Consider the following 72,089-nt stretch of genomic DNA (forward strand, 5'->3'; position numbering starts at 1 on the left):
CTCATAATTGGTTTGGACACTTCCAGTGGAGCCGGGTACATCATTGCTTCAAACAAATGTGACCATAGGGCATAGCTGGATCTTGGGTAGGGAAATAATGGCCTCTGCTTTGAAGACCCCACACCAGGCAAGCTGAGTATACCTCATTTGTTATTTCTCAAATTGTCCTGGACACTGGCAAATACTATCCAGACCCCCTTTCAGGAATAAAAGACTGATTACCCAGTTGCTAAAAGATGGGTTGCTTAAAAATAGGTCTCAAGCTATCAGCTTCCTCCAGGGATTGCCTCAATGGAAGAGAATCACCTTACCAAGAACACACCCCTTTCCAGTGCATGGATATTGGTCCCTCTCTTTTCTTTCACACTCTTCCCATCTTTTATTCCTTCTCCCCTCACTCCTTGTTCTTCAGAGCTGTTTTACCCATGTTCAGCACTGGAGGTCTCCCTCTGCCCAATCCTACTTTTCCTTTGCTTATAAAAACTCTTGATCCCTATAGCACCCCTTTATCCAACCTCCTGCAGCCTGACATCCATCTCAGAGTCTCCTTTGGAGAATCCACTGGCTTCAGAAATAGAATAGTAACTTAAATGTTCTCAAAACATGTTCCTCTATCTATTTTAGTTTTCAAGTTTATTTGGGATGTCCAAGTAAATTTTTTAAGAAATTAAAAGTTATTAAAGTTAAGATGGAACTTTTAGAAACTGGAAATTCCAGTGAAGTTCTGTGTCACTCAGCATTGGCAAGTGTGATAAATATTTGCCATCTGCACCAACTGTTCATTTCCCCAACTGAGTAAACAGTTGATTTTGTTTATAAAGATTTATTTGGGGAAGTAAATTTGTTTTTCAGAATACAAAATTAATTCCCACTCATTGTAACATTACAAAAAGAAATAAAAGTTTAAATAAGAAAATCACTAATAATCTGAATACCTGCTCATTATTAACCTTCGAGTAATGTCTGTCCAGACTTTTAGAAAGAGCTAACAGCTGTCTCTTTGGCTTTTCAGTTAGTCTTGGGAGACCCTGAGGATTTCACCAATATTCAATCCTATTGATAATGTTACTGGAAGGAATTTTTATGAATTTTACTAGAGCAGAGGCACATGCAAAAAGAATCTGGCTAAAGAGCAAATATAGGAACAACTACCACACCTCGTTGTGGAGACATAGTAATGAATAACTATCATTAATGAGATGCAGCTGCCCCCAGAGGATTGGGGCTAGTCACAAGCAGCTGGGAGAGCAGTATGACCAATGAAGAGACATGTAGGAGCCCTGAGTTGAGATGGTCTGCACATTTTCATTTTCGTTTCTTTTGATTGTGCATGCTCTATAATCAGCATGGTGGAGACATGACATATTTCCCTCTAAGCATTGCTTGAGCTGTGTCCCATAAGTTTTGATCTTCTATTTTCACTTTCTTCTAGCTTAAAGTATTTTACAATTTCCCTTGTGATTTCTTCTTTGTTATTTAGAAGTCTGCCATTGAACTTTAAAATATTCGGAGATTTTCCCAAATCTTTTTGTTATTGATTTCTAATTTAATGTCATTATTATTTTTGAAAGACTATTATTTTAATCCCTTTAATTTTTAAAAACTTTCTTTATGGACTGCCTTGCAGTCTATGCTGATGATTATTCTATGTGCACCTGAAAATAATGAGTATTTTGCTGCTGCTATGTGGAGTACTCTTTGAATGTCAAGTAGGTCCTGGAATTTAATAGTGTTATTCAAGACTACTACATTTCTTACTGATTTTCTCTTTATGACTACTAACTCCTGAGAATAAGACCTCCTAAATCGCCAATTATGACCACTGTATTTTCTATTTTTCTTTAAATTCTGTCAGTTTTTGTTTCATTTTTGGTGCTATAAATGTTATAGGCATATATATTAGTAATTGTGTCTTTCTGATGTATTCAGCTTTTTATAATTAGGAAATATTAACAAATTTATTCTCAAGTGATATCTTTGTCTTGAAGTCTATTTCATCTCATATTAACAGTCATTCCAATCTTTTGTCACTGCATGCATGCATATCATTTTTGATGTTTTTACCCTTACCTATTTGGGCCTATTGAAGACAAATAGTGAGGTCTTGGTTGTTTATCCATTTTACCTCTGCCTTTTGATTAGGATATTCAGTCCATTCACATTTAACATAATTATTGATATGGTTGAATCTGTATCTGCCCTTTTGCTATTTGTTTTCTGTATATATCATTTCTCTTTTTTTCCTTTTATTTCTCCATTTCTGTCTTGTTTTTAACAAGTACTTACTGAATGCTGTTTTCATTCCTCTGTTAGTATTTTGGCTAATTTTAAAGATTTTTTTTAAAAGATAGATTAAAACATCTCTCTAACTTTCATGATTTGGCTAATGCTAATAGTAACTTAACTCCAGGGAAATATAGCAAATTTGTACCAGTAAAACTTCGTTTCATCTTTCCATTTCTCTGTTTTTATTTTATGCAATCATAAGGCATGGCAGAAGAATGTGGCAGAAGAGCACTTTACCATTGGCAGAAGCCAGAAAACAGAGAGAAAGAGAAAGAGGAGGGTAAGAGAGGAGATACGGAGGGGCCACGGGAAAGACAAACCATTCCGGGGCACACCTTCAGTGATCTATCCTTTCCAGCCAGCCACATCCCAACTCCCTATAGTTAGTTCATTCAAACTAGGATGGACCAATTAGGTTACACTTGTTGTCATCTAATCATTTTACCTCCAAGTATTCCTGCATTAACACAGAACCTTAGAACCTTTTAGGGGATGCCTTGTATCTAAACCATAACATACATAGATAGAGTCTTTTCCCTTACATAGTTTTTTGTGATCTCCATTTCTTCCAGTAGATCTGAAATACAATCTGATAGTGTTTTCATCAGTCTGAAGCTCTTCCCGTGTTTTTCCTTGTAACTAAAGTCTGCTAGCAATGAATTCTCTCAATTTTTGTTAATCTGGGAATGTTTTTATTTTGCCTTTTTTTTTTTTAGGTATATTTTCCCCATGGTATCAAAACCTTGTTTTACTGGGTTTTCTCTTTCAGCATTTTGACTTTGCCTTTCCTCTGGCTTATGACATGCATTGTTTTGGGAGAGAAGTCACCCATTGACCATATGGTTGCTTCCTTGTATACAATGAGCTGTTTTATTCTTGTCACTCTCATGATGTTCCCTTTTGTTTGGCTCTTAGATGTTTGAGTAGGATGTGCCTGCGCTCTTCTTCCTTTGTGTGTTATGTTCATTGAGTTCATTAGGTCTGGAACTAAACCAAAATGCAAGCTTTCAGTGATTATATTTTGAAATTATTTTCTGCCCCTTTCTTTCCCCTCTTCCATGACTCTCTAATAAACATGTGCTAGAATTTTAGAAATTGTGTCATAGTTCTTTGAGGTCCCATTTTTATTTTCTTTTGAATCATTTTTGTCCCTATTCATTGAATTAGGCAATTTCTATAGATTTATCTTTTAAATCACCAAATCTTCTACTATCTCAACTCTGCTGTTGAGTTTACTTTGTGAATCTTTATTTTTGTTCTTATTCCTTTCAACTCTCTTGGAATTTCCATTCAACTCTTTTCTATAGTTCCTTTTTTTCTGTTGAGACTTTCATTAGTTAACTCATTGATTTCACATTGTTCAATTCTTTGGATATATTTTCTTTTAATTTTTTCAACATATTCATATAGCTGCTTTGAATTGTCTGCTAAATTCAATATTTGGGTTCCTCAGAGTTGGTTTCTGTTGGTTGCTAACTGTCCCCTCCCCACTATGATGGGTCATAGTCTTCTGTTTCTTTGCATGTCCACATAATGTGTATGTGAAAGCAAAAATTTGAGGGGAATATATTTTTATACCTATGAATTCTATTTTATTTTTCTAAGGCTCCATTCTTGTTATTGTTTGTTTGTTTGCTTAGTAACTTGCTTGGACTTAGCTACATAATCTCTGTTCCCCACAGTGTGAATCCAAGGATTTAAAGAACTCTTTTAAAAAACTCAGTCCTGCTTCTTTAGTGCCACCCCTATGTCTGTATAATTTAGTGAGTGGCATCTCGATTACCTCTGACTTCCCCAGCCACATCCTACTGAGCTGTATGTGGACTGAAGAACACATTCTCAGCTTGTTCTCAAGTCTACCTTAGCTTCCAATGCACCCTGTTGGATTCCTACCACAAGAGGCATAGTTTAGCACACAGGTAAGGGTGTGTGTGTGGAGAACTTACGTCAGCTCTACTCTGTCTCTTATTTTTACATTCGTATCTAGTGGTCTATTCCTCCCAAACCAGACTGGCACTTTGAACTTGCAAAATTGTAGTCTTTACCCATTATTGTGAATTAAAACTAATTTTAACCAGCAACATGTAGATTTTCATAAGTTACCCCCATCAGACTTCAAATCAAATATACAAAGCAATGAAGGGTGAAGGAGAAAGAGCAGAAGGAGGGCTAGAGTAGGGCAGATCAGAAGGCCATGAACTGTGTATTCTTACTCCAAGCTGCAGCAATTTTCAAAGAATAAACATTTATCAGTAGTTTTGCTTTGCTCAATTTCCAGAGAGTTGTTTTAGACAAAACCTCTTCTCTTAAGCCAATCTCCAAATACCAAAGGCTGAATGTTTTCTCTGATAAGTGGATGCTAATCCATTATGGGGGTGGGGGACATGGGACTAGTGGAGGAACTCTGGATTGGGCAAGGGGGAGGGAGCTGAGGGGAGAGGGGAGGGAGGTAGGTAAGATGATGGAATGAGATGGACATCATTACCCTAAGTACATGTATGATTGCACAAATGGTGTGAACCTACTTCATGTATAACCAGAGAAGTGAAAAATTGTGCTCCATTTGTGTATAATGATTTGAAAAGCATTTCGCTGTCATGTGTAACTGATTAGAACAAATAAACAAAACAAAATAAAACCTCTTCTCCCCTAGTTTTATAATTATTTTCTACAAAGGGGAATTCTATGATCTTTTCATGCTACACTACCAGAGTACCTCCTTCCTTTTGACTTTTAAAATAGTACATTTGTATAATTTTGAGAAAAAGCACAATCAGCCAGGTGCCACGGCTCATACCTATTGGATAGCTCATACCAGCTATTGGATAGGTGGAGGCTAGAGGATTGCAAGTTTGAGGTCAGCCAGAGCAACTTAGTGAAAACTTGTCTCAAATAAAAAAGGGCTGTGGATAGATATCTGTATCCTAGGATTTGATGGTATTTCTTCAATGTGATAGGAACTATTCTCTCTGCAATCAAGAATCAATAAATGGTATGAACTCAAACTAAAAAGTTTCTTCTCAGCAAAAGAAACAATCTGTGAGGTGAATAGAGAGCCTACATCTTGGGAGAAAATCTTTACCCCTCACACATCAGATAGAGCACTAATCTCCAGGGTATATAAAGAACTCAAAAAGTTAAGCACCGAAAAAACAAATAACCCAATCAATAAATGGGCCAAGGACCTGAACAGACACTTCTCAGAAGATGATATACAATCAACAAATATATGAAAGAATGTTCATCATCACTAGCAATTAGAGAAATTCAAATCAAAACTACTCTAAGATTTCATCTCACTCCAGTTAGAATGGCAGCTATTATGCATACAAATAACAATAAGTGTTGGTGAAGATGTGGGGGAAAAGGTACACTCATACACTGTTGGTGGGACTACAAATTGGTGCAGCCAATATGAAAAGCAGTATGGAGATTCTTGGAAAATTGGGAATGGAACTGCCATTTGACCCAGATATCCCTCTCCTCGGACTATACCCAAAGGACTTAAAAATAGCATACTACAGAGACACAGCCACATCAATGTTTATAGTAGCACAATCCACAATTGCTAAACTGTGGAACCAACCTAGATGCCCTTCAATGGGTTAATGGATTTTAAAAAATGTGGCATATATACACAATAATTAGTCAGCTGCCGCAGTCTGGCTGGGCACAAAACCACCACACACCTTGTAGATTCAAACAGCAACTCTTTATTCCCGAACTCACACCGGCACTCTACACGCAGGTTCTGGGCAAAATCCACACTCTCCACCAGGCTCTGAATCCCAAATACTCTCTGAATCCCACGAGAACTCAGGGGGAACTCAAGGATCAGATGTGCCTGAGGCAGCAGGATACGCCCTATTCCCAGCAGGATACACCTTAAACCTGGAACCGCCCTAAACCCAAGGAGTGCCCTAAACCCTGATCCGCCCTAAACCCTGATCTGCCCTAAACCCGGATCCGCCCTGGTCCTTGAGCAAGGTCACCTTACATACAATGTCACTGCAAATGACCTGGGTCATGCCATGCGTCATTTCTACTTGGCAATGGCTCTCAGCAGTCAGCAATAAAAGAGAATAAAATCATGGCATTTGCAGGTAAATGGATGGAGTTAGAAGATAATGCTAAGTGAAATTAACCAATCCCAAAAAATCAAATACTGAATGTTTTCCTTGATATAAGGAGACTGATTCATAAAGAGATAAGGAGCAGAAGCATGGGAGGAATAGATGAGCTCTAGATAGGGCAGAGGGGTTGGAGGGAAAGGGAAGGGGCATGGGGTTATAAATGATGGTGGAATGTGATGATCATTATTATCCAAAGTATATTTATGAAGACATGAACTGGTGTGAGTATACTTTGTATACAACCAGAGATATGAAAAATTGTGCTCTATATGTGTAATAAGAATTGTAATGCATTTTGCTGTCATATATACATAAAAAAATCTTTACCTAACTATATACCTATACCTAACCTCTATCTAAAGCCAAATTAGTATCATGTTCAATGTTGAAATGCTAGAAACATTCACAATTAAGGGTGATATGAATTGAATGGAAGGTGTTTGTGTTTTTTTTTTTTTTGTAAGTACTCTTAATTATTTTGAGGAAGTTCCCATGTTTTTCTACTTTCCTCAGTTTTGTTTATTTATTTTAATATGTATTTTCACTTATTTCTTTTTTTTTGTTTATTTATTTTTTAAGTCAGGATACATGTTGATATTTTGCCAAATCCCTTTTCTGCCTCTATGAGATGATTACGTTTTTGTTTGTTTTCTTGTTGATTTTTAGTGTGTTAATCTGATAATTGGCATCACCTATTTTGGATTCTAAGCCATTTTTGTATTCCTGGAATAAACCCCATTGGTCATGATACATCATTCCTTTAATATATTGCTGGATTACTTGTTAAAGTTTTGCTAGGAATTTTTTCTATTTTTATGAGAAACAATTTGCCTGTAGTTTTCTTCTCTTGTAATGCCAGGATCTGATTTTGTTATGAGAGAATTACTAACAACATCAATACCAAGTGCTTAATTAGCATTTCACATTTAACAGACTGTCCTAAGTAATTTGCATTTATCTTCAAATTTTTATTTTGATATGAGTTTTGACATTATAAACAATTGCAAGAATAGTACAAAAATATTCTTATATACTTTTAATTCAGTTGCCTCAAATATTACCCATCAACCACACTCACCTATTATTTCCTCATTATCTCTCTGTCTCTGAGGTTTTTCATTTTAAAGATTCATATCTTTTTTTTTAAGCTCTGGGAAATTTTCATTTGTAGTTTACTATGTCTTTCTGCCCATCATTTTTATTACAATCTGCAGTTAAATTTTACCCTTGATTTTGTTCTTCTATGCAGACCAGTTAAACAGTATTTAGGTCCTGCCTCAGACCCACAAGTATCAGGTATTTACAGGTGTGAGTAACCACGCCTGGCGTCAGCCCCTTCTTACAGTTACGTATCTCCCTGGGTTCCAGTCACTGTTACTTCTCTGAAACTGTCAAGCCCGGTGGTCATCAGCTCCCTCTGTGGTTAACCTGAAGTGCTTCACTCTCCCTTGTGCTCTGTCACGCTGCTCACACCTTTGTAAACAGTCCCTACATTTAATTCCTTCTACCACCTATTTGACCCTTTGTGTTGTTTCCAGCCAGGACCCGGAGTGGTGCATCAGTTCTCCATGGTGTTCCTAGTTCTAGTGGTTCTCCAGCTAGATTCTCTCTGATTTTGATCAAAATTTAATCAGCTACATGAATGAACAACTAGAAGTAGATTCACTCTGTAAATTATTCTGAGACTTCTAATTGTTACCTGCCCTAGGGCATTTGAAGTATAAGGGCTCATTTCTTTTTAATCTTAAGAAAATAATTTCTAATGATGCAACTTCATTTTTAGCTGGTAAATTTGATATTGTTGTAGTATCTCTCCAATACACCAGGCCCTGCATGTAGGAGGAGGCCAGGAAGTAAGAGCTCGTTCAACAGGAAGACAAACTTATTTAATCTAGTGTTAAAATACATACTTCACAACAGTAATCCTGCAAAAATCTTTACAAATAAAGGGATGTTACTTTGAAGCAATATTTTTTTTTGAAATGCTGCACTGTCTGTATTTCTTTCCAGAAATTGAGTATTTAGCCAACTAAAGCTATGAGAAGTCTTACAGTAAATAAACTGGTTTACTTTGTTTGAACCAATTATATTTCAGATAAGAGCAAAACTACCTAGGATACTTTAGCTTTATTGATAGTCCTTCCTCTAGGGCATTTCATAGAAATCTGCATAATGGGCCAAATTTTTGTTTTCCAGAAAACATGGATGCTTATGCCTCTCATGTGTAGGAAAATAGACTATATTTGCTATTAGAAATGTTCTGTACTGCTTCTGAATTTTTGTTATCTGTTCTTTTATTTTAATGTTTGATTTTCCAATAATTCTATTTCTGTAAGGCACAATAAATGTAGAAAAAATACCCAAGAATATTTTACCAAGTCCATGCATTTTCTATTGATTTTCAGTTGTTTTTTGTTTTCCATCTGAATAATTATATTTTTCTGGAGGTTCTTAGTCTAGACTTACTGGAAATGTGAATTATAAATACAGTCTAATCATATGCAATTGTATTCACTAATTTTGAATATTTTCACATTTTAAAACAGAATAATTGGAAGAACAGAGATTGCTCCCTTTCTTCTTCTCAAAAAGTTGTTTGCTTACTTTGCAGTAGCTTCAGTATGATTAAAGAATGATTCATCAGAATGAAGAAAAATTACAGAGAGAAAAGTTCTATTTCCATAAAATGAAGGTATTCTAAACAGCCTTTAAAATAAGGGAACATCTTTTATTCAATTATAACAGTAGTATGTGTTATTGTAAACACTTTAAGCAACAAAAAAGTACACCTATAAATACATTGTAATATATACTCCTAACAGTTTGGAACACTTCGAACCACATACAGAGAAAAGCATAAATATACTACATTGATAAAGAATAATTATAAAAATGATAGATAGTCATAAAAAATGAGGTTTGAAAAACTGGGTGTCTTTCAACACTCTGTGACCCATTTTTTTGAGTGTGGAACTTTGAATGGCAGCTGCCTTGTTGATAGGTTTTTAATCTCCTTTTGGCAACAAAAACTTCAATTTTGTTGACTTTAAAATTCTAATTTCTTGACAGGTACCCATTAAAACCTCCTCCTGCCAAATTTCCTTTATTTTCAACTGATTCACATTTGTCAGAGCGTTAGTCTAGCTATCTTTTAAACTTCATTTTAATAACCCATTTCATTAAAAAGTACTACAGTGGCCTCTAGTTTATTTATTATTTGAACATGGCTCATGAAACTATTATTCAAATCTCTGAATGCACTCACTAATATATTCCACAACAAACATATATCCATAAGCCTTTTTATATTCTCCATGTGCTCAGACATCTATATTTTAATTTAAAACTATCTTTTCTCCCCTTTGGCAAATTTTAAACATCTGTGGAGCTATCTAATACTGAGGCACAGATTTTCTGTGTGACCTTAGACAGTCTTATTATATATCCTAATTACATGTCTATGGAAAGGGGGCACATTGTAATGAAGATCACTTTTCAAAAATATAATAATAATTGACATCAAGAAGCGGTTTGGATTTCTTAAATTTTACTATTTTGGAGACCTTGATTAACTTTTTAAAGCTAATAGGTTAATTCCCTTATTGAGCTGAAGCAGGACACGCCCTTCCTTGGTCTCTGCCTTTTTATTTTAATGTCTTTGCAGATCCTTACAGACTTGTATATGTAAAATCACAAGCATTAGGCAGAGAAGCCCTGGGACAGTGGGCTTGGTCTGGGTCTGCATTGGCTGGGCTGTTCTGAGAGATCCACCTCCTGGGCCAGCCATAGAATTCTACCATTTTGTCTGTGTCACTCTTGGCTGAGTTTGACCTTCTCTACATTCAAGGCCAACTGAACACTGTTACTATTTCTGGAATCGCACTTTATGAACCAGCCAAAATGTAAGCATCTTTCTCCATTCTCTGCGAAATGTAAGCATCTTTCTCCATTCTTCCTGTTGTGTTCTAACAACAGGATGCTTACACCTGAATGTCTGGTCCTAACACCCTTTCTCTCTCCAGTGTCCTCTGCATGTTCCAGGTGATAAGTGATACCTTCTTCACCCATGTTACAAATTCTTGCTTTGGTAACCTGTACAATCTCCTCTTGGGCTTCTACCCTCTTTTCTAGTTGCCATCTTTTAGGATCAGAGCTCAACTCCTCAAGGCCCCCATACAAATGGACCCTCTGCTTTTGAACTTATGTCCTAGTTATCCAAACCTGCCTGGATATTTGGAATTCAGCTCTTCAGCAATCTCCATCTCCGTGTTCCACCTAATTCTAGGATGGCAACTTCTGATTCTTGTTTTCCTCTGGTCCCTGCATGACTACTTTTCCCTTGAAGTCTTGGTCTGTGAGCATTCAGGCCTGCTTCATTGAACCTGTTACACTGCTAATAGATGGCCGCTGAACAAAGTTCTCTGGCCAAATAAGTCTAGAAATGGCTCCAATAAAAAGATTATTTAGTTTTCCTTTTTGCAGGATATAGCTTTTAAACACTAATATGCATCAATACAGGTGAAAATGATATATAGTCTCTCTCTCTCTCTCTCTCTCTCTCTCTCTCTCTCTCTCTCTCTATATATATATATATATATATATATATATATATATATATATATATATATTTTGTACCAAGGATCAAACCTCAAACCCAGGGGCACTGTACCACTGAGCCACAACCCTTTTTGTTTTTTATTTTGAGACAAGGTCTCATTAGGTTGCTTACAGCCTTGCTAGATTACTAAGGCTGGCTTGAAACATGTGATCCTCCTGCCTCAACCTCCTGAGCTGCTGGGATTATAAGCATGTACCACCGTGCCCAGCCAATATATTTGTTTTATAAGCATTTGTTTTCTATGAGTTTCTAAAAGGACTATTATTTTTGAAAATGCTTTTTAAAGAAGATTAGATTAGGGAATTTCAGAATCTCCTTCAGTTTTATAGATCGATTCTGTGATTCATAGGGAATATTCTGGAGAAAAGTGTAAAATCTGTTAGTGTTTAGCCAACTCCTCCAAACTGAAAAAGCACCACGTATTCATTACCAGAATGTTGTTTTCTATAAAGGAGCAAAGAGAAAGCAGAAGACTTTGCTATTGTTTTTTTTCTTTTTTTGGTATTAGTGTAAGATGTATACAATGTAATATTTTTCAGCCACTAAAAGAAATGAAATCCTGTTATTTATAGCAACATAGATGAAACTAGAGGGTATCATACTGAGTGAAATAAGCCAGGTACAGAAAGACTAATACCATATAATCTCACTCATTTATAGAGGCTAAAAAGTTTATTCTTTAGAAGAAGAGGTTAGGGTAGTGCTTACTACAGACCAGGAATTGGAAGAGGAAAGGGAAAAAAGAATAAAGAGAGGTTAGGTACCAAAATAGGTCTAGATAGGAAGAATTAATTTTAGAATTATGTAGTCTATAACAAAATAGGGTAACTATGTTCTATAACCATTTATGATATATTTTAAAGTAACTAAAAAAGAAGAGTCTAAACTTTCTCTACACATAGAAATTATATATGTTGGAGGAGATGGGAATGTTAATTACCCTAATTTGATCGCATATTGCATACATATATTGAATTATGAATTATATTGTATCCGATAAACATGTACAAATATTGCTCCAATTAAAATTGTATTAAAAGAGGGAATTGTTAGAGATATAAAAATAAGAGATTGAAATAAAGGGCATTGGAAAGAAATCTGTCTACTGGGCATCATTACCAATGGCATACAAAAAATAATAAAATAAACAGGGGTGCTAGAATATGCATATTCTAGGGCTCTACTTTAAATATTCTGCTTCACTAGGGCCCAGAGTTTTTAGCTAGTGCATTTTAAACTAGTGCCACATGGCATACTCATATGCATACTAACATTTAAGAAATTGTAACATTGAGACTCAGGAATGGCAGTGGCATACGAAAAATAATAAAATAAACAGGGGTGCTAGAATATGCATATTCTAGGGCTCTACTTTAAATATTCTGCTTCACTAGGGCCCAGAGTTTTTAACCAGTGCATTTTAAACTTATGCCACATGGCATACTCATGCATACTAACATTTAAGAAATTGTAACATTGAGACTCAGGGATGGCAGTTGAGCTTGTTTAACAGGTGGCTCCAACTTAGAGAGATTTATGCTGGCTGATGTGAGACTAGCAGAAAATAAGTTGGGCTCTTAGTCTTCCAGTGGGTTACTGTACAGTAGACATATGGTGCATAATAAATACTCAAAGGTTTTAATTCTCTCCTCCATCATTGTCTCAAAGAAAACCCAACAAATAGCTGAGCACACCTGGGGCTGCTTACAATTCATCATTAGTTTTGCATTCTTTATTTTCATGTGAATTCCCTTGTGAGGAAATACCTGGATTTCAGAGATAAGAAAGAGTCCTCCTAGATTAACTAAAACTTTGATTTATTTATTAATTTTAAAATTAGACTCAGGTATTGACAAAAATTCAAATACCAGAGTATAGAGGCCTGAGGGATTTTTTCTTCCCACGTTATTTAACAATTAAGTCTAGTGGTTTCAGATCTAAACTCTAGAAGCCTCCATCACCACATTTCCTGTTTGTAACTGAACAAAGTACACACAAAAGACTTTAAGAAACAGAAGAGAAGAAAAATAACCTGAGACACTGATAAAGATAAGTTTTAGTGTCATGCTGCTTCTAACATAACCGATCAACATTACTTAGAAAAAAAAAGTTTGTGGGAGCATTTTTAATACATCCATTTGCTTTATGGCTACATCAGGAGTTCTCTGAAAAAAAGAAGCATGGCAGGTAAGTGGCATTTTCAATTCTTTTGTTCCTTTTCATGTCAAAATTTCACTTAATTGCCAAGTCCTCACTAAAAGATTCTTAATATTTGGAAAGTAAACTAGTTAGCACAATTATTTTTAAAATGTGCACTAAACTTTATTATAGTTAGAAAATATTTTGAAATACATTACTGAGCATAAATTGAGTATAAATTGACCATTGTCTCTTGAATGAAAACACAGTGGGCACTGTTTTATAATAAAAGTTTGTTGTAGCTGTTCAATAAGTATTCATTGATAATCATGCCATCTGAAGTATTTGTTATTTTTTAAGAAACTATTTTATTTTGAGCATGCATATTACTTTTTGGTTTAGATATAAAGCAGGAGAGGAGTAACTACATTCTAATTTTTTAGAAATCAGGCACTACAGTGTCTTCTTAGTAATCAATTCAATTGTCAACATTCAGAGAGACAATTTTAAAACAGTCAGTGAAAATTCAGTCGTGCAATGCATCTTAAAGTTTGAATCAACGTAGATTTGATCCTTCGTTCCTTCTACAGTCTTTATGTACATTTCATTTCTTTAACAAACATTTTTTTTGCTTAAGAGAAAAAAAAATTGCTTACCACGTAAAGTTGGAAAATTGTGAAATATATTTGTAAAAAAGAAATTAAAAAATCTTAGATATTTTTCATCATCTTAAAAACTACCAATATTATGTTGTATAGTTCCTTGTAATTTTTATTTTTATACATTCTATGTAATTTGCATTTTATAACTGAAATAATAATGTGCATAAAATCATGTATCCAGCTTTTTTCACTAACAAACCTAACTACTTCCTTTTTATTATAAGCCTAATCATTTAAAATGAATTCACAAGATACATGTATTTTGTTAATTACAATTTTCTTGTCATTTAATTATGTTTAGACATTTATGTTGTATCCAGTTCTTAAATATTTTAAAAGACAGAAAAATGACCAACTCAATAGTTTCTCCTATATTAAGGAACATTTTTTTTTAAGGAAAGATAAGTAGAATTGGAATTACTGAATAAGAGATTATGAGCATCTTAAGTCTCATTATTGCCAAATTGCTTCTCCAAGGATGATGCAAATCCCCTCTTATCCTAGCAGTGTTCCTCCTTAACAGGCTGGTCTCATTTAAAAATTTTCGTAAGTACGACATGGTAGACCATTATATTACTTTGATTATATGCATTACTTTGATTATAATGAGGTTGAACATTGGATATATTGCATGGATTTAGTTTCTATATTTCTAGTTGTAGATGGACACAATACTTTTATTTTATTTATTTATTTTTATGTGGTGCTGAGGATTGAATCCAGTGCCTCAAACATGCTAGGCAAGTGCTCTACACTAAGCCACAACTGCAGCCCCTGCATAGATTTTTCACAGCTTATAATTTTATCATCTGTGCATTGTCTGATTGTATCTTTTGCTTCACTGTTGTGCATAAGGAGCAGTCACAGAGTGAAGGTATCATATGTTTTAATTTCTGTGAATTTGCTTCCCAGTGTTTTGTTTGATAGATCTTAAAATCAATGGATTGGATAATCACCCAGGGAACATAAGCTAGCATGTGATTTTCACAGTTCTCCTCCTTCTCCTTCTTAGCTTAACAAAGAACAAAAGTGATTGCTCCAATTTGCTAGTGCACTGTAAGAAATTGACAGAGCAGTAGTACTGTCACTGCCATGAGCTGATGATGGGGAGCGTGGGAGGGTGAGAAGGCCAAAGGCTGAACACAACCTTTCACTATTTCCAGAACTAACGACTCTAAATGAAGAAGGAATATGATGAAGTTTCCTCCATAGCATTTTGTAGTTCAGAGTGTCCCTTCAGGTGCGATAGGGAGCTCCTTCATGTCATTTGAGACCTTTCACAATTTCACAGAAGAGACACAAATTTAGTATTTGCCCTGAAAGCCTCAGAGACCTTAAAAGCCAAAACAAAATAATATGAAGGAAAAGAACCAGACTTTTTCAAATTCAGATAAACAAGATAAAAAATACATTCGAACACAGACACAAAAACACAATTATTCTTAATTAAGTAAAAAAAAAAGTCTGAAATGAAAGATGCAAACTTTTTTCCTTTTCTTTGTAGTTATTACATCATCAATAAAGGTGCTGCTATCACAATTCATACTATACTTCTACATTCACACAAAAAGATCAGCATTAGCTGAATCAAATGGTAAAAACAGTTTGGTTATTGATAATTTAATTTAAACAATGATTTACAATTTAGTTTACACATTATTGTTTTTAAAATAGGATTCTCATTGTGTTTACTAATTTTCTTTCCATAAGCCTCAATCACCTCTTTGAGAAGAACAAATCCTTTCTTTTAAAGACTAAGTAAGATTAATGTATGAATCATCATCTATATATGTATATATGTATATATACACACACATGTATATATTTAGATGTAGATAGACACAATACCTTTATTTTATTTATTTATTTTTATGTGGTGCTGAGGATCGAACCCAGTGCCTCACATGTGTTAGGCAAGGGCTCCTCCACTGAGCTACAGACTCCGAATCTTCTTCTTTTTGGTTGTTCAAAACATTACAATGCTCTTGACAAATCATATTTCATACATTTGATTCAAGTGGGTTATGAACTCCCATTTTTACCACGTGTACAGATTGCAGAATCACATTGGTTACACATCCACATTTATACATACTGCCATTAATGCAGATGTTCTTAAACTAAAGATGGATCAAAAAAGAAAGTTCCACCAGGTAATTTAAGTCATATTTGGCTGTGATGTTAAGAAAAGTCAATCCAGGAAAGATTGACATTTGAAGGCCATGACTCTGAGAAATGTGTGCAGAAATTGCTGGTGGGTAATAGATCTCATTAATGTGTAATTCTCTAAACATTTAAAATTTCATGTAATTATCTTGGCATTCCTAAATTAAAAGTAAAATAAAATTAACAGAACTTACTCGAAACATTAAAAGAAACATAGTAGGTAAGTATTTTGTGGGATTAAAGGTTTCATGCAATCATGCTGTCTTCAGAGTCTCTCCAAGGTATTTCTCTAATAAGAAAACAATAAGTACATATATAAAATGAAGTAGCTAACTACAGATAAAGAGAAGTTCATTGACAGAAGGGCTTTTGGCAGCTCTTTAAGCCCAACAGGATTTCTGAAGTTTACTAATCTCAATTAAAATTTAATTGTGAAAGCAGCAAGGGCACTAGCACTGGAGAAATCTTAACACACTCTCTTAAAATCTGTCCACTACCTCACTCCCATGTGTACACTTTCTTAATTAAATTCCATAAGTACTGATAGAGAAGAATCATGATGTGTTAGAAAGGGGTGGCCTGATGTCACACAGATGAAGACATGAATTCCTGTTTTATAGTCCGTTTTGTGAGCTTCAGTGATTGGCACACAACCAGTCATACGGCTAGTGAATTGACCACTCTCATTCTCTTTCTTGTACTGTTGGAAGACATTTCAAAGCCAGTATTTGCTATTTTTCCCTCCCCAGTACAGCCTACTCCACAACCCACACCATGTACATCTCAAAAATCCTCCGTTCATTAACAGACATTCATTAAACTTGGTGGGTTTCCAATCTTGCATTAAAAACAGTGTGTTATTTGCTTAAAAGACTCAAACTAGAAGCTAGCCAATCCTTAAAAAACAAATGCCAAATGACTTCTTTGATATAAGGGGAGTAACTAAGGACAGAGTAGGGACGAAGAGCATGAGAAGAAGATTAACATTAAATAGGGATGAGAGGTGGGAGGGAAAGGGAGAGAGAAGGGAAATTGCATGGAAATGGAAGGTGATCCTCAGGGTTATACAAAATTACATACAAGAGGAAGTGAGGGGTAAGGGAAGAATAGTACAAGTGGAAGAAATGTTTTACAGTAGAGGGGGTAGAGAGAGAAGAGGGGAGGGGAGGGGAGGGGAGGGGGGATAGTAGAGGATAGGATAGAGAGCAGAATACATCAGACACTAGAAAGGCAATATGTAAATCAATGGAAGTGTAACTGATGTGATTCAGCAATCTGTATGCGGGGTAAAAATGGGAGTTCATAACCCTCTTGAATCAAACTGTGAAATATGATATATCAAGAAATATGTAATGTTTTGAACGACCAACAATAAAAAAAGAAAAAAAAAGATATATAAAGATACTTACTTTCCATATTAAAATTTTAAATCAAATAAATTGACATCAAAAATCCAAAAAAAAAAAAAAGACTCAAACTATTATCCCCTGGCATTTGAAAGCTAGGTAGAAACTTAAATCATGATTTTCCTAGATGTCATTTGCTTACTAATATTTTTCCAGGCCTTTGGCTTGTTAACAGTGTAAATTGTTGAATTCAAATTGTGTGGATGTTCTTTTGAAATTGATAAAAGCTATATAATTGAAAGTAGCTACAGTTAATGAATAATGACCCTAAAGATTGCACTTGTGGGGCAAGAAGTTTTAAGTACTTTGTGCATACAGTGTTTTCAGAGGCACTGTCCCATCCCAAGTAGATTCCTACAGGCTATTGGGAGATATTAATTCTACATATGGAGAGTTCTTGAATAAGAGGACTAGGGAGTGTGTGTGTGTGTGTGTGTGTGTGTGTGTGTGTATTTCTACAGACTTGTTGAAAATGTCCACCATTTAGCTACTCTGTATCTGCTCTTGTGTTTTTATGTGTATTGTTTTGTTCTTCAAAGTTGGAGTGTTTATTGTTGGTAATCAAAAATGTGTGGAAGGTATCAAAAATGTCATGAAATACAAAGCTTATAAATGAAAATCCTCCCATTGAAAACTCAGTTCACATTACTAGTGAAAAAAAAATCTTGGGAAACAGAACTAGGGACTCCTAAAATAAAGAGAGAACTGGAGACCCTGCTATGCTACCTTCTGCACATGGCTAGTCACACTCTGCCTATTATGATTTAGCGTGGGTTTTAAAAGGCCTCCAATTACTTATTTGGAACAGATTTGCTGTTTCAATAAATGAAAAAAAACCACAATCCTTAAGTACTGCACACTGTGGTCCTAGTTCTTGATTTAATATTGTTGACATATTCCATGAAATTTATTAGAAAATTTCCTAAAATTTTTAGTGTAAAATGTAGGTTTATGATATTGATTTAGTTGTTTCTTTGTAACGAGAGCAAAATTATCTCCTTGAAGCAATTAATGGACTATTATGACTTTTCCAAGCTTCCCTTTAGTGGAAGACAGAAACTAAAACTTCTATTTGAAATATAATTTTGTCCAAGTGATAGAATGATTTATAGCTAGATTTAGTGTAATTTAAAAAATAAGATTAGGGCTTTCTGCTTACATCCTTGAAGTATGACTTTTTATATTGGACTATATTTTATTTACCCAAACCGTAACTATTTATTGAGAATATGCAAAATACTAGATAAATTAGGAAATGGATAAAAACCCCTAACTAGAAAAGAGATTGATTTTATTACTTTTCCCACGTATCATAAGTGCTAAAGATTTGTTATTATTTTCTATGTATTTATTTTCTCCTCCCCTAGAAAGAGGGGTGTTAGAAATGGATAATAATAGTGTAAAAGATAACCAAATGAGTCAGGGTAAAGGGACACAATTGGGCCATGAAAGTGAGAGTCATGTAATACTAGAGATTTACTTAAGGAAAACTGTAAAGTCAGAGATGGTGATCAATTAAAATATTCACATGGGCTCTACATAAAAATGTACCAGATCCTAAGGAGACACATGGGTCCTTAAACTTGAGACACCAAGTGATATATTAAGCAATGCCTTCTAGTCCTTAGTACACTATAATTAATGAATTTTATGGCAAGTTTCATAGGTTGCTTCTTTTTCTTAAAACATATATTATTTCCCCCTGATAACAAAGGTAGATAATATGGAAATTAAAAGAGTAAAGAGAGCAAAAGAGAGTTTTAGCTTCTATTTTCTGAATACAACCTGAAGTTCAACTCTCTGTTGCCACCTTGGGGTAGATTGTGTGCTTTAGTGATCTATCAGATGGATGTGGTGTTGATATCCTCCTCTTAAAGAAATTTTGGGAACATAACTGGAACATGTTGTAGAATAGGAAGCCATCAAAGCAAGCCCATTTAACTTCCTTTTGGGGGAAAGTTCAAATAGCTTCATTCAGGCAGGGTCAAAATTACTATCCAAAATCAATTCTACATCCTTTTCACACATGACAAGCAAAAGAGCATGTTCCCAAATTATATGCCGTAGAGATTTGATGCACCATTTCCATGCTGGATTATTTCCAAAGCAGAGTTACAAGTCCACATTGCCAAAGGTAAATTATTAATACATCAATTAAATGCTTAATTTTAAGCAATGTAGTGTTCAGCTCAACTTTATAATAAGTTAGTTGTAATATGTGTTCTTAGGAAAGATATTCTATACTATATATACTCAATAATCATCCTTATCCTACTTAATTGATAGATTTAAAATTTAAAAAAGAAAGATGGACATATGCCAAAAAATAATTGGGATTTAATTGGTACTTTAATCCTTCTTTCTCTGACAATACCAAGACAGAGTAAATATTTGGAAAGCTACTCTGGTTTATGAAGAAAGAACCATGTTACTAGCATATAGGACAACATTCTTGTTAGTAGGACGGTAGAATTTAACTAGTACAGGTAAACATTTTGGATCTTAAGGTAAAAAATTGAGAAGAAAGTGAAAACATATGCCCATTTTATGCTTCTCAAATTATTATGTATTCTGTCAGAAGAGTATTTCTGCTCACGTTGACTCTTGTGATTGACATCCTGGTTTTATGTAGCCATGTATTTCCCAGGGCTCTCTCACAGAGCTCACAGAGCCCAGTAGTAGTTTCCAAATAGCTTTTCCCACATAATTTAGTGACACTAAGCAAACTCTCAAAAGAAAATAAATGTTTACATTTATAGTGATGGACACCTCCTCTAGTCTATTCTGATGGCCAGCTGTTAACACCAACTTCCTTATTTCAAGTTTCCTGGAAAAGAAATGAATAGCTTAAGTTTTCTTGGTAAATATAGATTCAGGGAAGACAGAATTAAGGCATTGTTGATAAGTACTTTTGCCAAAGCCACAGTGATTTAATGAGTTACTCTTCTATTCACAAGCATGGATTTCCCAGCTGCTGGGGTTACATCTTTTCTTCTCAATAATGCTGGAGGTAGGGCTGGGGATGTGGCTCAAGAGGTAGCGCGCTCGCCTGGCATGCGTGCGGCCCGGGTTCGATCCTCAGCACCACATACAAACAAAGATGTTGTGTCCGCCAATAACTAATAAATAAATAAATATTTAAAAAAAAAAAAAATGCTGGAGGTAAGTGGAAGGGAATCTTCAAACACTCCTTTTCTGGGTTGTAGATATGACTAGAACATATCTGGTCAGAACCTTTCTGTTGGCCCTTACTCATTACATTACCCTTTTTTATTTCATCTTCATTTCTTCAGGGAGCTGACACATGTGTAGTGAGCAGTTACATTTTGTTGACTTTGTTGCAGATACAATAGTAGGAGCTCTTACCAGTAAGTTATTAATCAAAGTTATTGATTATTAAGCATCTTACTAGTGAGCAACATTATTCTAAAAAATCTTATTACATCTTACTTCACTTAATCCCACAACAGGCACTATTATTATCACTATTTTTTCTTTTTACCACTGAGGAAATTGGGGCATGAAGACAAAGATGAATAGGCAGTTTCTTCCCTTTGCAGAGTTCACAGTTTACTAGGGGAAATTGATTGATACACAAAATTATTACCTTAATATTTGTTTAAACGTAGAGGGGTCTGTGAGATGTCACCTGGTAGAGGACAGGCAGCACTGAGGGAAAGCTTCAAAGAGAAGGTAACCTTGTAGGGTGCCTAGTTATGTTTTAGATGACTAAGAGGAAAGGCATTTTAGCAAAGGAGTGAATATACAGAGATATAAGCACATGAAGTAGAAAGCACACATCTATTGAAAATTGCAAGTGCTTCAGAATAATAATAATGGGATATAATTGGGAGTTTGTGAAGTAAATCCCAAAAGATATGCTGGAAATCTGAAGTATCATTTAGTGGAAATAGTTTTTGATAAGGAATGAAAGAGGTGATGTTCTCTGTGTCTAAAGCAGAGGTAGGAACAGGTACCTTTTCCTAAAGAATCTATGTCACAATCCACAGAAAATTTTTTAAAGGGACAGTTTTCTCCAGAGTCCATTGGAGAGGGGAGTATAGTGTACAGAAAGACAGCTTGGTCAGGAGCGGTGGTTAATGTGGTATGGATCATCGGAAAGAGCAAATAAGCATAAGCCTCATGACCTAATGGGAACAAAGGTCAGACTGGCCTAAACAAGTCCACATACCATGGTATTTTAAAAACTTGGATATCAAGATATCAAAGTTCTTTAATTTAAGCATATACTGTGGTCCAAACATTCATCTTCAAAATTTTTTAACCTGAAATATGAAGCTATGTATCTATTTTATCTATAAAAACATTTGTAGCAATTTGTTTATAACTAAAAAAAAAGAAGCAACTTAAGTGTTAAATGATAAAGATTGCTTAAATAAATTATGGAATATTCATAAAATGGAATATTAGGCTGCCCAAAGAAATGGAAGCACATTTTGTTCATAGGAAAAGAAAGACATAGTAAAATTATTTGGGGGGGAAAATAGATAACAATCTAGGGCTTAATGGAATCTTATGTCTGCATCCATAACAATTTCTACACAAAGAAAAATAGGTTTGGAAGTATAGCTCTGAGGTTAGGTGCACCCCCTTACTCAGTTGAAAATTTGCATATAACTTTTGGCTCCCCTGAATATAACTACTTATAGCTTGCTGTTGACCATGAGCAATAACATAAAGAGTTGATGAAGACATTTTAAAAATATCATGTGTAATATTGATGGTGAAAAATATGTGAGAAGCTCACTGCCATTTGCAACTTGCTGGCGAGAAGAACAAATTTCTTATACAGGGATGATTAGTGTCATGGGATATTTTAAGCAGACACTTGATCTCATAGCAATAGTAACTGGAGGTGGCTATGAAATAATTACAGTAGTATAGTATTACTATAATTAATTTCATGCAGTTATGATTTAATATTTCATCTTTATGTTTGCTTACTTTTTTCTCAATTGAGAATGGCTCTATGGATAGTCTATGTTTAGTGAATAAAGTTTTAATAAATTTCAACTCTTTTTTTTTTGTTTTAAAATTTGTCTTTTCATTTTTTTTTATTGGTCGTTCATAACATTACATAGTTCTTAATACATCATATTACACAGTTTGATTCACGTGGATTATGAAGTATTGTGTATATGTCATGGAAGCAGTTGGTAGAATAGACTATTGCCTACATATATTTTATACATTTATGACATATCTTTTTCCTATTTTTTTTCCAATATCTGGACCATGGGGTTCATCTGTAAATTTTTTCTAATTGTTGCAAATCTCCAAAAAATGATATCCAGGTACAAGTGGACCTTGCAGTTCAAGGCTGTTGTTCAAGGGTCTATATAGTAACCAAAGTGTTCACACTGATTGTCTCTTGATAATATGGTTAAGCCTGTTTTATCTTTTTGTTTTTGCTTATCTGGACTTATTAATTTACTAATTATTTTTTGTTTCGAACACAAATGATGTGTGTAATACATTTGGCCTTTCTGTAGCAAGTAAAATTTGTTAAGTGTCACCAATACAGAGACCGTAGAGGGTGAACTTGACTGAATAATTTGAAATGAGAGTTGTAATATAATTCAATGGAATATGTAGTGTGTGCCCTCAGATTTCTTTAACATGGGGGAAGGATTTAGAACTACACCTAGACTATGGGTGCTTCAATGACATTTGCAAGAAGAGGAAAAGAGCAAGGGTCTTTAATGACAGAAATCACCCCCTTTACCCCTGTATTGTGATAGGAAAGAGGGAAACTCAGACCTGTCTGGGAAAGGAGACCACTAGCTGGCCTCCTCTGCATAGTTATAGTTGGATCAACCACCTGAAAATGACAGTCATCAATGTGGGGTGGGACTGAAGGTCAGGGCAGGATGAGCAGGTGAGGAGCAATCTCTCTCTGAAAGCTTTCTTAATAATTCCCAAAGTACCCTTTGACCCAGCAATTCCACGCCCAGGAACTCTTGTACAATAAGCTCACATATCCACAAAAATGTTCAATGGTGTTTTCTGCGTTGTGTGTAAGAGAAAATGTTTTAAAAAATTAGAATGCCCATCTAATGGGAAATGCCCATTTAGGGAAACGACTAGGCATTACAGCAACACTGAAAAAATCTAGGCAGCCACTAAAAATAACATAAACACACTATAATAAGAAAGGCTAATTAGTATAATAGTCTCCATTTATGTTTTGGTAGTGTTTTGGTAGAAGATCTTCCAGGTTACTCTATATTGGCATTGCTGAAATTTTTAAAATTTATTATCACAGAGCAATTTTTTTTTAAACAAATAGGTAAAACTGTAAAAAAATCAAATAAATAATTCTAGAAATACATACAATAGCATGCAATACCCAGAATTTCTGTATGTTTAATGTAGTGAATTGTGTTGTCAAATCCTCATAAATACTTAATGAAGGCATGTTTATGAGAAATAAATTGGCCTCTTCTCTCCAGAAAAATCTGGTATTAATGAATTGGCAGGTCTCTTGCAGAGGTCAAAAGACTTTTTGAGTCTTTAAATTTTCTTATAATTTATGAAATGTAAACATTCCCTTAAATGAAATAAAACCACACATTTTATCATCATCATTAGTTATTTTTTCTATTTATTAGTTATTCTTGAAAAAATATTTTAAAGCACACATAATGGCATCACAGAATAAAAGATAGAATAGCTTAATTCTCAGTAAAGATTATTATATTTCCAACATATAGAAATAACATGGTACTAAATTAAAGAGGAAGTTTGAGCAGGTGACAATTTTTCAGGCATTAAAAGAGATTTGAACTAATTTGAATGAAAACAATGTACATATGTACAAACAGGTGACATGTAAATTAGATGCTTATATGTATAGACATATTTATATCATAATACGCATACCCATTTTCTGTATTTAATCACTCATATGCCTAACTATGCTCATTTAAAAATCAATGATGCCAACTCAAGTACACAATTCAAATGTCAAGAGTGAGATTCAGAAAATAAGGAGTATTGAGCAGCATTAAAGTTATTTTGGTTTAGAAAGTCTTTGTTGGATACTTTAAAAAGAGTAGGGAAGTAAAACTAATTTTCCCTCTGTTACGACTTTGTATAGTCTTTACTGGGTTTAACATGGTAGTATTTTCATTTCTTTGAAGAGGTCTAAAACGGGCTCTGATTTTAGATGTCTCATAGCATTAGGTTTGGGACCATGAAGGAATGTAATCTCTATTATAGCTATATTCACCTTGTATTTCTAATTAAGTGTTTAACGTCTACATTCACAACTTAAGTAGAGGTTCTTGAGCATAAGCATTCTGTTCATTTTTAAATCATTGATCCCTAGTATAGGACATAGTTCTTGCTACAGAAGTGATTTCTCATTGATATTTGTTGAATAAATATATATGTTGTAATGCAGAATTACAAGTTACTTTTCTGGGGTCAGCAAATGATGTGGGCCCTACAGGGATATGACTACTAAGATATGTCAAATTAGGTTAATCATCTGATGGTCCTTCATATAGGTGTAGAGATAGTCATAAACTATCAAGTGCATCTTACATAATATCCCATAAAATGTTTTTCATGACTCAGAAATGAAACAAAGAGAGTTTGTGCTTCTCTTCACAGAGGGGAAAGAGTGTTGTAATGAACTCTCTGCAGTTCATTCATGGAGTTCTAAATAGTATGAGGAGAGCTCCTTGGGGTCAGTCCTTACAGAACTGAGTTGCTTTGATTCCAGAATTATCGTTGTTTTTCAGTACCTGATGTTCGACACTGCAAGGCTTGATGGAAGAGAACCAGTGGTTTTCTGTAAGCAGGGAAAGCACACATGATTTTAGTCTGAATATTAAAGAAAGGGAAAAGATGGCAAATTATGATTCTTGATCATTAGGATATTCTTTTTTTGAATGAAAGGCTTTTATAATCAGTGACCACTAGTCACCTTTTAACAGCCAGACTAAAAATATCTTCCATGTCATCAACAGTAGGAATTTGGGAAATTTGTTTCCTTTTTCCCATGCTGAATTCAAGGACTTACTGTCTACACCCACTTTGAAATCTGTAATAAGCTTTTGGTCAATGATGATTAATTTCTTGTTGGAGGACTTTTCCTTTATTACGAATGAATGCAGCCATTTTCATTGTGAGACCAACCAGAACAAAAAAATGAGGAGTTAACTACTATATCATGGGTGTATTTCCTTTTGTTTCCAGGAAACTCTGAATGCCCCTTTTTTCTCTGGGGACTTCTAGCCTTCTTGGGTTTGGCTCTGGTTATTTCGTTGATCTTCAATATCTCTCACTATGTAGAAAAGCAACGACAAGGTAAGACATTTTGACGTGTATGGTACCTGCTTGAATGGAGAGTGTAGTCACTGGAAAGCCTACAGAAGTAGACAATTTCATGAAATGTCATCCAATAGAATATATTCTCTGCAGAAAAGCTATTTGATTTTTTAAATTCCAAGTGTTTTCTTAATTTAACAATGCAATCATATTAGAAATGTGAAAAAAAAACCACTAAATTTAACTTTACCTTTGCCTTAGGGTATAGACTTGCAAGGGATTATCCTGGTAAAAAACTTTTTCCCCTCCAATTGGACAACTCATCAAAATGCGGCCACAAAAGTTCTCTCTGATACACGAAGAGAAGAGAGAGGAGTATCTCTTTAAGGTTCAAGCCTATTCAAATCCTCTCGGGGTCAGCGGGCCCTCTGCAGATCCACAGAGTGAGGTGGCTTCAGAAGAGAAGTGGAAAGGGCATTGATTGAACCATGGGCTTATAATCAGCCCATCCCAGGGACTAGGAGAACAGACCAAGAGGATCTGCTACTGTCAGTGCTTCTTTTTCAACAGGCTGGACAGCAGTTTTAACCAGGTGGATTTTACCTGCATATACCATGATTAAAGTAGTGTAAAGGTCAGTAACTAGCACAGCATGCTGTAGGCATTCAACACAGGCATGCTGAGTACATGGATTCATGGGATGGAAGAATGAAAGTTAAACCATTTCTGGGAGATATCAATATTCTAGGTCTAAGAAACTTTTGAGGGACAGACCCTACATGGGCCAAAAATAAAGACAAGAAAAGATAAAAGCATTCTTTTTTAACAGATGAAAAGAAATAAAACTAAGCTAACAAAGGTAAGGTAGACACATATGTCCAAGAAAACTTGAATCAATTGAGAGCAATGGTCACATTGCAGGGAGTGTCCTTGGCCCTCTCACGAGTAGCTTCTTAAGTGTTGGAAATGATAATGTGAAATATGGAGAAGAAGGCATTGTCATACAGATTTTAAAAAAAAGATTAGAGGCACTAGAAAATGAAGTGACATAGTGAGGTCATGCATTGATTCAATAGCAAAATCTGAGTAAGTGCCTTATTTTTCTAATTCTCTGTGCAAAATGTTTCTACCAGTACATATGCTTTTGTGTTGATGAAATGTCCTCACCTGGAAACCTAAAATTCTTTTAGGACCTCTATACATCAGATCTGTGTCTAAGGTGAAATGCCAGGCAAGCAATGCTTTTTCACTTACAAGCTTTCCATAATTATTGTTAAAAACAAATATATCTTCAAACAACCACATTTTATAAGGTAGATGTATAAATGACTCATCATCAGACTTTTTTACACAGTTTATTTCTTTTATAGAAAATACAAGCTAAAAGTAGTAGAGGATAGTTTAATTTCTTATTTGAGATCTTTTATGAAGGCAAATGATGATATTACCTGAATTAGAGAAAGACAATTTGAGAGCTAGAGAGGTGAAGTAATTTAAGGTGGTAAGTATGATGAGAGCGATCATCTGAGCTAGTGCCTCACTTTTCTGTTGATCCAGGTGGTATTCTTTTAAGATTTTTGTGGGACAAGATAATCAGTGGACTGACATGTCTAACTCAAGCCCAGGTCTCCCTGGAGACTCCCCTCTGACCTGTTTGTCCTGCATAGACAAGAGATTCTGCCCTCTCAGTCAGATTTTCTAAAACTTGGTCTGTAAATGCAATGCTCTTGCATCTGACCTCATGCAACTTTTTGTGTTTGCATTTCTGTGCTACTCTTTGTGGCTAAGAAACTTGCAAGATCTGACTCCACCTTGGCAAACAGTGGGTGAATAAGTTTTGCTGGTGTATTAAATAGCTTACAAAAGAAAATCTCCATCCTTGTGACAATATAATATCTGCACATTCAATCAGATAGACAAGATAAGCCTTTCCTTGATGTTTTCTGTAGCAGCTGGGTAGAAGCTTTGAAATAGAGTTCTCTTTTCCTCCCCCAAACAAATCTTTCATTTTTATGTGATTCTTTGTCCAAATCTGTTCTTTTAGGAGGATTATATTTATTCATTTTCCTGATAGGAATACATTAGCTTTTTCCTTCTTTAAATCCAAGGAACATTACTTCTCCAATTCTTTCGAGAAGGATAAACAAGTGCACGGTTTGCACATACATCAAAGTCCTGTCAGTGTATCTCCTCTTCTCTAGAAAATAATACACATTTCTCACATTTCTCATGGAAAATTAATCAGAAAGATTCTATTGTGGGGATTAAACTATGAGCTATTGTTTCTTGTTGTAGTGTATAGTGCTTAGAAGGGTGTACCTTTTAAAGAAGAAAACATAAAAGCAAATACATTTGCTTCTCATCCTCTTTTCTGTGTACCCGACCGCAAGAGTCTGCATCTGAATCACAGGAGAGGATCATGAAAACTCACCCAGCTCTTCTCACACACCATCTTGCACCCTTCACCACTTTATCACAAAGCAGACACTTTGTAATTTTGTTAAATATGATTGAAATGACTAGGCAGCCTTTAAGTCATACCATCTATTTTTAAATAAACTCACCAGCTCTCATGCCAGAGCCAGCTCTTTTCAGAAGCCTGAGCTTGCTGACCTTCACACTTAGCTGTCACCCCTCCATTTTCCATTACTACTTCCCATTTAAAGAGATTATAGTTGTTCACCTTCCTTTAGGAAGGACTGTAAAACTAAAATCATCCAAATATTGATGGTCCAGCTCCAGATTACACATTTAAATTCTAAGAATAGCCCAGAATGTGATGTCTTTGAACTCTCTCAGTGTGCTGCTTCAGTGTAGTTGATCTTGATGGATAATGGTTCCATCACTTATTTTCTTCTCTTTCACATTGATTCAGTCCCCTTTCCTCTCATGGAAGCCTCACACATTATTCTATTGTGTTCTTTATACAGCTACCTCTATGCCCTTTTCCCCACAAAGCTTTTTGCTCATACTTTCTTGTGGTGGATTTTGCTCCCCCGCTCCACGTCCTCCACCTTCTCTTTCTCCTTTTCCGCCTCCTCCTCCTTTTGTGCCTTTTACTCCTTATGATATATTTCCCTTTTACAAGGTGACACAAGGGGACTCATTATATGAGTATACTTTCCAATATTCATACTCAAGTACTTCTCCTTGGAGAGTTCACATTATCTTTTAAAAATATTAGTTTGGGGAAATACTTTTACTTACTCCACTATCTACCTATCTTTTTTCCCTATCCTTATTAAGCAAGGATATTATTTTATTTTCAAATATTTTTCATTCACATTTTATTTTCAAATTTTATATATATATATATATATATATATATATATATATATATATATATATATATATATTCTTTATTTTCTTTCATATTAATGTTCATCTGGTGACTTTCCTCTTATCAAAGTGGAGATTTCAACAATTTTATTGCAGGTCAAGCTTTACTTATAAATATTTTTAACTTCAGTGTTAAAATACCATCTTAATAATATCAGTCTATTTTCAGCTAGTTCATTTAATAAGGAAATGTCCCAATTCAACTGAACACAATTAAATTGTGGCTTGTTATGTGGTATGTATTTAGAATATGTAACATGAACAAGTAACTTTGTCATTTTGTAAAATTTTTTCACAGAAATCATCTCATTTGTTTTTTAAATATACTGCATGACACAGGAGTAGATTTATTCCTACCTTGTGAATAAGCTGAGAATCAGAATTTTTAAATAATTTGCATGTTGTCACATAACAAATGTATTGCTGAGCTCATATCATATCCAGTATCTTCTGATTCCTAGCCCTAAATTTGTTCTATGATACATCAGACAACAGTTTTTTTAAGTTATTGTACATCATTTTAATTATAGATAAATCTGAATAATAATTTATGGCATGAGTATGAACATTTCTTTCTCACAGAAAGAAATCAACACATACTATATACATATTTTATTTTCCACATTACAATTTTATGGTCTATAATAACTAATTAGTTATTATTGTTGGTTATTGTGTAATTATTATCCTAATAATATTGACATATTAATTTATATTTCTCAGGCTTCCTGATTTTGCTGGGTGCTCATTAACTTGTAACTACTGTATAGCATCTTTCAGATCACCTTTGGCTTTCACTGGCATTTGTGTGTGTTTACATTCACAAGTCTAATCTGAAAGTAGTTGAAAATAACTGCCTCTATTATATGCAGTTCATGGTAGGGCATTTCCTGTGGGCTGGAAGAAGTGTATTTCTGACAGGTCCCAATGGGTTACATTCATTATTTTGAGTTCCATAGCAGCTTAGTATATATGCTGTGCAAAACCTTTCCTCCTTTGGTCCTTCACAGAATTCTTCCAAATGCATCACAATGTAACATGTTCATTTCATCTGGCAATTTGACTGTTTTCATATATTGTTCCCCTAATATTACCTTACCAGTATATAACTCCTCTGAAGGATAACAACATTGTTGCACTAAATCTAGCTAAAAATAATCTTCACAGCTGCTTGGTGACTTACTCAATTATTTGAAAATGTTATTGCTAGTTCTTTACCAACTCTCACTATGTTTCCTATATTAAAACTAAAAGATAAAGTTACTGCTGTCTCTGGGTCATTGCCATAGACTTAGATAATATTGGTCTCTATTTTTATAGAATAGCTTCTGAAAGGGTTTAGCTTTTATTTAATGTCAGGTTAAAAAATAAGAAATTAAAATGTAATAAATATCATGCTATATATCTAGTTCAAAAATCAAAGAAAATTCATTGATGGATAATGAAAATCACAATATTGATCTTAATTACCAAAAATGTTCCCTGAATATTTCTTAACATACTCCAACAATTCATTATGAATTGATTGCCTTCACCAAATAAATTTCTTAAAACTGTATTTCCAATATCTTTTGAATATATATTTAACTAGAAATTATTTACCTTTGATGTGCAAGTTTCAAGGTTCAACAGTGGGTTACTTCCTGAGATTTGGCACATAATTGTTTTTATGGTTTCATTGTCCAATATTATATTCCTGGTCAGTCTTGTATTTTCAGACTAAAGAAAACTATTTCTTTTAGAAGCTATTTTACTGTTTTGATTAATTTTAGAGGTTAAGTTTCACCTCTTCCCCAGTCTCTTCTCCCTAGAACTGTCACCTTTACTTACCACTATTTGCATGTAGATAAGAAGGATTTATGATTGAAACTACTTTCTTAGCATCACTTTTATGTTGTTGTTCAGATGCCAAGAAATGTTAACATTTTAAAAATAGATAAATAGATAGCTAGTAAAAGGACTTTCTCTTAGGATTATTATTATTATTATTTTTTGAGGGGTAACAAATAAAAGCCTACTCAAACCAATATGGCAAAGAAGGAAGCTAACAAAAGGATGCAGAAGTGTTGATGGAATTCAAAGGCAGAAAATGTGTCCATGTTCCACAATGGACAGGAGCCACAAAGAAGGCAGGAATACCAGTTCCAGCTTTCTCTGCCTAGTGTTTCCTCTGCATAAAATGGCCTTGCCTCTGGCTTCTGTATCATCTCATATTACCATGATAGAATCTGATTGGCCCAAATAGCAGAATGTCTTCATCTCTTGTATTAGTCAGCTTCAATCACTACAATGAAATGCCTGAGGCAGCTAACTTTATACAGAAAACAGGTTTGTTTAGCTCATGGTCTTGATGATTCAAAATGCAAACAGCATAATGCAGGCTCTATATTGCTGCCCCTTGACCAAATCACCTCATTGCAGATAACAATGGCAGGAGCCTGGGTTGAAGTAAGTCATCGCTGCTCCAGCCAGAAGGCAGAGAGGGAGTGAGCAGTCTTTCTTCTATTATATTAACCCTCTGCTGAGAACTACTTAGGGGTTCCTGAGAAAATACCTAATCCCTTCTGAGGGTAATATACTTAATGTCCAAGGACCCCTACCCCACCCCAGGCACCAGTTCTTAAAGATTCCACAGCACTTTCTAATACTGTCATTCTGAAGAACAAGCATTTAAAACATGGACCCTCGGGGAACAATCAAACCATAGCATCTCAAGTTCAATTAGTGGTGGCCTGAATGGCATGATCAAATAAGTTAAATTACATGGAGGCTAAACTCCCCTCAGAACACTCTGTAGAAGATTTAGCGAATGTATGCCAAAGTTTCTTTTAATTTGTATATTTTGGATATTTTTCAGATAAAATGTACAGATGCTCTGATGACTTCATTCCCAGGTATGTTGAAATTGAATCATCTTTTATGATTCCCAATTATTGAGGGAGAGTAACAAAGGCTATATTGCTTATAGATTTGATTCAGGGATGTTGCACCTGGGTTAAAATAAAATGAAAGTGAATTTTAATTATTTTTACTCTCATCTGAAGATTAGATGCTCTAACATTATTATCCACTCTAGTTATTAACAAATCCTGAGTCAATCAAACAGCCGAGTGAAGAATGAAATGAAACTCTAACCTCGCATCTATAGTTCTCATTAATTCCCAAAGCAGATATACTAGATTATGATTCAACTAAAATTTTAAAAGCACGGGTGAATTTTATATAGAATTATGCTGCACTTCAGAATCTGGAGTAGAGAAAAATCTGGCAATATCTCATATACCAATAAGCCTAGTGGCACGCTGTTTGTTTATAAGGGTCATGTGAATCAATAGGTAAGTGGAATGAATCAATTATCTAATAGAGCATTCAGTTACAGTTATTCTTTAATATTTATTCCCTTTAATATTTATTGATCTAGTTACAGAGAAATTTGTATAGTTTAATACTTTTAAAGATGTTTATAGCATAAATCATAATAAAGAAATTTCATTTTTCAGACAGTATTTCTAACCCTAATGTGTCATTTTAGTGGAGATTCCATTTTAGGAGTAAAAAACAATCTAAATAAAGAGAATTTCTTAGAGGCCTTCAAGGCCTCTTCAAGGCTCTGAAACGGTGGACTGACAGGCCTTTGAAAAACAGAGAACTTTCTAACTGCATAGCATAATATCATAAGCCTTTGGGGTTCTAATGGTTTTAGTTGTTCTCTATGTAAAATGTCTAACAGATGGAAGATCTGGGCTGCAGGCAGACCTACTCACACACAAAATTTTTAGTTTTATGACTATTTATTTTTTGCATTGGAGTTCCTATAAAGCAATAATTTTCAAGTCATTAGTTCATATCAGGAGTGATTTGCTCATTACTCTTTTGTTTATTACCAAAAAATATGACAAAAATAATCCTATATAACCATGTAGTAGAGGCTAATCTCCTTGATGACTGATTTTCATCTGAAGGGTAATTAAGATGCAGTGTGATAGAAATCTATGACTACATCATTTAACTAAAGAATGGTTTGTGAATTAGAATGGAAGGAGTTGGAAGGGAAATTTGATAAAATACCCATCTCCATGCAAACAGGCTCTTTGATGCAGGGCAAATGTGAAAACGTAGCTGGTTTTGATTGTTTGTTTGTTTGTGATGGTACTGGGGATTGAACGCAGGGTTATTTTACCACTGATCTATGTTCCCAGGCTTTTTTACTTTTTATTTTGAATCAGAATTTCACTAAGATGCCCAGGCTAACCTCAAACTTGTGATCTTCCTGCTTCAGCCTTCTGAGTACCTGGGATTACAGGCATACCCCATAGTGCCTTTATAACATTCATTCATTCCATAAATATTCACTCAACAATAAGCACTGTTTTAGACAATTGCAAAACCAGCTCACTAATGACCAAACCCAAGGGAAGATCCACACCACATGGAGGAAAACAAAGATCATCACTATGGCAACCACCCGGAGACAGAGTTCTATCACTTCAGTCTGCTGCATCTTTGGCTGCGTGGTTTTTACTTGCTTGTGTCTTGTGTGACAAGACACACAACACACATAATGAGCTACATGTGGAAGATCTATTACACACAAATATGAAGCAATGGAAAACAAAAGTCTAGAAATCATTGTGAGTTACTTTTTCAGTGCTCGGGAAAATTGTCCAGGAATAGTATTCTCATTTGCTTGTGACTCCCTTGCACTGGAATTAAGAGACCTCAGAAAGCAGCCCACCTTGTTATTTTTGGTACTAAGGATTGAACCCAGGGGCACTTAACCACTGAGCCACATCTCCAGCCCTTTTTAAATTATTTCTTTCTTTTTTTTTTCCTTTAGAGACAGGGTCTCACTAAGTTGCGTAGGGCCTTGCTAAATTGCTGAGGCTGGGTTTGAATAAGATCCTCCTGCCTTAGCCTCCTGAGCTGGCTCCACATTGGGTTTTATACCCTGGAGCAAAATGCTGTGGTGGGCTAATGATGAAGGAACCTCCTGTCTCTGTGGGGGACTAGAGTCTGTTCTGCTGAAGCCAGCTACTCTTCATCCCTGGAGGTTGTTCTTTAGAACATTTTTACTTGTTCTTGAGAATTACAAATGACAGAGGAGGAGAACTTGATTGTTTCAAGGCCACCTGGAGAACTGTCCTGCAACAATAGAAATACAAAGATGAAAAGACACAGATCCTTCCTTCAAGGATCCAATCATCTCTTGTCTTGTGTAATAAATCTCCACTTAGGCAAAATCTGAATATGCAATGCAGATGTTATCTATAGAAAAGCATGCTAATTCACAGCGTCCAGGTATAAACTTCATAACTGCTCTATTTCTCTTGATTATGGAGTTCGAAAACAAAATCACTTTTGTATGGGAGCTTTAAAGCTCCAGGAAAAAAAAAAAAACTCTACAGCTACTAAAATTAAAAATGTTAAAACAGAGTAAGTGGAAACAAGACCATCTTTTAAAGGTAGGTCTAGAATGAGTTATGCCTTTTCAGTTCCAAAGTGGCTTATAGCAAGAAAGAAGGTAGTTAGCTCCCATCATACTGGGTTTTCCATTGTGCTTCTTCCCTGCCCTTGCCCAGCATCTGTCTAGGTGGGAAGCTAGGCCAAAAGGGGAAAAGTTTTTCTTCTCTCATCTTCATTGTCCTGCGTCCCCAAATCCCTGCTCTTCCTGTACTTGTAGGTCAGAAACATGATCAATTTAAGAACAGCATAAATCTAACAGAAAGTCAAATAAACTCGCTTTCTGGTATTTACCCTGGGGCCACTTTGGTTTTCATTTTAACTGTGATTCTACACAATTCTTGGCTTTTTATTTGTGTAAGAAAGTTAGTGTAGTGGGAATACCATGGGTCTAGGATCCAGACTACTCTGAATTTTAATCAAATTCTCTCAATGGTAGTTTTGTAGTTTTGGAAACATAAGCATTGGTGAATTTTACAGAGGTTAGTCGAAAAAAAAAAAAGGTGCTACTTTATTGGTTGAGAATTAAAATCTAAGACTACTCATACCCATTTGCAGCTTGTTCAGCCTACTCTAGGAAAGCAGTCCTGGATTACAATTACTTCAAGTTTATCATGACTCCTCAGTTTTCAGTTTCTCTCAGAAAGCTTGGGACATGTTCCCACCAGCATTACAAAACATCTCTGCTCAGCTACTCTTCAACCTTAGGGCTATTTCCTGGATGGTTAGAGCTCTGCAGGTTAGGACCCTTTTTATTTCCCCTCGGTGCTAAATACACTCATCAAATATAACTAGTGCCCTAAATATAACTAGTCTCCACTGTCTTCTTGACCCCTTCTCAGGGTTGAGAATGCTGAAGACAGTGGAACTCCTGGATTGTGTTTTCCTGATATAACACACTCCCAGTGGGGTATGCAAATGAGCCCCTTCTCTGACTGCTGCTCCAGTGTCCCTGAGCTTTCCAGCCTCCTGTTTTAATGTACAAATAACCATCACCCCAGCCTTACCCGTGTGTAACTGCAGAAGTCTAGTCCCTTCATCAGTATATTTTGCAGTTCTAATGATGACATTTTATGATGATAGAAATGACTTAATTAATTGATGATAATATATCAACCCATAAAGTAAGCAGATAAAGGATATAAAACGTTTTCCAGCTGAAGATAGTATAAAACCATTTTAATTGTTTAGGATTTTTTTCAAGAGTAAACCTTTATGATTCTTATTCTTGCAAAACGGTGCAAATTTCTTTTTTTCCCATTTTTTTTAGAATTTTAATTTGTTATATATGACAGCAGAATGCATTACAATTCATATGACACATATTTTTGAGTTCTTTATATACCCTAGAGATTAGTGCTCTATCTGAAGTGCATGTGGTAAAAATTGGCTCCCCAAACATAGGCTCTTTATGCACCTCATTGATTGTTTCTTTTGCTGAGAAGAAGCTTTTTAGTTTGAATCCATCCCATTTATTTATTTTTGGCTTTAAATCTTGCACTATAGGAGTCTTCTTAAGGAAGTCAGGGCCTAATCTGACAAGATGGAGATTTAGGCCTACTTTTTCTTCTATTAGATACAGAGTCTCTGGTTTAATTCCTAGGTCCTTGATCCACTTTGAGTTGAGTTTTGTGCATGGTGAGAGATAGGGGCTTAATTTCATTTTGTTGCCTATGGATTTCCCAGCACCATTTGTTGAGGAGGCTATCTTTTCTCCAATGTATGTTTTTGGTGAATTATGTGGGTTAGTCTCTGTGTCCTCTGTTTTGTACCATTGGTCTACCAGTCTATTTTGGTTACAATTCCATGCTGTTTTTGTTACTATTGCTCTGTAGTATAGTTTAAGGTCTGGTATAGTGATGCCACCTGCTTTACTCTTCCTGCTAAGGATTGCTTTAGCTATTCTGGGCCTCTTATTTTTCCAGATGAATTTCATGACTGCTCTTTCTATTTCCATGAGGAATGCCAATGGCTATTGTAAATGTGGTAATTTTCCTTGTTTCCCTTTCAGAGGTTTTGTCACTGATAAACAGAAATGCCTTTGATTTATGTGTGTTGATTTTGTATCCTGCTACTTTGCTGAATTCATTTACTAGTTCTAGAAGTTTTCTGGTGGAATATTTTGGGTCTTCTAGGTATAGAATTATGTTGTCAGCAAATAGTGCTAATTTGAGTTCTTCTTTTCCTATCCATATCCCTTTAATTTCTTTCATCTATCTAATTGCTCTGGTCAATGTTTCAAAAACTATGTTAAATAGAAGTGGAGAAAGAAGGCATCCCTGTCTTGTTCCAGTTTTTAGAGGGAATGCCTTTATTTTTTTTCTCCATTTAGAATGATGTTGGCCTGGGGCTTAGAATAGATAGCTTTTAAATGTTGAGAAATGTTCCTATTATCCATAGTTTTTTGAACATGAAGGGGTCTGTATTTTGTCAAATGCTTTTTCTGCATCTATTGAGATGATCATATGATTCTTATCTTTAAGTCTATTGATGTGATAAATTACATTTATTGATTTCTGTATGTTGAACCAACCTTGCATTCCTCAGATGAATCCCACTTGATCATGGAGCATGATCTTTTTGATATGTTTTTGTATTTGATTTGCCAGAATTTTATTGAGAATTTTTGAATCTATGTTCATTAGAGATATTGGTCTGAATTTTTTTTGATATGTCTTTAACTTGTTTGGAAATCAGAGTGATATTGGCCTCATATAATGAGTATGGAAGTCCTCCCTCTTTTTCTATTTCCTGAAATAAATTGAAGAGTATTGGTATTAGTTCTTCTTTAAAGGTTTTGTAGAACTTGGCTGTGTATCTATCTGGTCCTGGGCTTTTCTTGGTTGGTAGGTTTCTGATGGCATCTTCTATTTCATTGCTTGAAATTGATCTGTTTAAATCATGATTCAATTTGTGCAAATCATATGACTCTAAAAATTTGTCAATGCCTTTGATATTTTCTATTTTATTGGAGTACAAGTTTTCAAAATAATTTCTAATTATCTTCTGTACTTTTGTAGTGTCTGTTGTGATATTAACTTTTTCATCATGTATGTTAGCAGTTTGAGTTTTCTCTCTCCTTCTCTTCATTAGCATGGCTAAGGATTTATGAATTTTATTTATTTTTTCAAAGAAACAACTTTTTGGTTTTTTTCAATTATTTCTTGTTTCAATTTCATTGATTTCAGCTCTGATTTTAATTATTTCCTGTCTTCTACTAATTTTGATGTTGCTTTGTTCTTCTTTTTCTAGGGCTTTGAGATGTAATGTTACGTCATTTATTTGTTGACTTTTTCTCCTTTTAAGGAATGAATTCCATGCAATGAACTTTCCTTTTAGAACTGCTTTCATATTGTCACAGAGATTTTGATATGTCGTATCTGTGTTCTCATTCACCTCTAAAATTTTTTAAATCTCCTCCTTGATGTCTTCTGCAACCCATTGTTCATTCAGTAGCATATTATTTAATCTCCATGTATTGTAGTAATTTTTTTTTATTTTATCATTGATTTCTTTTTTTTCCTGTTCTTAACACTTTTATTTTATTTTTTTATTTTTATTTATTTTTTATTATTATTATTTTTTATTGGTTGTTCACAACATTACACAGCTCTTGACATATGTTTCATACATTAGATTCAAGTTGGTTATGAACTCCCATTTTTACCCCAAATACAGATTGCAGAATCGCATCAATTACACATCCACATTTTTACATAATGCCCTATTAGTAACTGTTGTATTCTGCTATCTTTCCTATCCTCTACTATCCTCCCTTCCCCTCCCCTCCCATCTTCTCTCATCTACTGTATTTCATTTCTCTCCTTATTTATTTACCCGTTCCCCTCACAACCTCTTATGTGTGATTTTATATAACAACGAGGGTCTCCCTCCATTACCATGCAATTTCCCTTTTTTCTCCCTTTCCCTCCCACCTAGTGTATCTGTTTAATGCTGATCTTATCTTCCTGCTCTTCCTCCCTGCTCTGTTCTTGGTTGTTCTCATTATATCAAAGAAGACATTTGGTATTTGTTTTTTAGGGATTGGCTAGCTTCACTAAGCATAATCTGCTCTAGTGCCATCCATTTCCCTGCAAAATCCATGATTTTGTCATTTTTTAGTGCTGCGTAATATTCCATGGTGTATAAATGCCACATTTTTTTTATCCTTTCATCTATTGAAGGGCATCTGGGTTGGTTCCACAGTCTAGCAATTGTGAATTGTGCCGCTATGAACATCCATGTGGCAGTATCCCTGTAGTAAGCTCTTTTAAGGTCTTCAGGGAATAGTCCGAGAAGGGCAATGGCTGGGTCAAATGGTGATTCCATTCCCAGCTTTCCCAGGAATCTCCAAACTGCTTTCCAAATTGGCCGCACTAGTTTGCAGTCCCACCAGCAATGTACAAGAGTACCCTTTTCCCCACATCCTCGCCAGCACTTGTTGTTGTTTGACTTCATAATGGCTGCCAATCTTACTGGAGTGAGATGGTATCTTAGGGTGGGTTTGATTTGCATTTAGGACACAGAGACTAATCCACAAAGCTACAACTATCTTATATTTGATAAAGGAGCTAAAAGCATGCAATGGAGGACGGATAGCATCTTCATCAAATGGTGCTGGGAAAACTGGAAATCCATTTGCAACAAAATGAATCTGAATCCCCTCCTCTCACCATGCACAAAAGTTAGCTCAAAGTGGATCAAGGAGCTAGATATCAAATCAGAGACTCTGCGTCTGATAGAAGATAAAGTTGGCTCCGATCTACATATTGTGGGGTCGGGTTCCAAATTCCTTAACAGGACACCCATACCACAAGAGTTAATAACAAGAATCAATAAATGGGACTTACTTAAACTGAAAAGTTTTTTCTCAGCAAGAGAAACAATAAGAGAGGTAAATAGGGAGCCTACATCATGGGAACAAATTTTTATCATTGATTTCTAATTTTATTTCATTAGGATCTGATAGAATGCAGGATAGTCTCTTTACTTTTTTGTATTTGCTAAGAGTTGCTTTGCACAGTACTTGGTTTCACATATGTTGGGAATGTGAGGACAGAAGAATAGAGAAGGAGAAGAAAACAAACAAAAACTTGAAGGAAGAAACAAGGATTGTTTTGGTTGGTGATCTGCATCTTTTTTGCTTCGCTTCTCATCCAATAGGTGGAGTTGTCTGTTCTTAACTGGTATCTCCGCCCTCAGGATGGTGGTTAACAGGGTGTGAGGGTTGACTTGGGTGCAGGGCACCTGGAGGTGGGGTATGGCACTCACAGGTCCCGATGGGAGGCTGCACCTCAAGGATCTCCTTTGGGGCCTGCTTTTGTGATGTAGGCACCTGGTCTTATCTCCTCATCGTGCCTGTAGACCTCACAGTTCCTGGTCTCTATGTTAGTCTCTAAAATGTGTCTCATTTACCCTCTCCTTTCCACTTCCTAATAAGGGACCTTGCTCTCTGGAGGTCTTATGTATTGTCCTTTGACAGCTGTGCATCCTTTTCGGACAGCTGTTTTGTACTGGGCAGTCATGGTGCCAGGTTAGCAGCTGCTGGGGAGAGGGAGGAGTTAGAAACTATGGGTACCTGGCTATCCCGTGTTCCAAACTGGTAGTTGCCCCAACTAAAGATGGAGATGTTGGTGACCCAAGATGGAGGCAGCTGCTTTCAGTGAAGGGGTGTCAGGTCAGGTGGGTGGGAGCTGCTTGATGGCATTGTGCGACCTGTTCAGAGATGGGCTCTGTGGCATGTAGAGTTGTAGCTGTTGGCTGTCTTCAGAGCCTTGGCGATGTCCGCAGGTGCAGGCAGGCTACTATGTGGATAGGGGACTATGGCAGTAGCTGCCAAGTCCCAATATGGAGGTGACGAGGGGAGCCCCATGTTGGTAGATGGGGGTCCACACGGGAGTGGCAGCTGGAGTTCCTGTGCGTGGAGAGTGGCTGAGTGTCCTACATGGGAGTGGCTGGGTCAAATGGTGGTTCCATTCCCAGCTTTCCCAGGAATCTCCAAACTGCTTTCCAAATTGGCCGCACCAATTTGCAGTCCCACCAGCAATGTACAAGTGTACCCTTTTCCCCACATCCTCACCAGCACTTGTTGTTGTTTGACTTCATAATGGCTGCCAATCTTACTGGAGTGAGATAGTATCTTAGGGTGGTTTTGATTTGCATTTCTCTGACTGCTAGAGATGGTGAGCATTTTTTCTGATAGATTCTTAAGCTCACTTTTTTTTTCTCAATTTGACAATTTCTCAGTTCTTTAAAACAATTTTACTAAGTTTTTTTTTTTTTTTTTTTTGGGGGGGGGGTGCTGGGGATTGAACCCAGGGCCTTGTGCATGCAAGGCAAGCACTCTACCAAATAAGCTCTATCCCCAGCCCCAATTTCATTTAGTTTTGTAGAATTGTCTTTAATTTTTATTTGGATTTTTATCATATATGTTTATATAATAGAATTTCGGAACTGAAAAGAATAGAGATCAACTAGTTTAATAATCTTGATTTATAAATAAGAGAGTTAAAACTTAAGGAATTGAAGCCCAAGGGCATTTAGAAAGAAGTAATGATCTTTTTTTTTAAAAAAAATTGAACAAATTATTTAAATCCCCATAGATCATAAAGTATTTGACTAATTAAAAGATATTTCACAACAAAATTAAAAATAAGAATTTAAAAAACAAGATAAAGAGAAAAATCTGTTAAAACACAAAATTTGGGCTACAGTAAAAGATATAATTAATTCATCTTTAAATTTTGGTGTGCGAGTAAATGTATTTATCGGTGAAAGGGCCACTTGAGTCATTCTCAGAGCAATGGAGAGTCTCAAACTCAGGCCCAAACTCAGACAGAGGTACACTAGCCTCTCCGCTATGGGCTGATATATTAATTTATTTTAAAAAGTAATTACTGTAATCTGCCACATAAAATACCGCCAAACACATGTTGAAGTTTTTTACATGTCTGCAATAAGCTGGAGCTAGTTGGCATTTCTAAGTAAAAATACATTTTTAAAATTTGTTCGTTAGGCACTGCTCCTGAATAATAGTTTATTTGAGATGATTAATCATTTGAGACCTGCCTGTAGACATAGGGCACCACATTATAAATCACATCTTATTTTCATTCATAGGGAATGAAACAATATTCATTTTTTGGACATGATTTATCATTTGCAGGTTGTGTCTGCTATCGTTATGGGCTAGGAAAATGGATGGGTCATCTTATTAAAAATTGGAAAAACCTGAGCAGAAACCACTCTGTATCTTAATATTAAGATGTGTTGAATTACTGGCTGGAAAGAAAGGTTACAGCTGAGTTCCTCTGTTATAAGCTAAGTGAAAGACATGCTAGCACCTGGACTGTGAAACCATTTCACGCAGGCATTCTTTGAACTGTTATTTTTTAAAGATACTGACAATTTATACATACTGTGTCTTCGTTCAGAAGCATGGGGAGTAATGCAGGTGTCAGACCTTGAGATAAGAGTTCCTTTTTCTTTTGATGCAATTCCTTCCAGCTCTCAGTGACATGTCATCTCCAAGTTAAAGCGCTTGGTACTATTTTATGAAATGCCACTTTCACCACCTGATACGTTCTTCCGATCCCAGCTTGCCATTGTGAAAGCTGGTTACTAGGGGTGTTGTCAATGGGAGGATGTCATAGGTAGAGTGACAGTCTGATGACAATAGTAGGATGTCTGTTGTAATAATAGCATCACTCACATGAGGCTGGCAGGAAACTTAATCAAGGAACAAGAACAAATAGTCATGTGTTCTTGTCAATTTTCTTGACTAGAGGGGCACAAAGCTATGGTCCTGGTATGACTTCCTAGACTGTTTTCCTATAGCTGTTTAGTAGTACCACCTTCTACAAGTCTTCCTCATGATGAGGACAGAGAACAGGCTTTAGGATCAAATTTGCATTACTATCCTAGCACTGCCAGTTACTGTGTGTCTTTGAGAAATTTAACTACCCACTATGAGTTTCAATTTCCTTATATGTACAATAGAAGTAAATATATGCATATTGTAGGATTGTCCAGAGGATTGAATGAGCACTGGCATAGTGGAACGTTTTCATAATTGGTCATTGTTGATGACATTACACATAGGACTAAGGAAAACAAATTCATTTATTTGAATCTCAGGCTTCTCTTCTATAAAGTGGGGAATAATAACACGGTCTTTGCAGAATTTCCATAGGTTTTTAACATGATGTATGTAAAACATTTAACCTAGCATCTAGATGCAATAGCTAATCAATCATTTTATTACAGCTGCCAATCTAATTAGTCTGCAATACATACTTAGTAAATATAATCTTAAAGGACTGTTAAGAGGGATATTCAAGGTGAAAGAATATCATTAGACAGTATGGTTATACAGTTAGTACAGATAGGTTCTAATCTCAACTCTTCTATTTATTAGACTTATGACCTTGAACAAGTTCTATAACCTCTCTGTGCCTAGGATATCATCTGTAAAATGGGAAGGACACAGTTCTTATCTTTTGGACTTTTTGTGAGAATAAAATGAACAAAAAATGAAATGTACTTCAAGTAGCACCTGACACACAATTAATACTAAATAATCATTCCCTAAAAGAAAGTCCCATTCTCAACTATTTAAATTTACATGCATACATTCATACATGGATGTTCTCACTCACAGATAAACACATCTACCTTGGTTGGTTGAGGCTGAATAAGAACATGTAGTATTTAACTCAGTACTGACTTTGGCTAAATTAGGAACGTTAGTAGTGAATTATTCATAAAATGGACTTTAATCATGTAAATTTTTTCCTTGTTATAGGGTTGATGAATATTATATTGAAGACACACCAATTTACGGTAATTTAGATAATATGATCCCAGGTAAGTTTTATTCTTTCATAACCTATCAATAAGTAGACCCACATAATTCTACAAAGAATTTGACAAAACTCACTTTTCAAACACAATCACATTTAAAAAATCCTTGGAGTAACGATAAATTCAAATATATTTAGTATATCATTTAGGATATGCTTCCAATGGTGTATATTATAAACTGCATTGATATTAAGAGTAAATCATCATCCTGCTTTTCTATATTCTCTTTCTTTCACTCTAGTAGTAATGAGAATACAGGAAGATCCTATTACCAAGCATTCTGACACACAGAGAATTCATGAAATAAAGTTATTTCTAGAAAAGAAAATGATTCACAGAAACAGTGCTTTGTGCTCTATAAACAAAAGCAAATCTGCTGTAAATAATATGGAACAATAAATACTTCCTCTGGATTCCTGGGTTCTAACTGGTTCTTTTAAAATAGAGGACCTGGGGATGGATGGATGGTAGATAAGGAAATAACAGCTAAATCATCACTAGGTGATTTACACATTTTTGTTCTTATATAAAAAAGTGCTCTTCAGTTACCAGCATCCCTTATTCCTTGAATAACCACCTAAAAATCAAAGCACCCTAGATTCCTTGAAATAGAAAGCTTTGGTCTAGTCTCAGAACTAGTGAGAAAAGCTACTGCCCTTTCCCTATCAATCTCCACTCAATTCAAGAGAAAAGACTTGGGGTTATAACTCCTGTTCATCTCTAAGGACCAAACACAGAGATTTCCTGTAATGTACTAGATGTAGCTGAATATCTATATTCAAAACAATATATAATCCTCCAAAAATTAGAAATGTGAGGTTTTTATCAGATCCAAGAATTTTCTTAATTATATCTTTAATTGCAAAGTGTCCTCTAAGCATTGAACTCTAAGGAATCAGAAACTATTTCTCAGAAATACATTTTTAAAAATAATTTGCCCTCTTGTCTCCCTTTGCAGAATTGTTGTGCCCACTAGTAATATTTGAGAATTTAAATTCTCATGTATTCTATTGGCCATACCTTCCATACACAAGTGAGCTCAGGTGTCATTTCCCCAGAATCTGAGTTAAGTGTGTACTGGACTGGGTTTATGATCTGCTATTTAACCACAGGTGATTCTGATGCAGATTTTTTATCGACTATGTTTTGAGAACCCTGGACTATTTGTCTGTGTTGCTTTTTCAGAAAGGGTTGAAAGATTATTAGGCATCTTTTACCATAGTAATGTATCTTTTTTCTCTGAGGGCAAATTGGTACAGTCCATATATTTTTTAGGTAACTGTGCATCCTAAGTGGGGGTATCTAGTGACATATTTGGAAGAAGAAAGATATGGATTGATTCAAAAAACTCATCCTCGTAGGATGAAATAAGTACAAGTCTGCTGGCTTTTAAACACTGAACAAAAGTCCCAAATATATAGGAACAGCATTGTACAGACTCGGACCTTTAGGTTGTGCCTGTGCTATCTTGTCACTGACTATTGAGATAAAAATCTTAATGTAAGGCTTCTTTTCAAAATCAGAATGTTTGATTCATGACTATGAATAAAAATTCTTACTTGTAGAATTATAAAATTGTAATTACTAATATATTATATATATGTATATATGAACTTGTACTTTATGCCACCATGTATCATTTGCAATCATATCTAAGTAACAAGGAATACAGGTAATCCTTTACACATGGGATTTTTATAACATCTAAATGGTAGCTTAAGATGAGACTGTCATATCCTATAATGGTAAACATTTTTTATCCCAAGGACTTTTATTTGTCTCATTATTAATGCTGTGAAGCAAAAGACTTCACTGTCAGCCTGGCATGGTGGTGAACACCTGTCATCCCAGCAGCTTTGGAGGCTGAGGCAGGAGGATCACAAGTTTAAAGCCAGTGTCAGCAACTTGGCAAGGGCCTGAGCAACTTAGTGAGACTCTGTCTCAAAAAATAAAGAAAGGTAGGGGATGTGGTTCAGTGGTTAAGCATCCCTGGGTTCAATCTCTAGTACAAAAAAATTAAAAATAAATAAAAAGAAAAGAAAAGACTTCACTATCTGATCTGCAGGTAGCAGTTTGTGTTTCTTTAATCTCTTTGCAACTCCACCAAAAAGATTGTTAAGTAATTCTTTGGGGTTTCTTATTTACATTTGAATGTTTTTTGGTCATGTATTTTTTCTTTCACTAGTGCATTATAGTTATACATAATAGTTGAGTTCATTTTGACAAAATCATACATACATGAAATTTAATTTACTCCATTTCAGTCCCTGGTGCCCCCCGCCCCTTTCTCTCCCCTCCTCTGTTTCCCCTTTCTCGACTCTACTGGTTTTCCTTTCATTTATTTATTTATCTTTAATGGAAGCTTTATAGGTATACACAAAGGTAGAATTCACTGTGATATAATTATACATAATATAATTTTGTCAAAATTCATTTTGCATTTTCTCCCCTTTCCTGTCCCTCCTTCCTCCCTTTCAATCTCCTTCTTCCACTTCACTGATTTTCCCTTTATCTTTACGATATCCAATCTCCCCATCTTTTCCACTTACTTTATTCTTACCTCTGCATATGAGAGAAAACATTTGATCTTTGCTTTTCTGAGTCTGGTTTATTTCATTTAGCATGATGTTCTCCTGCAGAGTGTGTTTTTATTTGTGCTCACGTTCTTTATTTCTTTTCTGTTGTACATCACAATCTTTTCAACTCTCCAGAAGAAATGGATGAAAATTGCTATGAACAAATGAAAGCCCGACCAGAGAGACCTGTAAACAATATGCAAGAAGCTGCTCCATCTGCACAAGTGAGTTTTGTTTTTCTGTACCAAAAACCAAGTTCAGTCCAGGTCAAAGCACATGGGCATGTTTCAAGAGCATAAGAGCATTGCATTCTGATATGCGCTGGAAGTAGCCTGCTGGAAATTTTGTAGCATGAATCAAATATCAAGTTCTGGGACCTGAGCTCTACAGAGCAATCAGAGGCAAGTAAACAAAATCTGAAGCACACTCAAAGAGTCAAACTTATGTATAGATACGAAGGCAAGATTTGAAGGTAAAAGCTGGATTATTCCTAAAGAATGCATTATGATTTTCCTTTCAGAATAAAAAGTTCATGTGCAGCACAAAGATAAATGTAAAAGCTGACATTCATACAAACTCACAAGAATCAGACCTCAGAAATCCATGAGAAAGAGAGAGAATAACATAAGCTATAGTATAACTTAGCTGGATATGAAACAGCATACCTCTATTTTAAAAGGCAAATGAGTGTACATTGTAATATAATTTTCTGACTGTACTTTTTTTTGTGTGTGGGGTACCAGGGATTGAACCCAGGGCCTTGTGCATGGGAGGCAAGCACTGTACCAACTGAGCTACATCCCCAGCCCTCTGACTGTACTCTTTATGGCATGAAATTGTGAAATATACACAACAGTTTGTGTGGACAGGCAGGACAGAAACTTAAGCAGAAACAAAAACTCAGGAAAAATATATAGTTTCTCCTTTTCCTGCCACAATCAGTTCAACCTCATCAAACATCGAACTAACCCTTATTAAAAATCATTCAGAAGTCTTAGCTTTCATGCTCCCAAAGTGCCATAAATTTCAGTTAAAATAGTTCTCTTCAATTATATTATTTCTCCTTACTACCTTGAAATAGCATAAAGGACAGCATTTCCTAAGCAATTGTTAGGTGTCAGGCCTGATATCCTGTGCTTTATATGTACTATCTCTTTAGATGACTATGAGAAAAGCAGCATTATTATTCCCACTTTACCAATGCTTGTGAAGGTGGAAATCTTGTCCTGGGGCACCTAGGTACTAAGGATGGAAACAGAATCCAACCTATCCTGTCTAATGGAAAACATTCTGTCCCCCAAATGGGTCACATCTCAGAAACTTCCCATTAAGGTAGAATTTCTCTCTTTTTTATTTATGTGAATTCCCTAAGAAATCAGACTTCTTGAAATTTTTTTTAAGAAATCAAGATGTGATGAGGTTGGGCAAAAATATAAAGGCTTCAAATCTATCATCTGATGTTCAGATAATTGTAAAATATATTTTTTAGATAAAATATGCATGATATTATATGATCTGCTAAATCCATGATAATAAAAGGACACCTCTCATAGAAGATTAAAATATAACCATCCCATATGAAATTTAGGGATTTTGCAGGACTTTGGTTGTAAAGTACTGAGAATTCTGAATAGAAGTTATGACACAGGAATTGTATATGTTAGCATTTTTGAGCTACATCTGGTTTTCACTCAAGTGGAAATTATACAAAGCCATATAACATTGTTAAGTGTGCTCTTTTATAAATTGTATATTTAAATATACCACTCACAAAATTAATCTCTGTTCTATCACATTCCTCTTACAAATTTAGTTTCACACATTAGAAGTAATATATTTATATTTGTTCAATTCCATTTTATTAGAAAAATCATGATCTACTCAGCTTGCCATTATCATACTCTGTTACTTTGGTCAACCACAGAAGTATAAAAAGTCTTCAATTTTATATTGTAAAACTTGAGGGAGAATATTTCTTTGTTAGAAAAAATGTAAATAATCTTCTTAGCCTTTGAAAGTGATGCATGTGGTTTAGAGATTATAATTCCAATACCTCAATCTCCAATGACTAGAAAGAGTTGATCAGGAAACCTAGTAATAAAATGAATCCACAGGAGTCCCGTATCACATAAAATTTGAGGGATACAAGTGTGAGCTATTTCCTTTTGCCTTCATGTCCATCTCTAACCAACCTCTGCTTTCCTTCCTATGTCAGGCACCCTCTCTCCTTGTCAGATTCAATACTCATACTTATGCTCTTGACCATTTCTCATTTTCCTTTCAGGATTCTATACCTGCAAGTACTTAACTCTTCTCCATCTTACATTTTAAAAATAAATCATCACTAATTATCTAGTAATATGCATAAATATTCTCAATATTTAAAATGAAAACAGAACAGAACAACAAAACTTGTTTTAACCCGTTTTCTCTCTAATTTCTCAACTGGCTCTTAACATCCTCTTTTGTTTCCATTTTTCTCTGTAGGTACACATTCCTTTACCCCTGTCATCCATCCATACACTCAACTGAAACAGTACTTATGGAAGCCTCAAGTGATTATTAAATATATAATTTTTGGTTCTTTCTCAGGACTCACATTCTATGAACTCTACAGCATTTGATAAAGTTGACCAAGTGTTGACCAGACATGTATTATTTGAAATGCATTTATTATTTGAAATTTGAAATTATTCGAAGTGCAGAAGTCAAATTCAAACCACTTTGGCATAAAAGGAATACCATTGCTCTCTATGACTAAGAGATCTAAGGGTGTATTTTGGTTTTGAGATGATTAAATATGGAGGTGACCTCCATATCTCCTCATGAAATTACTAGCTTCATTATCTTCTCCTATCAACAGACTCTTTGACTGAGGGTGAGCAAGTAATTGGAAAGCTCAGATTTGTTTTTCTAAACCCTAGGAAAAAGACATATTTCAATCCTTGAATGTATACATCAATCCTAAAAATTTTATCTAATTGGATCTGGTAAAATCACATGCCCATCCTGAGCTACCCTCTATAGCTAGTGAGATTGGAGGCAACTGATGATTGGTCCAGCCTTGGTTACATGCTTAGTCTTTTGCTGAACTCGCGGTATAGCACTATAATTGACAGCCTGTCCAAAACTAGATATGAATACTTTACCAAAAGAAGAGGGAGAAAATTATCAAAGAAAGAACAATAGAACAGAGTGACAGACAAAAAAAAAAAGATAGGCATCCTTTTGTGTTACCTAATATCTTTCAAACTTCACTGATAGCTTTTCTGTCTGGGCAAAGACAAAGCAGATAACAGTACAAGGTATGGCAGGAAACTGTAAATTGTCCAGTTTTCCTGGAATACAGAATTTATGTTGGGGCATAGTGGGAATAGAAATAGAAAACCTTAAAGGGCAGGATATGAATTTCAGACTTTAGTCTTTATGCTAAGATTTTTGGGGATAGGATGATAAAATGAAAGTTGTGCCTTACAAAGATACTTTAAACAAAGTACATGGGATTAATGGAAGAAGGGAAAGATTAAAGCAAGGGTACCACTTAGGCAATTGTTGCAATTTTTTTTAGAAATCATATATTTTAAGAATAGAAAGTTTTACAAAGAAACCAGAGAGTTTGTAAGCAGAACCATCTCTTCTGCCTGACAGAAAATATAAGACATCCTACTCTTAGCATGAAGATGAGTACCAATAGGAAGATATCTACTCAAGAATTAACATTTGTTAATCCAAATGTTACTTCCTTACTCCCGAATCCACAAATTGATATAATTTTGGCCTATTCTTAAAAGTAAACCCCGAATACAGAAATCTTTGGTTGGTTCAATGGCTATCCTTAAATTTTAGCCTGGAACTTCTAATAATTATGATATCATTGTACTTTTGGACAATAATTACAGCTTCCATACATATTATCTTTATCTACTGATCATAACTGATAACTGTGAGGCAGACATTACTACTTTTATTTTTAAGGCAAGAAAGCTGAGGTTTTAAAACTGATTTTTTTAAAGTTCCTTGAGGTTCCATGATTAGTATATTGTAGAGCTGAAATTCAATTCTAGGTTTTCTAACACCAAATTAAAGGTCCTGGCCTCAGCTTTGTTGCTTCTCCAAGTTGCTCTAGCATTTTATCCTTTTTGTCATAGTTCTGACCTAGCTCTAGGCCAGAGAGACTACTAGACTGTCTTACATCTTAGATGTGAATGGACATCTCCAAGGCCAACTTAAAATGAACTCAAAGGGGATTTGGGCACAGATACACAAGAAGGAAATAACAGGGAAGGATGGGAAATTTAATTCTTTGTCAACTATCAGTCACTTAAATGGATGTTGTTATCTTGATACTTATGAATCTTAAAGTGTAGGGAAAAAAATGGGGACTTTTGTGGGTACCATTAAATGACCTTGTAAGCACATGTAAAGTAGAACTTGTCATATGTTTAATCCCTTTCTACCATGATTCTTCCCAACAAACTGAGGTATTTTTACTTAGTAAGAACAACGTAAGGGTAAGAATCACCTGAGGTAAAGGTGGAGACAGGGACTGGTGAGCGTCAATCTAAAACAGTTATGTCCACTTTGAGTGGACATAAGAAAGAAATAAAAATCCAGGGAAAAGATTCATGGAAACATTCTTCAAAACTTGACAGCTTTTATAAAAAGTACGAGTGCATAAAATATCAAAGACAGTTTTCTTTTGGTGAATAGTTGTTAACTTTGCACCTTTTTCAACTCAAAAGTTTTGAGTTGGTTATTGATTTTTGTTCTGTTATCCTAATTGATGGGTTAGGTAGCTGAAGCCAAAACCAAGTTACTTGTTTTTCATAAGACATACAAATTTCAGAATTTATGAAAGTGAATGAACAGACTAACAATGAAGAATCAACGTACCGTTCTCTTTAGGTGCCTGCTGAAACACAGATGTGCTACGCCTCCCTTGATCACAGCTTCAAGGGGAAGCGCAGGAAGCCCAAGAAACAGAATGCTCACTTGTCAGAGGAGGAGAAAGACAAGCAATTACATGCAGTGGGTGCCAGCATTTCTACGACCAACTTGGCAGAGAGTTTCTCACCAGAAAGCCAGGCAATAGAGGAAAACATTCATGATGACCCCATCAGACTGTTTGGTCTGATTCGTGCCAAGAGAGAACCTATAAACCAGGCAGATTATGATCCAAGTCAATGATAATGCTCCTGTTGGAGATGGTTTTGAAGAAAACAAGATCCCCACCTAGCACAGAGTGACCTGTCAGAGTGACAGTCTGATTATTTGTAGATGGGATGGTTGTTTACGTCTTATTCAGAGACTATATCCATATGCACTAAACGTAGTGCCATTAAAATTAGTGGTATGTCCATGTACATAGAATATGTGAAAATGCACTCTACTGTCATGTATATCTAAAAAGAACAAATAGAGAAAAAATAAAGTGCAAATGTAAAATAAAAATTAGTGATATGAATTCCTCTAAAAATTGCCTAAGTAGTAAAAGTACAACAAAATTCAGCTTGCAAATTAAGCCTGATAGCAAAGTCAAAACTTCACAAAAATACCAAAGAGAGAAATAAACAAAAAAGTTTTAAAGCATAAATGTGTTCTGAAACATGTTAAAAGAATCATAAAAACCAATAATTCAACAACAACAAGAACAAAGATTTCCTCATTCACCAAAGTGAAACACTCTGTAATTAGAAGAAATTTTTGATTGAAAGATGTAGGAGAAATTAAAATACATATGTAAGAGAAGTGGGATAATCCTCTTAAAAGGTATTTTCCCAAATGGAATAGCTTCATTAGTTTAACAATTATTATGAAATTAATGTATCTTTCTTGCAACAATAAACTAATACCAAAATAAATTTAGAAATTCCACTAACTAGAGAAAATTACTATGGAAAACTGTCTATATATCCTTCTAGATATTTTACTATTGAGAATACCCATGAAAACACATCACTTGTTTCTTTATTATTTTTCACTAAAAAAAGAGGATTATTTTATATATATTATTTAAACTCTCTTCATTTAAGGATATATTGTGGATTTATTCACACTGCTGTATTTAACTATATCAAAATACAGTTATAAACCATAATTTTAATGTCTGCAGGTATTCTGTTGATGGCTAAATCAAATTTATTTAAATATTTTGAAGGATATTTAGCTTATTTTTTTCTTTTACAAATAACATTAGAATGAGAATCTTCTCAACATGTCTAGTTTCTTATTAGATTAAATGCTTACAGAGGAATTGCTTTATTAAAAAGGTGTTCATATTGCAAATCTCTGTAAGATAGATTTATGAAGGGTGAAGAGTTGGATCAAACTATTCATGCCATTAAGATTCTGAAAAATACTCCTAAATTTTCCTCTATACAGTTATTTAAAAAACAAAAACCTCCTGTTATCTTTACCCATTGAGAAAGGGGAATTTAACAGGCTTATAATAGACATCTTCAATTTATCCCAGTCTACGTGCAAATGATGTGTCACTTTGGTATAGAACTGTAGAATAAGATACTTCAATTTCTTTCTTTCTGGCCAGTATTACAGATTTTATATTTTACACATTGTGATTTTTCCCTCTAAATGATTGATTATCATCTTAAAAAATTATATAATAATAAAAAGTGTTTTCATACTTATCCATGCTGTTTGAATTTCTGTAACTCTCCAGTCCTTTTTATAGATTTGGGATTCTGTTTAGTGTCAGTATCTTTTAGCTTTAAGGACTATTTATAGATTCATTTTTATTGTTGCATTATAATTATTCATAACAGTGGGATTCATGATACCAGATTTGTCCATGTACATAGCATAATTTGATCAAATATATTTTTTGTACATCAGGTGATGAAATACACCAATTTTTGTGTATCTGAAAAAGTATTTGTTTTCATTTTTGAAAGATATTTTCTCTGAGTTAAAAAAAAATTCATGTTTTGGCTGCTGATTTTTTTTTTTACTTATCTGCAGATGCTGCTCTTCTATCTTCTTACTTGCATTGCTTCTGATGAAAAATCTATGATCACACTTGTCTCTGCCCGTCTGTGTTTTATGTACTGTTTGCTGGTGTTTGTTTTAAGATTTTTTTATTACTGGTTCTAATTTGATTATAATATGCCTTGGTGGTTTTTTTAATGTGCCTTACACAGGAATTTGGTGAGCATCTTCAAAATATGTGTTTACAATTTACATCAAACTTAGAAAAAAGTGACAGGTGGTTCTTTAAATATTTTTTTTCTGTAACCACCCCCTTCTTTTTCAGGTTAGTCCATTATTTGCAAATTATCCCATATTGCACTGATGTATTCATTTTATTTCAGTCTTTTTTCTAATTTTGGATGGCTTTTCTTTCTGTTTCTTCAAGTTCATTAATCTTTTCTTGTAAAATATCTAATCTGTGATAGTTTAGGATAAGATATATCTATGTAATTTCATATAATTGGTTTTTATCTTTGAAAACTCAGTTTGGGACTCACATCCTCACCTTTCAAGTCTTTTATAAAAAATACTTAATCTTTCTTCTAACTTCTTAAATACATGGGATAGTTATGATAACTGTTTTAATCTTTTTATATATAAATTCTATCATTTCTGTCAGTCTGAGTCAACTGATTTTTCTATTATGAGTTGTATTTTTCTGCTTCCTTTAAATGTCATTTTTATTAGGCAGAATATATTGTGAATTTTACTTTAGTGACAGCTAATTTTGCATTCTTATAAATATTTTTGAACTCTGTTTTGTAAAGTGTTGAATTAATTAGACACAATTTGATCTTTCAGAGTCTTGCTTTCAAACTCTGTCAGATAGGACCAGAGCAGCTTGTAGACCTAGTTAAATCTACTACTGAGATGAGAACTTCTTTAGTACTTAGTACCAACCCCAACCCCAATGAATGAGAAGGTTTTCCATTTCAGCTGTTGAAAAACAGATGCTATTCCCAGCCTTCTATGAGTAATGGGCACTATTTCTCTCTCTCTCTCTCTCTCTCTCTCTCTCTCTCTCTCTCTCTCTCTCTCTCTCTCTCAGATGGATCTTTCCCCAAGTTTGCATAGTATCACTAGCACACACTCAGTATTGAACTGAATGCTTGAGGGGGACCCTTTAGATATCTTGTTTTCTTCTTTATGCAAGCACTCTCCTCTATAGTACTCTTCTTGTTTTTTGACTTCTCTTCTCCTATGACTCCATTTTCTCCGTTCTGCAAACCTAGTTTCCCTTTACCTGTGCCAGGGCCTGCAAACTTTCTGCAGGCAATATGATAGGGCAAGGGGAGGATTCGTCTCATTTTTTATCCATCTTTCAGGAACCATTGATTGTCCTACATTGCTTGATGTTCAGTGTCTTGAATTCTATTGTTTCATTTATTTTGTCTGAATTTTACTATCCAATATCCTGGATAATAATCAGTAGGGGCAAATTCAAAGGGTAAGTCTAAGATGTTATTTCATCTTGACCAGAAGCAGAAGTCACTTCATTAACTCAGTCCACTTTATTGCAATTCTACAATATATTTTTAGTTGAATTTAGTGTAACTTCATAAGCTAACCAGTACACTTTGAAATGTTAATGAGCTATGAATTACTGCTCATCATGTAATGATTAAGGGAATATGTACTTCACCTGCAAACTCAGTTTGGATTCCAGAGCTTATGTTCCAGAAGGAGCATAAGCTTTTCCATTTCAGCTTAAAAAAATGTACAGAGAAAAATAAAATAGAAAATTTATGACTAGAAAAGAGATAAATTCCAAAATCTTGAGCATTTCACTGAAAATGTTAAAGTCCCCCAAATCTCAAGATATGAACAATAACTCACTTCCCTTTGATATGAAATGACTTATTTCTGTTAAAGGCACATGATCAGTCTGCTTTAAATCTCTCTCTGAGCTTTTGTCTTCACCTGAGTAACAATACAGGTAACTATATTAAGACAGAAAAAGCAGAGAACATCAAATTTTAGAGAAGGGAGAAAGACTATAAATTCAACAAAGATATACTCTTCAGTTCTGTTTGTCATTGCTTTAACCCCTTCTGAGGGAAACCACCCCAACTACCCCCAAATCCTACTAACTAGCATCGCAAGTGGTGCTATTAATAATTACTCAGAGGTGTATTGTCTTTAAATGTAAGCATATATTCCATCACACCAATCATCAAATATAAACAATAATGCAAAAAGTGTTGGGTGTACTGGGGCACCCCAACAATTTAATGCACACTAATTAAACACTATAAGCAAATCACACAATCCTAGGGCAACCATGAGTCCCAAAATGCCTCCGATGTCACATGACTTCTCTTAGTCAATGAGAAGATGTTGTCCTTATCTGATGGTTCTCTCCAGGGATGGCTGGATGTCAGGGATTGATGGAGTCAGTCCAGGGATGGAAAGCAAATGGCCAGTCTCACCCATGTCCTTGGAGCAAGGCGGTATACATTGGTGATTGATTAAACCCAGTGAAAGTCAATGTCCACTGGTTGTGTCCAGGGAGGTGATGTAATTGCAACTGGGCATGTTCTCTGCACATGTCCATGGAGCTGTGCTCCCTATCAGTTGTAACCTGTCATTGCTAAGTATGCCTATGTCTCGTGCCTCTTACAGCTGTTTATCAATTGCAAGCAGACATGACTAAGCAGTTCAATGGCTGCTGTTCCTTATGACCAGCAACTTAGTGAGTCCCAGAATGTTCCTGCATGTCTGTGGCAGATGCTTCTTTCACTAGAAATTCATGGATGATGGGATCAGGAATGAGTATCTGAATCAGGACAGTAGATTCATCTTATGAGCTCATCTATACACAATATCCTGGATAGTAATCAGTGGGGGCAAATTTAAAAAGATGCCATGAGATAGAATCTGGGCCTTCAAAAGCAAGGCACACCTACAAGGGTTAGAAAATAAGAATAAGCACAAGATGGTAGAGAGTCAATTGAAGACTCCATAACTAATCAGCCTAAGCAGAATACAACCATAATAAGAACAACTAATATTTATCAAGAATTTGCTAAGTGCAAGACACTACAGTAAATGCTTACCTGCATACTGAATTAAATAGTATATCACCCTAAAACATAGATAATATTAGATGAAGAAACCAAGTAAATAAAGATGAACTTGCTTAATATCACACAAACGTTAGTAAGCAGCAGAACTGAGATCCCTTGTTGTATTTCTCTTCCATGACACTCAGAATTTTTTCATATATTAAAAAAAAAGGCAGTCTTTCTTTCTTTTTCTTTTCTTTCTTTCTTTTTTCTTTTTTTTTTTTTTTTGGTATCAGGGATTGAACTCAGTAGTGCTTAACCACTGAGAACATCCTTAATCCGTTTTATTTTTTATTTTAAGATAGAGTCTCACTAAGTTGCTTGGGGCCTTGCTAAATTACTGAGGCTGGCTTTGAATTTATGATCCTCCTGCTTCAGCCTCCTGAGCCACTGGGATTACAGGCATTCGATACCATACCCAGCAAAAAAAAAAAGAGGCAGTTTTGAAGTTTTGATAAAATAAATATTAAAATTTCTCACAAATGTATAATTTTTTTCTACATTAAAAATTAGATTTTTATATAACAGTGAAAACTAAATTTGTATACAATTATTATTATATTCACAAGTTCAGAGGAAATTCAATCAAAAAGATAAAATTGTACTTTAAGAAAATCACTTAGAAGAAAACATTGGGTAAGACATTTACAGATTTTAAATAAATATCTATTTTAAAACCTTGTTTTTAAAAGACCAACAATTAATTGCTTAGTTATTAACACTTCATCTAGTCTCTCAATCTTATATCAAAGTATTGACGATAATATCACTCACTGAATATTCACCAGTCTGTTATTGATCCAAAATAATTTGATCAATCCCAGCAGGCCCTGGAAGACATGGTTCCAGCGAAGATGAAAATCATATGACACATAGAGGTCAACTCTGAGCACACCTTAGAGAAAAGGAACCATGAGCCGGCTGCAAGGTGCATGGCTGGGATCCCAGTGGCTTTAGGCTAAGGCAGGAGGATTGTAACTTCAAAGCCAACCTCAGCAGTTTAGCAAGGGCCTAAGCAACTCAGTGAGACTCTGTCTCTAAAAAAAAAAAAAAAAAAAAAAAATAGCTGGGGATGTGGCTCAGTGGTCTAGCACCCTAGGGTTCAATCCCCAGTACCAAAATAAAAACCCCAAAAACAACAAAAAAAGAAAAAAAGAAAATGAAGAGGTGAGACAGTGAGACTTTAACTGGGAGGCAGGAGTTGCAGCCTCTTGTTTAGAGGACTTGGAGAAGAGGGAAAATTGCGCTTTTGCCAGGGGCACTTCATTGTCACCATTCTCTAAGTCTTTAAACCTTTGAATACCTTAAGAAAGAAATACTTTCACCTGTACTTGTTGACTTTTCTTTTGTCAATTTTGACACTTTGGGGACAATAACACAATCCTCATTTGCAAAATCAGAATGTGGAAGATTGATGCTATATGTCCCTTCTTTCACTGCTAATAAATAAAATTCTATTCATGCCTTATTTCATTTCTGCAAATAAAAATGAGTCTTAGGTTGGCTTTTTACTTTTTATGTCAAGTAATGGAGTTCCTGAATCTGGCCTTAAAGAAAATGAAAGTTTTCACAATTAACAAAAGGAGTCTAAAAGAGATGAAGAGATGTCCCCTCTCTCCTAAAGTACAAGATAGAAACAGCTTTCTGCATCATAAAACAAGTCTGATTTGATAAGGTATTAAATTGAGAACATTCACAAGAATATCAATCTTGTTTCTTGTGCAACAAGGAGACCTGTGTGAATATTCATAACTGTTATCAGCTTGTTCTGTTCTCTCTGTTAATATAAATTTGTCCTTGGAAGTGTCATTGCAAGAAAAGATTTTCCTAAGACTTTGAAGACTTTAAAGATTGTTGCCATGCTCTATGATAATAACGAGGAAAATTTACAATTCTGGTTGGCATCTTACTTGACCTGGTGTTGTTATAATCAACATCCCAGGGTTTTAAAACAATATAAATATGTGTAAGATTATTAGCTCATATCAGAAAGACTCACTGGCACTGTTTTCTTCTCTCACAAGTCTGATGAAAAAAGTTAAAGACTATGATTGCAACTTTTCTTGTTTAAATAAAGAGATTGAGAGTCTAGTTAATTTATCAAGAACTGGGGATTGAACTCAGGGGCACTTGATCACTGAGCCACATCCTCAGCCCTATTTTGTATTTTATTTAGAGACAGGGTCTCACTGAGTTGTTTAGCACCTTGCTTTTGCTGAGGCTGGCTTTGAACTTGCAAACCTCCTGCCTCACCCTCCTGAGCCACTGGGATTACAGGCATGTACCACCATGCCTGGCTCTTACAGAGAAAGGATTTATCTTCCTCTTTCTCTGAGATTTTTGCTTCTGACATGATACTCAAAATGGCTATAGTCATCTTAGTACTAGTTTAAGGATTAAGCCAACAGACTGTGAGAATGAAGAAGAAGAAAACAACATAAAATACTTGGGCAGTTACAAATCCCTCTTTCTCATCCTGCTCCATTGGTACTTACCCAGTTAAAGGACCATGCCCTGTGGATTCTATTTCTATATCTCATATTTTCTTTCTCTGCATATCTGGGCTTGCAGCGTCTTTCAAAAGCTTTGTAATTGACCTTTCTTCCTCAAGTCTTTTGCTTGTTATCAGGAATGTGTCTAAAACAGCTCAGATTAGACCATTACTCTTTTCAAAGACTAATTCTCATTGCATAGATTAATTGTCAAACTTCATCTCTAGTATTTAGAGAAATGCAAATCAAAACCACTCTAAGATGTTATCTCATTTCAATCAGAATGGCAATTATCAAGAATTCCAGCACCAGTAAGTGGTGGTGAGGATGTGGGGAAAAGATACACTGATTCATTGCTGGTGGGATTGCAAAATGGTGCAAGCACTTTGGAAAGCAGTATGGAGACTCCTTAGAAAACTTGGAGTGAAACCACCATTTGACCTAGCTATCCCACTCCTCAGTGGAAATCATAATCTAGAGCCAATATACATCATCCTTCTATATCCAAAGGACTAAAAATCAGCATACTACAGTGATGCAGCCACCTCAATGTTTATACCAGTTTAATTCACAATAGATAAACTGTGGAACCAACATAGATGCCCTTCAATAGATAAATGGATAAAGAAATGGTGGTATATATACACAATGGAATATTACTCGGCCTTAATGAAGAATGAAATTATGGCATTTGCAGATAAATGGATGGAGTTGGAGAATATCATGCTAAGTGAAGTAAGCCAATCCCCAAAAAGCAAAGGCTGAATGTTTTCTCTGTTAATCTAATGCTGATCCATAATGGGGGTTGGGAAAGGGAATAATGGAGTAACTTTGGATTGGGCAGAGAGGAAGAAGGAGAGGGGAGGAAAGAGAGGAGAGGGAGTGTGCAGAGGGGAAGATGGTGGAATGAGATGGACATTATTCCCTATGTACGGGTATGATTGCATGAATGGTATTACTCTACATCACATACAACCAGAGAAATGAAATGTTGTGCTCCATTTGTTTAAATTTTTTTTAATTAATAAAAAACTTCAATGATAATTAACAATCACCTAAAAATTTGATTAAGAATACAAATATAAGTCACATACTCCAATAATTCTGACAGTAGTTTTTTTTCTTTTATTAGAGTTTAGAAATCTTTTCTAAGAGCTCTGATGATTCTTATATACCATGGTTCTTGAATGATCATTTCACAAGCACTTATTTAGATGTAAAGAGCCAAACTACTTATCTAAACATCTTGTGTGTTCCTTGCCCTGATCTCAAACACCTTTCAAATTCTACTCATTCAAAATGTCTCCCACACACCCACCACCAAGGACTACTGGTCTTCCCCAAGCATGCAGTATGTTTTCAAGACCCTGTGATTTAACTTCCTCTGCCTAACGTGGTCAGTCATTCCCATCCTTGAGATTTAGTTTAAACATCATGGTTGTCATGAGATCTCCTTTGATCTGCTCTTCAGTAGCATTTTGTGAATTCTTTGTCCTCCCTATATATTACAAAATCACATTAACTGGTTCTCAACTTTGTATACTTTATTAGTCATAATCATTTTTGCATCTCCAGTACATTATAAACATTGAACAGATGAAGTTTTATTTTATTCATTATTTTAAATTCGGTACAGACCTAACAAGATATAATTATAAGGTGCAAGTGTAACTATTTGATTTTTTTCAAATAAAAGAAGGTATCAAAAATATGAAGAGGGGAGAATATATTGGCAAAATTAACCAAGTTTAAAAAATATATTTTATAACATAAATATATAGATACTAAATTAAAAATTAAATAAGTATATATAATGTTTGAGATTAAATAAGTTAGAGTAGCTAATTGCTAATAGGAACTGAAGAAATTACATGTGATGTACAGTATAAAGAGATAAAGATAAAAAATGGGGAAAAATGTTAAAGAGACCTGGAGGACAGAGTAAGAATTTTTATACAGATCTAACTTAAGTTCTCGAAGAAGAGAATACAAATAATGGGAGAATTGCAACATTCAAAATATCTGAGAATTTTCCAAAAATGGGATAAACCAACACACAGGTTCAGTCCAATAAATCCAAACCTAGATATCTTATCACTAAACTGTAGAATGCCAAAGACCAAGAGGAAAGCTTAGAAGTAGCCAGATAAAATAGTCAGATCATTCTAAAGAAATTACTAGTTTATGACAGTTGACTCCTCAAAGGCAGCAACAAAAGCCAGTAGGTAATTGAATAAAATCCTACAAATGCTGAGATAAAATACCTGACAAGTTAGAATTTTCTACCTAGCTATACTGTCTTCAAAAATAAGGTTAAAGTCATTTAAAAAAATTTAGTCTTATTTTATTTATAGAGTTTACAACTATTAGAACTACTAAAATGAACATTTAAGGAGAAATTCTAGGAAGAAGAAATTTGATTCAAGAAAGGTCTGAGTGGTGGTAAAAAAAAACATGACCAAAGAAAATTGTGAATTTATGCGTAAATTGAAAATAAGCATTGAATAAAACTATAAAAATTAAAAATTTTTTTCTGGATTAAAGAAAATGTAGGCCAAAATAGCATATGTATCAGGAAAGGATAATCAAAGTGTTTTGAAATCTTTATATTATTCAAGAGTAGTAAAAATAGACTTTGTATCTTTAGACTAATTTAAATATGATTGTTAAATACCTAGGAAAATCATTGTAAGAAATAGGATAACAACTTCCAAGTAAGGAGGAGAAACGGGGAGGAAGGGATATAAAAGAATTTTAAAAAGTAATAAAAATTGAAAACAATACAATAGAATTTGCTTCATATATTTCAATAACCTCAGCAAATGTAAATCAACTAAGTTCTCAACTTAAAAGATAAATATTTTGAAAGTAGAGGAAAATATCTGTCAACATGCTACCTATAAACAATATACCCAAAACATAAAGATACAAAAGTTGAAAAAAATATGCTAACTAAATGCCCTTAAATAAGATTTACAGAGCTATATTAATGTTAACCAAAAATCATGCTTTAACACAACTCTTTCTAAATCAATAGATAAATACACAAAGAAATCACTAAGAGAAAGATTCAGAAAGTACAGTTAATAATCTTGACTATGCAAAATTCATAAGTTGCTGTGCTCTGGCAAACTGTTATACTGTGAAAGGGTTAAAAGTCTGTCTAGATCTTAATTCCCTTCATCATATGGAAAGATAAAGGTAGGCAAGCTGTCTTTAGCCTTACCATTAAAGACTTATCTGACTTTAACCCATTAAGTTCCAAGTTGTCAATTCTGTGAATATTTAGATGAAATTGACACAGGTGCATTAAAATACACCAGAAATCATAATCTAGAGCCAATATACATCATTACATATAGATTTAATGTACTAACACACATGAATACAAGGTAGTAGTCAAAGGGGAAAAAGAGGTAGATTAGCACTAAAGCCTAGAAAAGAAATGAAAATTAGAGGGTATGGCCAGTTTCTAAGACTACTGTTTCCTTCTTACTGAAACTGATGCATAAGGCTAAGAAAGGCAAGGGACTCACTTTGATCTAGCCTCATGCTCATCAGGCGATGCCATCATTTGGTCTCCTGGGTGGATTGTCTACAGGGAGAGAATTTACTGGTCAGGTTCAAATAAGTATCTGATCCAGTTACCACTTATATTTCCAATTTTAAATTAATGGTAGACATTTTGACTTCTTAGTTAGAATCTGGTGGTCTTCTTTAGTATGATTCAGCATCCAAGTCCTAACTGCACAGACAATAGCTAAGCTCCAAGTCATGGTGAGGTGACAATAAGATCATGCAATGAGAGTCTTCTTCATGGTTGGACAGCTGAACTCCTTTGGTGCAACCCTCACCAAGAAATGTTTCCCATCTTAAGCCTCAACAGTAACAGCATCTTATATGCATACATCATTTATTAAATGTTTAGTTGTTGCTACTAAGATGAGATTCAGGTATTTTTACTCCTTTATCCTAAAATCCAGTCAAGCACTTCTCTTCTGAATCTGAATTATGGTATTTGTTGCCACAACCTGGATGGCCATTAATTCAGGTACCAAACAGGGCAATGAGGAGATAGAGAAAAGACAAACAGACACACAAACAGAGAAAAAGCTGGGTCCTGGTGATTTACAACAACCGTGGTAGGGAGGTAGTGACACACAACAAGCTCAGCACATGTACTTTATAGATTTAAGTGTCAAAAGGATTTATTGTGAGAAAGTTTCTTCAATGTAAGCAAAACATTCAGTATGAGCAGCCCAATTATGATTATCAGCTTGTGCCCATAACTTTCTAGCCTTGAGCAACTGATGTTTGAACCCAAGGTTAAGAACTGATTAGCTCCATGGCTGGCACAGAACCTCCTGTTGGACAGGGAGTCACCATAGCAACCAGGCAGTCTTAAATCCATGCCTTCACACCAAAGAGTTCACAGGACAGTTCAAGACTCGTAATTCAGTCCCCACTTTTGACAAATTGTTCCTCAAAGTAGAAAATGAAAAATTTCAAGTTCCTTCTCCCCTACCCCCAGAATATCCCTTGTCTTCATTGTTTCTTTGGGAGTTGAATTAAATGGGGGTAAAGAGGAAGCTGGTGCTGGGAGTTGAAAAAGCAAATCTTGATAGTGGGAGGTATTGGGAGAGATGGAGAGAGCAAGCACACTAGCTTTTTTTAAGTGTGGGGAGATAGTGAGTGTTAGATGGTGTCTACAAGGGGCAGGTAGTGTGCTCCACTTACATTTGGTGCTTCCAGTTAGATGTTGGCTGTGTAAAGTAAACATTTCTTGATAAAAGGAAGATGTAAAAGGGAAGGCTGAGTTGCTGAGGGCCATTGCCAAGTAGGAATGACGCATCGAAATTTCCTTGCCAGCGTACCCCATGTTAAATGGAAATTTGCTGTGACATTGCATATGTCTTTGAGAAAGGTGACCCTGCTCAAGGACCAGGGTGGATCCAGGTTTAAGGTGTATCCTGCAGGTTTTAGGAAGTATCCCGGTTTAGGATAATTTGGGTTTAAGGCGTTCCCGGTTTAAGATAATCTGGGTTTAGGGAAGTTCCAGGCTTAAGGTTATTGCTGCTGAGAATAGGGCATTCCTGCTGCCTGAGTTCCCGTTGAGTTCTCGTGGAATTCAGAAAGTATTTGGGACGTGAATTGTGCGGCAGAACTGAGATTTCCCCAGAACGTGTTTGTGTAGAGGCCGGTGTGAGTTCGGGAATAAAGAATTGCTGTTTGAATCTACAAAGCTGTGAGTGGCTCGTGATCATGTGCCCAGCCAAGACTGCAGCACTGAGTATTGCATATGTGGAGTGGGAAAGATAACTTATTCCCATATGTTTTCACCTTTGCCAAAATTTAATTGTTGGCTTACCATGTGGCAGGCACAGTTCTAGGCACTAAAGTTATGGAGAGGAAATGGTCACAGTCTCTGCCCTCAAGAAGCTTTGGGTTTAGTACAGACCCCTCCACTCTGCACTGCTGCATTGTGTCAGAGAAGTCTCAGGTCCTTCACTAGCAGCACTTGACAGGGTTGCATTCTTCTCTGAGGCTTGGTGCTGGCCAACTTGGAGTTTCATTTCTCAGGAATTTATGACCCCGACGTATCATTAGAGTCAGAGAGAAGGGGAAAGTCAAGAACATGGGGCCTGACCTCATTTAAACCTTTTGATTAATGATTGTGCCAGATTCACCCTGGCTCACACAGCTCTGAAGAAAGTACACAACACATTAGCAAAGCAGTATAATAATGTTGACATTGTGTCCTGATTATTTTACTTGGCTATTGTTTTATCCATATTAGCTGCACTAAAATGATGCAAATTTCTGTCTTGAAAACTTTATTGGCCTAATTTTCTATCCAGGAAAATTAGACAAGTAAGATAATTGGGCAAATGGAGATGAAAAAGGCCTGGTAATCGCTTGTCATTCTGTTCTTATCAGCAGATAATTCATCGAGTTCAGACATGCTACTGTCTTTCAATTCGGGCAATGTCGTTCTCTAATCAGGGGAATTAAAAAACTCACTCAATTATAAAGGAATGTTACACAAGTTAGAAGAACAGGAAAGGCTTCCCTATTTGCATGTGCATTTGCTTAATAGCACCTGCCTATGTGTCACCAACCAAAGGCAAACTCTTGGGCTCTACTCTCAGAAGTGTGCAATGAAAAGTAGAAAAAGGTTTCTTTAATAATCAATACTTTGTGCTCCATGAGGGAAAGAGAATGATTCTGAAGAAAAATGAAAACCAAAGGGCTGGCAGAAATTTAAAATTGGTCCCATTTCTCTAAAATTAAATATACTCATATTAAATCATTCCACTGGTCTTTGGGCTTCAGTCATTTTATATGGTTTGTTTATAATGACTTTTCCCTTTCATCTCACCAAACAACGTAATAACAAACAGCTGTTGGATGTGATAGAAATTTCCCAGAGAAGAAAATGGGCTTAATATTATTTTTTTCTCATCTTTTTTGTTATGTTTTGAAAGCTGCTTGTCACTGAATAGTTTGTTTATGATGTATTTGTCTTGTCATAGAAAAAGCGTGAGATTACACAATGAGTTTAATTTTGCCCTGTATGTTGGAAACAGCTTTTCCCTGAGTAGGGCCAGGAAAATAATTCCTTCCAAAAATCCAAAATCCACACTGATTCTGAACTGCTGTCTTTTACCTGTCATGCCGGGTAGCAGTTGGTCTGACATTTTTCTTTTGTTTTTATAAACTTCCAAGAAAACTCAAAAAAGCACTGTAGTGGAGCCTTAAGATCTGAGGCAGAATCCCCCCACCTACTAGGACTCTCAAGGGTCTCATGGGGTCCCTCCAGGATATGCTTCAAAGCAAAAGGTTTTGTCATTTTTCTGACAACCGGTTAAACCCAAGAGGAAAGCCCTTCTACTTGTTCTATATTGAAATTCATTTTTATTTAAAAAATGAAAGTTGAGTTAAATCAAACTGTTTGCTAAGAAAACTTACTACATAAATTCTTAACTTCTTCAAGGAACTAAGTCCTTTCCTGGCCAGAATGTCTGAGAGGACAAGGATCCTGTATGGTAAGTGTTGAGCCAGGATTCTGTTTCTGTTTTCTAAGGTGTGGGCTCAGTAGCTTGTCGCTTGAGTAGATGTAACTGTCAAAGGAAATATTTGAAGATTTTATTTTTTTAAATCTATAATTTCTTTTTCTTTTTACAAATCTACAATGGGTCTAGCACATGAGAAGAGAATCTATTCTTCTTTGATCTTCTGCCTTGTTCACCAGCTGCTGTGTAGAGGTTCATGTTAGGCAGTCTTTCTAGCAAAGGTGACTATATAGCACCTGACCCATGACTGAACCATGACTACTAGCCTATGGCATAATTGGTTTTAAGAGTTTTGTCAAGACAAGCCCTGATGATAAGACACTGCATTGATCAGATTCTCCTTTAAAAAAATCTGGAGATTCTGGGGAAAATACTTACAGTTGGTAGTAGTTCAAGAACAAGAAAGACAGAAGGAAGTGGAGGAAGAAAGAATATCTAAGTAATAGAATAGTATACCATTAGAACAGGGATATATGTACAAATGCTTCAAAAGGAACACATAACAGGTTCATCTTATGTTCTTAGAGTTGCTGTCATCAGACCACTAGAGTTACTAGTGTGCCATGAAATATTTCTTCCTTGATGGAGCCTGGAACTAGGTCATTTATTCATTTAGCAAATATATGCTGAGCACTTACTGTAGGTTGGGCATGGTTCTTGATGTGGTCAATACAGAATTGAAACAGCAGACAAACTCTATGCTCAAATAAAGTATGGGCTTATATTTTAATGGGGAAAGACAGAAAACAAACAAAATTAATTAGTTAATTTTATAGTGTATTAGAAAGGGAAATTGCTATGGAGAAAATAAAGTAAGAAGAGGAACATTGAGGGGAAGGGAGTAACGGAGGGTTGCAGTATTAAATATGGCAGTTGGGGAAAGCCTGATAAAGTAATACTTGAGCAAAGATCTACGGGATGTAAAGGAGCTGCCTATGAAGATAACTGGATTGAGAGTGTTCCAAAAACAGTGAAAAGAGCAAGTGCAATGATTCTGAGGTGAGGATGGACCTAACATGTGACAGGAACATAATGGCTGCATTAGATGAAGTGAAGGGTAGAAATAAGAGGCAAGGACATGCAGATAATATGTAAGGCCCTGTAAGCCACTGTACACATTTCTGCTTTTACTCTGAAGGTCATGGGAGCCCTTGGAAGATTTTTAGCTGTAATCAGATAAATTTTTGAATAAGAGGATTCTGGATATATATTTTGAGTGTGTCCATGTTTCTTTCTGAGCTATTTAGGGTTGCTTATTTGTTAATCAAAATACATTAATCAGAAAACCTTGTTGACTGAGTTCTACTTCCAAGAAGACTGAGTAAAAGTACTTGTCCTTATTTCCTTTACTTGGTACAAATAAAACACTGGATATTACATAAGAAGGAGACTTGACAGGTGGAGAGAGGAAGACAAACTAGGGACCTAGGAACCCAAGAAACAACGAAGTAGTGAGTCCCCTAGGCTTCCTTTTTGCATTGTATATTCCATATTTGGAACTGAAGAGGCTCGAAGATGGAAAATATCAACTGGCACAGACAGGACCAGGGAAGAGGAAGCCTCATGGACAGAAAAATTCAGACTTTTCTACTCTATGAAATATCGCAGAGAAAACTATGGCCCCACTTCCACCCATGCAAACAAGGTCATTGTGGAAGCGTAAATATATGTACTCACTGAACTACCGTGAGTCATTCCCCGTGTCCCCACCAGGGTATCAACAAAAGTCAAGCAGTGAGGCAGGACTTTTCATCCCGCCATCACCCCAGCGAGTAATGAAGTTCCACCATCATCCCTGGTGGTGTCAGTGGAAATCAGATGGGGAACCTAGATTTCTATTCCTTACCTAGCCACAATGGAGCACCCCTTCCTCTTACACTTGGCATGGCTCAGAGGAGATGTAGTGAAGAGTCAGAACACCCAGCATCATCCAATGACAGCGAGACACCCTCAACCTAGTGTCAGCGGAGAAACTCTCAATCCGGCAGTAATAAGGATTTCCCACCCACACTCAGGGGTAAATGGAGGCTGAATGGGGAACTTCTATATCCACCTTAGAGTATCAAGGCAGGACCCCTCCTGCCTTTATCAGGGGAGATAGAGAAGAGAGGGGGTGAGGGAGAGAGAGAGAGAGAGAGACAAGAAAACTAGTTAAAATAAAATCCAGAATCTCAATGCAAAAATGTCCCACTCTTAAAAAAATTCAACATCATACCAAGAGCCAGAATGATTTCAACTGAATGAAAGAAAACGATCAATTAATGCCAACACTAAGATGATTACAAATACAGCACCAATTTGAAAAATATTTTAAAGGAACCATGATAACAATGCTTAGATGGGAATTACGAATATGTTGAAGCAAGTGAAAAAAATGTAAATAAATAGAAAGATCAGAAAAGTAGAGAAAAGGGAACAGGGGGAGAGAGGAGGAGAAGGGGAAGAATGGGGGACTAAATTGGAGCAAATTATATGACATGCATTTGTAATTATGTGAAAATGAATCCTAATATTATGTATAACTATTATGAACCAACAACAAAAAAAAATGAAAAAATGAGAAAGCCTCAGCCAAGAAATAAAATATATAAAGAAGAACCAAAAGTGAATTTTAGAATTGAAAGATACAACCACCAAAATGGAAAACTGAGTAAATAGGCCCTGCAACACATTGGAGAGGATAGGAGAACAGTGAACTGGAAGATTGAACAATAAAAATGACCCAATGTGAACAAAAGAGAGAAAGTAGACTGAAAAAAAAAAAAAAAAAACGAACAGAATCTCAGGAACCTGTGGGGTTATAACAAAAGATCTAACACTTTGATCCCTGCCATTTTCAAAGGAGAGGGAAAAAAGTGAAATGAAAAATCCTTAAAGAAGTAATAGCAAGAAACTTCCCCATTTGGCAAGGAACATAAACCTGCGCATTCAAGAAACTGACCATACCACAAACAGGATAAACTCAAAATGATCCATGCCTTAATTATGTATGGAATTTTGTCAAATACCTTCTTGGCAAGGATTGATATGATGATTTAATTTTCCTTCTTTGGTTTTTAATATGTTATAATGATTGATTTTCAAATACTGAATCAAACTTGCATTCTTGGACTAAACCACACTTGGTGGTGGTGTATGTAGCTGAATTCTATTTATATTTCTGAAGTTTTTATATTCATATCCATGAGGGGAATAAATATTTCTGTTAAGATTTTATTTTAGACATAGACAAGTTTATTCTAAAATTTATGTGAAAAGGCAAAGTAGTTAGATATAGTTGAATGATTTTAGAAAATATAAATAAGGTAAGAATAATCAGCTCACCCGATTTCTATACTTAGTATATAGCTAAGGTAATCAAGATGGTGTAGTAGTGTCAGAAGGATGGACATGTATCAATGGAACAGAATAGCAAACCTGGAAATAAACTCACAAAAAACATGCCCAATTCATGTTCGACAAAGTTGCACAAGTAATTCAATAAAGAAAAGATCACTTTCTCAATTAAAAATTCTGGAACTACTTACTACACATCTGCAGGTGAAAAAAATATATAAACTATGAAATATTTAGAAAAATACATAGAAAATCTTTAGGATCTAGGACTAGTCAAAGATTTCTTAAATTTGATACCAAAAAGCACTATCCATAAAATGAAAAATTGATAAACTTAATTTTTATCAAATTAAAAACATTGGTCTGCAAAGACCCAGACCCTGTTAAGAGGAAGAAAAACTAAGCTATGGAGAGGGTGAAAATATTTTTAAAACATATACTTGACAAAAGACTAGTATCTAAAATATATAAAGAACACTCAACATTCAACAGTTTTCAAAATTGAAACTGGCAAAAAACATGAAGAGATATTTCACTGAATAGGCTTTACAGATGGAAAATAAGCACATTAAGAGGTATTGAACATCCTTGGGAAATTCAAAATCACAAGAAGACACCATTACATACCTATGGGAACAACTAAAATGAACATTAGTGACAATACCCATGGTTTCAGGGAAGCAGAGAAACCGGACCATTTACACACACATTGCTGTTGGTAATGTGAAAAAATACAGGCTACCTGGGAAATAAGACGGCAATTTCTTTATAAAACTATGCAATTTCCATATCACTCAGAAATTTCTATCTCAGAGTTGGATGCATAGTTTTTTCTTTATGAATTACATAACAAATTAAGAAATGACTCTCTGTCCCCACCTGTTCCAAAAGTTCCACTGTCCTGGAGGCTCATGGTCTTACATACCGCCTTGAGAGTTTGCTAAGCAGGCTCAATGGGAGCTGTGATTGGAGGGATGGGAATGCAGTTTCTCCATAGTTCTTAAGGTTAAGGGGTGTCCAGTTGTATCTGGGGTAGTTACTGTTATTATTGTCTCCTATTCCTGTTAGAAATGGCAAAAAACAAACAAACAAACAAAAAACAAAGAAGCAGAGGAAGAAATAAAACTACTTGGTATCATCTGAGTTGGAAATAATGCAATTGTGGAAAATGTATACCCAAGTTCATATCATTTAGATTTGATGAGAGGCTTTCTTTCTTTAAGCAATCAGGCAGGCCCTTAGTTTATTTTCCTTTATGACTTCTTCAGTCAAAAGGTCAGTCTAACAAGTATAAAGAAAATAACTGATCTTCAATGTTGTACCTGCATTTTAATGTTTCAGGGTTCAAAACAAGCACAAGTAGTATTTATTTCACTTGACACAACCTTAACATTTAAATTGCTATTCAGTCAGTATACCAGGTAGAATAGCTGGGACCATACCTGTTTGTTGAAATGTATTTCTACCTAAGAGAATGTAGTTAAAAGCACTGAACAGTTTTCAAAATGGAAATCAAACAGGAAGTGTGTTTCAAAGACAAACTTCTCCTAGTAGTAGTAGAAAAAAATTCCCAACTTTAATGAGAATTGAGGGTAATACAGAAGGTTATTATTTTCAATTGTGTAGATGCCAATTATTTGTCAGAGAGAGGTCATCCAAATACCTGTAATATGTTAATTATTTTGGATTTTCACTGCAAAAATTTCACATTTTTTCAAAATGGAAGTTGTGAGCAAATAATAGTGAGAAACAATAACAATTTAGAGCTTCTGTGTCAGAAGTGCATTATTTATGCATCCACTTGATTATCAGTGTCCTCTTTCGTCTCCCCATTAACCCTCCTTAAAAAATTGACTCTTTCTGATTTTAACTTTGACTACCTGTTTTTTCCTGACCCATAATAAATTGGAGAATCAATAAAAGAAAAATGCAGGATTTAGACCCTCAAATTTCATGGTTGGATCACAATCTGTAAAGACAAATTACCTTAGGAAAAATCAAAATAGCAGAAATCATACTTTAAAGTCCAATTATTTTATTTGCAATAGTATCCTTAAATTATCACTGAACAAAATCACTGGACAAATTTTTTAAAATATAGTAAGTTTCACATTTTGTTAAGCGATAATATAAACTACCAAATAAATACTATTGGGCAAAGATTAAGAGTGACCAATGCTTTAGATAGTGATTTTATGCTTTTTCAATTCATTTTTGTGTAACTGGATTATTTGCAGGGAATTTTTCCATATGAATATTGGTATGTGGATTCTTGGTAACACAGATTATGTTATAAACAAAATTTCACAACATAAATAAAATACATGCTCATTTTTTTTTGCTTTTGCCTAATTTCAAGCAAATTATGATTTTTAGCTTTATATCATTTCTTTATAAATATATTTTACACCTTAACTTTACCAGTTTTAATTATAACAGTGGGAACATACTTTGGAATGGTTAAATAGTAAAATATTTATGTCCAAATTGCCATCCTCTTACAGTCTTAAATGTTTTTTTTTTGTTTCTTTTATGATCAAAATAACAAGATCATCATTTAAAATGTGCTACCAGAATATCTAAAATATCTTTCTGAAGAGGCAACTGGTCAGAATAAACAATACAGTTTGAAAATTTGCTCTTCGTAGGGCTTCTGAATGTGTTGTTGAAAAGCAATTGTATCGAGAAAACATCAGCACTTACAAAAGTTTAATCAAGAATTTGTGGCAGGGGGCTGGGTTGTAGCTCAGTGGTTGAGTGATTGCCTAGCATATGTGAGGCACTCACTGGGTTCCATCCTCAGTACCACATTAAAAAAATAATAATTTGTTTAAGTCTGGTCTAGGTGTTCAAATTAACATATCTGATTTCCATGAAAAATGAAGCTATATCTTGTATGTTTTATGCTTTTAGAACACTAAATCTGAAGGGAAACTGTATGTCAAAGGATTTATAATGACATCTAATCGGAAGATATCCTACATTCCATACAGAGAATATGAACAAATGTAGAGTTGTGATTATATACTTTAGAGTACATGTAACCAACTTGAATATTCTATTTCATTGGCTAATGAGTTGTCATTTTCTTCATTAATTAGTGTGTTATTACATTGGCAAGATACACTGTAAATATCACAAAGCTGAATAAATGGCATTTGGGGGAAAAAACTATCACTGGTTTTGTGATT

General features: G+C 35.1%; 1 protein-coding gene across 1 annotated transcript; it reads left to right on the forward strand.

The window, feature by feature from the left end:
• The first annotated feature begins 13,217 nt into the window (after positions 1–13,217).
• Trat1 (T cell receptor associated transmembrane adaptor 1) lies at positions 13,218–51,132 on the forward strand. The gene is made up of 6 exons (XM_077795525.1): positions 13,218–13,224; positions 25,637–25,747; positions 31,905–31,941; positions 43,311–43,372; positions 46,081–46,169; positions 50,851–51,132. Exons 1-6 carry the CDS (start codon positions 13,218–13,220, stop codon positions 51,130–51,132), a joined length of 588 nt encoding a protein of 195 aa, XP_077651651.1.
• Positions 51,133–72,089: the final 20,957 nt, after the last annotated feature.

The sequence above is a fragment of the Urocitellus parryii genome, chromosome 2, assembly GCF_045843805.1.
Source record: "Urocitellus parryii isolate mUroPar1 chromosome 2, mUroPar1.hap1, whole genome shotgun sequence".
Classification (NCBI taxonomy): domain Eukaryota; kingdom Metazoa; phylum Chordata; class Mammalia; order Rodentia; family Sciuridae; genus Urocitellus; species Urocitellus parryii.

Coding starts and splice junctions, on each gene's coding strand:
- Trat1 (XM_077795525.1), top strand. Junction 31,942..43,310: donor TCTGATGACTTCATTCCCAG/GTATGTTGAAAT, acceptor TCCTTGTTATAG/GGTTGATGAATATTATATTG. Junction 43,373..46,080: donor TTTAGATAATATGATCCCAG/GTAAGTTTTATT, acceptor TCAACTCTCCAG/AAGAAATGGATGAAAATTGC.